Source organism: Triturus cristatus, chromosome 12, assembly GCF_964204655.1.
Source record: "Triturus cristatus chromosome 12, aTriCri1.1, whole genome shotgun sequence".
Taxonomy (NCBI): Eukaryota; Metazoa; Chordata; class Amphibia; order Caudata; family Salamandridae; genus Triturus; species Triturus cristatus.
Genome location: NC_140595.1, coordinates 244,776,640 through 244,848,728, shown reverse-complemented (window position 1 = coordinate 244,848,728; position 72,089 = coordinate 244,776,640).

Sequence of the window (72,089 nt, the reverse complement as noted above, 5' to 3'; positions counted from 1 at the left end):
GCCCCATTTCCTTAACAAGGCAATCAGCTCTTTAATTTGAGTCAATCTCCCTGCAGTATTCAGATTTTCAATATCCTTTTCAGAAAAATCCACTCTATATGGCTTCTGTAATGATCTTATTTTCTCAAAGTCAATACCCATTTCACTCGCTGTCCCTTCAAGTTTCTCATGCAAACTCCTCGCTCTCCAAGTTATACTTTTGCATAGAAACATCAGCTCTTCGTCCTGATATGCTTTTAGTTTTTCAGTTGGAATAGTCCCTACTATTAATTCTTCCAAGGTTACTTTTAATTTTGCCACATCTAAAGGTTAAGGGTCTGTATCTTTTCGCTGTAAACTCCGTAACCAATCGCTTAATTCTTCAGTAGTGGGACCTACAGGGATTGTTTCACTTCTTATTCTCTCTGCATTTCTCTCTGGGGTTTCTGGTGCAGATTCTGTTGTCATCAGTGTCTTACTTGCTGGACTTTGATTTATAGTCAGATTTTTAGGAGTACTTAAACCTGATGTTCCTGCCATTTTTCCCCATGCATTTCCTCCAGATCCACTTCTTTCTGTCTCGATTTGTTTATTACTATTGTAGGGAACTGTTAAACAATGCTCACTATCTTTCTGTTTATTAAAGACAGGCATCACTGGCCCTATAGTTAGAGGTACAGTTACTGCTTACATATTTTTAGTTAATTCTCTAATTTTCTCAGTTTATTCCAGAGTAGTTCTAGCTAGTTCAGCCGAATTTTCATTTCCAATCCTAACAGGTTGTGACATTTCAGAGTCTCTAAATGGATTATTTTTCCCTAAATCAGGTGGCGTTTGCTCAAAATTTTTATTTAGCATGGTTTCTTATACCGGCGCACTCTGCGTCAGCAACGTAGAATTTGGTTGATACAGGGGAGGACTTTTATAAAACGTGTCCTCTAGCACTTCATCCTCCGATTCATTCACACCATACTTATAACCTTCTGACCCTGTATTGTTCCTCTTTTCTGTACACTTTCTACCACTTGTCTCTTCAGCATTTCTCAATGGAAACATACCATCAGTTTGCATTCCGCCATCTTCTCATTCTGTCATCATGACTTTCCTGACCACAATGTCTACCAAACATGTAATTATACCTTCTTCCACTCCGATGACGTTCCCTTTCAAACATCTCTTCTTCCCATTCCTTCAAAGCCTCAAACTGAGTAGGTCTAGGTCTTGGTTCTAACCTCATCATTCTTTCTCTTAAGTTCCTTAATACAGCTAAACTAAACGAACCACTTTCTGGAAATGCTAGGACTCCATCTTCTTTTGTATACTTTGCCCAATTCTCTAGCCAAATACATGTATGGGGCCCATATTTCGCTACCATAAAAGATGCAGGCGATTTTGGTGGAGGAAGTATCTGTCCCTCCCTAGTCCCAATCGGCTTATCCTTTTTAAATAGACTTTTAATTTTCCCAAACCATGACTTTTTCTCTTTCTCAGGTGGATCGTAATACATCATTTTTATTTATCCTTAGTTCTGAATCACTAGACTTTTCAAATCACTTCTCTAGCGACTATTCCCTATGCTCTCCAATCCCAGGGCGTCTCACACTAACGCACCAATCCTGTGCGTCTACGTCACTCCTGAAATTCTCCGATCAGTACCTATAGAATCCTAACTTTAACATCAAGGCACTCCACCACTTGGTCAATGGACCAATTAGCTGGACTGGTTGATGGTGATTTAGAACCAGCTAAAACACATTTAAAGTTTCGGAACCTTTCGGTTAACTTCAATACCTTTATTAAAAGAATCACAAACTCATCTTATTAATCAATGTTTAGTTTATCTAATTAATTCACTCTGTTGGCATATTCAGGATTACAGTTCAAATCAGATTTCTATTAAGTGATTTCCCACCTTTGATCTTGAACACAAATTTACAGAACATTTATATTTACCTAAATTTGAATATTGGCGACCATTTCCATAAGAACTCGTCAACCCACAGCATAAATCAAAATCCCTTCAGATGGAATCGTCCTTTTATAATCAAAGAGAAACCCAGGTAAGTCCAGAATCTCCCTCAGCACAACACAGTCCCCACAATTTAGCCAAGGGACCAGACAATTGCGCCAACGAACCCACAAATCTCTCCTCCACACCAGCAGCCACCAACGGGATAATGGTACGGACCTTTTTTCTCTCGTCTAAATTCCCTCCTTTTATACCTTTTTTCACCTTACTTTTAGGACAATGTGCAACAATTTAGGAGTAGAAAGTGCGGTGCTTGGCTAAATCCTCTGAATTTTGTAAGACTTTTCAATATTCCCAGGTTTGCCTGTTTCCCATGCGACCGGACATGACATTCTCCCCAATTGTATTCTTTTTCGTAGTTTCACAGGCGAAAGTTCCAAAGTAACAACATGTAAGCCTTCTTGTACAGGTCGCTATTGTCCTCTGTCATTCACACTAGTTCGGGTCTTGGCAGTCCTCCACGTTCCTATCCTTGACAAGGAACATTTTGTCTCTCTTCGGAGGTCGCCTGGAGATCTTCAGAGCCATCCGAGTCTGCGCAGTAGGCATCGCGCTCACATGACGGTGGCCACTTCTGAACTCCATTTTAAGTATTGCGGCCTAGTATGCCCGAATGCCAACTTAAGCAAAAACAAACATAACAGTAATTAATATATGGAAATGAAGATTCTAATGTTAAACCCACACTAATCCCAATATATATTAGTATTTCCCTAGCTCGTAGCAACATTTAAAGCAATAATACCCACCATTCTGCAACACTGGAAGCACAAACCATTACAAAAGCAACATAAATCATGCAATTTTCTATTTCAACACATCCTACAGTTAGTTTGCGTACCATAGTTAATCATTTAATTATTAGCCATGCAATTAGCATTTTAGTCCCACGTGTATTTTGTGTTTATTAAGGTGTAAATGGTTGATTAGTATTTCCACTCCAAACTAATTAGTACAAATTAATATTTAGCACGATTACGTATTTAAATTTCATGAAAAATAGAGAAGGTATGCAAAAGTTTGCTTTACCTGCTCCATCATTTCGCATGCAAAGTGTGAAATCTCTCGTATTTAATATATCTTAAAAGGGAGCTCTTACCAGTTCTGATTGTCCAATTATTGTGTTAATTGGCTTTTGTGTGGAACTTTTCTTTTGTTACCTTCCCCTGTCTGCACTTACGATACTTCTACTAAAGCTGTTCACACTAAGCCGCATTCACTGTCAAGATAAGCTCTCTTCCCACAGAAAAGACAGACAGCTTCTAACAGTATGCTGAAATGTTTGCTTTTTATTACTTAGTTGTGTAAAGCAGATACTTTAACCTTAGAACGTTTGTGAGGTTACCTATTCATGCCTCAGTGCCTTTCTTTGCACTTTGTAGGCATTATTGGATTGATTTTTTTAACTTAACCCCTTCGCCGCGGGGCAAATTACACCACGGTGTGAGATGGGGCAGGGTTGGGCGTGGCGCTCCCGTACTCAGGACGGCCCCAGCCATTATAAATCACGGTGGGCGTGTGGTCATGACGGCCGGGAGCCGCCCGAACTCCGCCCACTGATTATTTCTCTTGCACAAGCGTGGAGTTAATACTGCGTGGGCGGAGCGGCAACGTTCGGACGGCTCCCGACCGTCCTGAGCACACGCCTACTGTGACTCATGACGGCCGGGAGCCGTCATGTGCACTCAAGGAGTTAATATATTTGGTAATTATGATCAAATTCTAAACATTGCAATAAACACTGCATATTAAAAATAAAGTTTATATACAAGAGCTATGCTATATTTTACGACTAAACAGGAAGCCACACGTGCAGTTACCTTGCAGTCAACAGGGTCATGATTTGAATAGTGCAGCAGGTGCAGTAGCACCGGGCCCAAAACTTGTCATAGCTCCTCTAAATACATAATATTGCTATATTTGACTACTAAAAAGGCAGTCATAATTACAGTTACCTTTCAGTTAAAATGGACTTGATTTGAATGGTGCAGCAGGTGCAGTGGCACAGGGGCCAAAAGCTCTGGGGACCCCACTAAACCCAGATTAATGCTAACATTTAAATATAAACAGGCAGTCACAAGTGACTTTACCTTGCAGACAACAAGGTCATGATTTCAATGGTGCAGCAGGTTTAGTGACACCAGGACCAAAGCTCTAGGCATCCCACTAAACACCTGAAATTACTATAATTTCCTACTAAACAGGCAGTCATAAGTGCAGCAGGTGCAGAGGCACTGATCCCAAAAGTTGTCGGAGCTCATCTAAATACCTAATATTGCTATCTATTACTATTATACAGGCAGTCACATTTGCTGTTACCTTGCAGTTAAAAGGTGTGAGAAGTTGGCCTGACATATGCTGGTCACTAGTTATAGTGGCCACCTTGCACCAGTCCAATTCGACTCTTGGTAGATAGGTTGAAAGACAACCTTTTAAAGAAAGCTATCCTAGTGGTAGCTGTGGAGAGCAGCCTTCAGGCTAAGTCTCTGAGGAATGTGAAGCAGCTTGTTTTACCTTATAATCTCTTGAATTACCAAATGAAAAGACACCACACAGGTATATATATCAAATATATATGTATTTATTTCTAAATATACTCTACTAATCTCTTTATGAGATTAGAGCCAGGTAAACATTCAAAAGATCAACAGTTCTCAATAAATTAACCTCAAATGTGACTGTAGTCCTAGGGGCGTACCAGACCATATACTAAAATAGTGGGTTAACAAACTCGACTTGCAAAAGTAAGAGGCCTAGGGCCTTGGGAATTGCTGCAGTGTTAGCAGGCAAGTAATCAGCCCACAGGAGACGCGTGCAGTGTCTAAACACACACGCAGGTTTTCAATGCGTTTCAATGGCAAATGTCGCGGTTTGTATTTTACAGTTCTAGGGCACTTCGCAAAAGTCAACAAGCAAGAAACTTACAGGGTAAGTATTTCGAGAGCCAACACACACTTGGGCACCGGAGTGCACGAGTTACCTCACCCAGGGAAGCCGGGTGCATAGGTATCCTTTGGTGTCGGGTCGCGATGCTGTTTTCAATGGAGATCCTTGAAGACTGGCTGCTTGTGACGACTGGAGAGGTGTCCGTTCGAATCCGACGATGGATTGGAGTTGCAGAAGACCTAGAAATTGAGGGGACAGAGTTCAGAGTCACTTGCCAGTGACCGGTGGCCAGCAAGATGGATGACCACAGCTGTTGCGTCTCTTCAGGTCGATGATGGTGTTTTGTCTCTTCGCTCATGAGGACCAGGAGGGATCAAAGATGACCAGCAGCTGGCTTTGGAGGTTCCCACAACATCTGCAGCTGATGACGGTGTCGGCATCAGGATTGGAGCCAACAAGCCTTGGCAACTGCAAGTCTTGTGTAGATAAAAGATTGGCAATGGTGCAGACCAGAAAGGTCTGATGGACTTACCCAGTGAGGGTAAGTGAGGGCAGGCCCAGAGCAACCAGGCGAGCCCTTGAAATTGATGTGGAGGTCTTCAGGTGAATTACTAGCCAACGGGCAAGCAACCGCAAAGACGCCTTTGCAGGAAAAGTTTAACAACAGCCCATGGTCACTCGGGACGGGGTAGGCTGCTGAAATTCGGTACTGTACCTGCTCAGGACTTGGACAACAAGTGGTCTAAAGCACAACTTCGTTGGACGTAGTTTAGGGCTTGCACTCGAAATCAGTGCACGGTTCCCTGGTATTGCTGTTCCTAGTCACTCGTGGGGTCCAGATGCCACAGCTTCGCTGGGGACTCAAAATGGTCAACGAGAGGTCAGGAAATCTGCTTCAGGGGATGCAGGGACTTCGGGCTCCGGCGGGAGCAGTAAAGTTTGCAACTGTTGTTCAGTAGTTTTGGTGCCTGCCAAGCAGGGGAGTCACTCCTTGACTCCAAGGGAGATCCTTCGGTCTTCTAGAGATAGTAGAACGTTGAAGGGCCAGGATTCTTCTTTGTAGAGCGTCGTCCAGGTGTAATCTAAATTGCATTGGCAAGGTTTGGTATCTTATAGTGAAAAGATGGGAGGGACTAGCTCTATGACCACTCTTCTAGGAGGGTCAGGGTAGTGGGTGGTTACACCCACTTCCCTTTGTCCAGTTTCGCGCCAGAGCAGGGGCAGGTAGCCCCTGAACCGGTTTGAGCTGGCATATGCACAGAGGAGCCTACTGCTCCCCCAGTGCAGGACTTCAAAGCACTCTAAGAGTGCACCCACCCAGCTCCAATACACTAAATCCTGTCTGGGAGGTGGTGACACCTCCCTGTGACAGGAAACCCTTTGTTGGGCTCCCTCCACTGCGAGTTTCGGTCAGCAGCAGGAGGGCAGCCCGGTGTCTGTGCTGGTGGCATCCATTTTGTGATGCCAGGGCTCTGAAAGATTTCTACCGGGTAGTACAGTGTATACATGTCGTCCCCTCTAGAAGGGTGGGATCCTACTCCCACACCAGTTACTGGTGTGGGGGTAGGATTCCAAGTTGTTTGACACCAAACACGACATGTTTTGATGCAGTCATTCCAAAGTTAGCATTTACCGCGAGGTTATAATGCACTTAAGAGTATATGGTTTAACCGCATCCACAAAAAGCAGCAGAGAATAGACTCTGCCAGCTGCAGAGGGGTCCTGCTCAGGCAGAAGCACCCCCTCACATAGTAAACCAAGCACCCTGCCCTTGGGATTGATAGGGCCTCCCATAGGGGTGACTGATAGGTTTATATGTGTGTGTATGGTGAGATATAGGAACCTATACCTCAGTGAGGAGTGCTAACACTACCTCACACAGGCTGCAGTAGCGGGCCTGTGGTGTCAGATTGTGAGTGCTTCCCAGGGGCGGCATAATACATGCTGCAGCCCCTGGTAGGCCTGTGAAGTACCAATGCCCTAGGTACCTAAGGTACCATATACTAGGGGCTCATAAGGTATCACAGTATCCAATCACTAGTGCATCTAATATGCACACCAAGTTGTTTAGAGAGATCAGTGAGACTGGGGCCCTGATTAGCAGGGACCCAGCCAGACTATAGCCAGAAACCAGTGTATACATCAGAAAAAAAGTGGAGGCAACACAAGTGCAGATCCTACTCTCCTACAAAAGGAGCCTGATTTAAATGGTACAACAGGTGCAGTGGCACCGGGGCCAAAAGATGTCATAACTCCAATAAACACCAAGGGCCTCATTTACATACAATATTTTGATGCACAGCAGCGCAGCAAGCTGTCCTGCTGCGCTGCTGTGTGTCAAAATGAAAGGGCAGGAATGCACCGTATCTACAAGATACAGCGCAGTCCTGTCCTCTCCTGTGCCAGGGTACAAACAGCAGAAGGGACGCCTTCATGCAAAGAAACAATCATCAAAGGCATTTTCCTCTTTCTATGTGAGCTGCAGAATGCGAATGAATCTGGGAATGTGTCAGGTTCCATGGATGTTGCTTGGGAACATCCACAGCAACACCCATTGAATGCCCCTTTCACGCAGCGTTATGCCTGAAAGGAAAACATATTTATAAGGTCATTTAAAGTCACGCAAGGTGACTTTACATGGCCTTGTAAATATGGGGGCGCCCATTGAGCTATTGTGCGTCACTAAAAGTGATGCACCGGCAGCGCAATGGGATTGTAAAAAAGCCCCCAAATATTGCTATATTTCACTACTAAACAGGCAGTCACAAGTGCTGCTATTTAGCAAGCGCGAGAGTCATGATTTCAAAAGTGTGGCAGGTGTGGTGGCACAGGCCCCAAAAGCTCCAGGCATTCCGCTAAACTCGGATTATTGCTATATTTTATAACTAAAAGGGCAGTCACAAGTGCAGTTATCTTTCAGGCACTAGGGTCATGATTTGAATGGTGCAGCAGGTGCAGTGGCACTGGGCCAAAACGGTGTCAGAACTCATCTCAACACCTAATATTGCTATGTGTTACTACTATACAGGCAGTCACAATTGCAGTTACCTTGCAGTTGAAAGAGGCTTGATTTAAATGGTGCAACAGGTGCAGTGGCACTGGGGCCAAAAGTTGTCATAACTTCATTAACCACCAAATATTGCTATATTTTACTACTAAAAAGGCAGTCAGAAATTCAGTTATCTTGCAGGCAAAAGGGTCAATATGTGAATGGTGCAGCAGGTGCAGTGGCATTGGGCGTAAAAGTTGTCAGAACTCCTCTAAACACCTAATATTGCTATATTTTACAACTAAACAGGCAGTCAAAAATGCAGGCCTCTAGCCATGTCATGATTTCATAGTGCAGCGGGAAGTTGTCAGAACTCCTCTAAACATATATCATTGCTATATTTGAATACAAAACAGACAGTCACAAGTGCATTTATCTAGCAGGCAGTAGGGTCATGATTTGAATGGTGCAGCAGATGAAGTAGCACCAGGACCAAAGGCTCTAGGGACCCCTCTAAACACCTAACATTGCTATATTTTACTTCTATACAGGCTGTCATAAATGCACTTACCTTGCTGACAACAGGGTCATGATTTGAATGTGCAGCAGGTGCAGTGGCACCGAACCCAAAAGGTGTCAGAACTCCTCTAAACACAAAATATTAATATATTTTACTACTATATAGGTAGGCATAGTTGCTGTCGTCTAGTAGTTCAAAGGGACTTTATTTGATTGGTGCAGAAGGAACAGTGGCACTGGGGCCAAAAGCTCTAGGGAGCCCACTAAACATAGAATATTGCAAAATTGTATTTCTATACAGGCAGTGCAGCGCAGTTACTGTGCAGGCACTAGGGTCATGATTTGAGTGGTGCAGCAGGTGCAGTGACACCGGGCCCACAGCTCCAGGAACCCCTCTAAACACCAAATATTGCAATCTTTTGCTACTAAACAGGCAGTCACAAGTGCTGTTACCTTACCGGCAATAGGGCCATGGTTTTAATTGTGCAGCAGGTGCAGTGGCACTGGGGCCAAAAGTTGTCATAACTCCTCTAAACTCCAAATATTGCTATATTTTACTACAAAACAAGCAGTCACAAATAAATTTTTCTTGCAGACGCTAGGGGCATGATTTGAATGGTGCAGCAGGTGCAGTGGCACCAGGCCCAGTTTGTCGATCTCCTCTAAACACATAATATTGCTATTACATCAATTAATTATATTACTTCCCTCTTTCATTCAATTTTTCTAAATGTTACCACTAGCAAAAGTATATTGCCTTTTTGTAAATAAACAAGTCATAATACTTTAACAGAATTTCTGTAACGTATTATTGTACAACTACTCAGCAAGCTACAACATACAGCAAAAAAAATGCTTATTATTAATCACATAGGTGAAACCTAATGCATTTACAAATGCTTGTTCTGATATTCCGTTGGATATAGATGTTAAAAAGATGAATGCTGCAGACTTTGGCAGAGTCTTCCATTCCGATCACAGCTGCGCTGACGTAATAGACCATAGTGCTCCTACAATGAGGTCAAGGCTGATTCACTGTATCCTGCAGAATGAATAAAAAATAAGCCTCATGATAGATGAACCTACCATAGTTAGTAAATTAACCGCACTAATTATTTGTTTAAGAGCATGTATTGATAAACACGATGAGACACTGACCTTTTTCTTAGACCTTGTTGAGCTGCCAAGCACAGCAGCAGATATAGCAGCAGATATAATCTTAGATACTTTACTGACATATTTACAGAGGCATGGTTTTACAGATGAATATTTAAAAATGCATTTGGCTTGGTTTACAACAGATGGTGCTTCCAAGATGATAGGGAGAAAGTCCGGTGTGGCAACTCTACTTAAACTTTAATGGCCACGGTTGAGTGTATGGCCCTGTGCTAACCACAAGCTGGAGCCTGCAGTGGGTGATGATTGTAAAGAAGTCACAGGCATTAATCAGCTCAAACTTTTTTTTGATAAACTATATACCACCGACATTGTCTTCGTCAAAAATCAGAGAGCTTGGTGAATGTGTTTTAGATAGAAGTAAGACTTTTGGCAATTGGAAAGGTGCTAGATGTACATTGGGTGTCCTCAAGTGAAAGATCTGTGAGAGCTGTTTAAGTGCTGCATTTGCCTAGTTGCGCCACTTTGTAAATATGTTGTAGTGTGGCGCATTTTTTACGCCACCGCAGCGTCACAAAAAGTGACGCAACAATGGCGTAAATGGCTCATAAATAAGGCTCTGTGTTGCAAATGAGAGCACTCACAGATGAACACAAGTTTTGTCAAATATATAGGTGCTGCTGAGATATCATTGTCTGAAAATTATAGAACCTCACCACATAGATAATGTTCCTTTAAAAAGTGTTTACATTTATTTTCAGTTCTTTTAACCTAGATACATTAGATCAATTGCTCTATGATTACCACTATTTTCTGTAATGAAATAGGGCTGCTGTCGTATTTAATAGATGCTCAATTTGCATGTTTTTCTTATCTTGTTTTACATAGGCTTTGGAAAATAATCTAGGCATGATAAATGTATTTACGTACTCCGTTTTTGTAGTACAATGATTTTAATTGACTGTGGATATAAATTATGAATTCATTAATGTAAACTGTGATTTTAATTGATCTCATTGGGCACATGACATGCAAACCCAAGCTAGGCACTAACAAACTGGAAAATGCAGTGTCCTGTGAGAGATGACCCCATTTAGCATTATATTGTGACAAACATCTTATGCTCATCCCCGAGGGCGTGTGATCCACTATAATGCCCTGGTGTTGGATGCAAAAAAACAATAGCTTCTGTTCCATTCGTTAAAGCCTGACACATGCTCTCTAATCCCAAATGTAAACAGATGTGCTGGGTATTATTAACAGCCATTTGTTTGCAAAAGGCATCAATGTGATAACAAAAGGTATGATTTTCAAACTGGCAAATGGTAAGTTACATTTAGAAAAAAAGAAAGATCCAGCAAAAGGGATTGTTTTGTTGTACTCAATGTTAGTTAACACTTCTGTTGTATAAAGTATTAAATGTTGCAGCATAGATCCCTTAGGAAGGCATGTATGTATGTGTGAATCGGAAGTGTCTAGAGAGCTAGTAAGCAAGCCAAAGACTACTGCAAGGCAATCATGGTGGTAAGAAAAAAATCACATACACACAAAAGCCTTCTTTGCATATGACTGGGGCTAATCTGAGGTGGCAAGACAGGCAAAAGAACGATGGGTTGGAATTCTACCCTGAGTGATTGGCAGTGGTTACACCAATATCAAGAATTCCCTTCATCTCTTTTGTTTGAGGTAAGGGAAATCATAACAAGGGTTATTTCGAATTTGGCGGGAACAGGGCATCCACCAAAACTTGGTGGATGTTCCGTGTGCCCAATTTAAGTATACACGTGGTTCTAGAAAAATTGTTGGATGCTCGTGTGCTCTGTAAAGAGTGTGTAAATAGGTATGTACTCTATATAGAGCAGATAGGACATCTGGCAAGTTGTCAAATTTATCTTGCATCTGTCAAGCTCTAAAGAAACCCAAATGTTTTTTTACCACACCTAAAAGCAAAGCAGTTGTCAACGGACTGTAATCAAAGCAAAATAAATGTTCCTAAAGATTGGACAGTGTGAGAAAAGATGACAGTTGATGTTGAGAAACTTCAAATAATTGAGCCGTTGTATTCTGTGCCAGTGGTAAGTATGTTAATGAGTAGATGGGCGGGGCCAGATATACTAAATCCCTATATTTAAAATGCCTTGAAGCAGAGGCTGCCACTACCAAGGTCATTCTAGCTGTGTTTTGGGAGCTGGAGAGTGAGTGCAGCCAACAATGAGTAAAAGGTTTCTGACTCCGTCTTGGAACTCACTTACATTGGACCTAAAGCCAATGATGGCTTAACCAATGGAAGGGAGAGGTGTGGTGTGGCAGCCAAGGCAGCTGACTCCGGATTGGGGGGGCTCATGGTTAGATCCCAAGCACCGGAGGCAGATCAGCTCAGCTTCTTGTGACTCTGGGCAATAGCTCACTTAATCTCCACAACAGGCCCCAGCACCTGGAGACCCTTCCGGGTGATTAGTTTGCGCTTTACAAATACCGGGTTATTATTATAATAGTTCTTCCGCTGAAGTCTAAAGGAGGGGTCGAGTGGAGAGAGGACGAGCAAATGTCCCATTTCCACCTGCATATCAAAGAGGCTTTCAACAATGTAAGTTCATGAATGTCAGCATCGGAGGCAATTAACTCAGTTGAAATGGTTAACACTGTCAAAGGCCACATATTGACCTGGCTCTCTCTTCAGGGCCACCCCTAGCCTGTTTGTGAAGTTGTAAATTGCCATTTCGACCTGGCAAAATATACCTATTGCCCGGCCTAAACCTTCCTTTTTAATACAAAATAGTCACCCCTAGGGTAGGCCCTAAACAGCTCACAGAGCAGAGTGTGTTATATTTAAAAATTGTGACTTATACGTTTTAGATGCCCAGGTAGTGAGAACTCTCAAATTCGTTTTTCACTATTGCTAGGCCTACCTCTGTTGTAGGATAGCATTGGGTTACATTATTACATTTAATAAGTGCTAACCTTTGATCTTTTGATTGGGAGTAGGTAGGAATGTTGAGTTTAGTCTCTAAAGAATTGTAATTTAAAAACCTCTTTAATAGTAATGTTGGCCTTTATGCATTCCTCACAGATGGTGTTACAATGTAGGGTCTGGGTGTTGGCAGGATAGGCCATCCTCGCTTAATGAGGGGATGGGACTGTCACCTATCACACTTGCAGTTCAAACACACTGGCTCAGCCCACTCACAAAGTACTTCACATGAGCTATTGTGCCTCCAGACAGACAGGCACCAGGACAGGGAAGCTGGACATTTCAGGCACCTCTGCATGAGGAAAACACCAAAAGCTTGTCCCAAAACAAAGGAGGCACTGGGTATACAAATGGAACCTTCAGACCCAACTCTAATTTCTAGACCTGTGGAAGACTCAGAAGAAGGACTGCTCTGCTGTCATACTGCTCTGCCTGCAAGAAGAACTGCTCTGATGCCTTGCTTCCTGAGAAATAAATTGGAGCAGCGCAATTTACGTTTCACCCTTTCTTTGTCACAACTACACAATTATTTACTCATATATAACATTGTACTCATTGATTTCCTTAACATGTGAAGCATTTAAATTCACTAATGAAATGTAATCACAGTAGAGACTAGAGATTTATATACGGGTGCACTAATTTTCAGTAAATCATGTAATCATGTCTTCTTTTGTTCATGTTTTTCATTTTTTCTCAAAGCTATATGTGCATATGTATAATCATGTATTTGAAGCTTATGCTGACTGCTGAATTAACTTAGCCTGACTATAGGCCTTAATTGAAAACTGCTTGCATTGCCAGTATGTTCTTTCTTATTTTTGCAGGTGTGTTATCATATTTCTCATTAGCGAAATGTGACGGGAAACTTAAGGGAGGGTGTGGAAACTCCTCTCTCCTAACATTTGGTTGGTTTCTGGTGATGTGAGAAACAATAAGAATGTTTCTGTAAACCCTTTTGTTTTAATTGATGTTCGCACAATTGTTTAGATTCAGATTCTTTCTCAACCTAGAGGGTTACAGACCTCTCTAATTTTCCTGCAAGTGTGAAGCGTATACTAAACATTTATTCCTTTTCCCTAGACTTCTACTGAAGTCTTTATCATGCTGACACCTTCTATGATCCCTAAATAAAATCCCTGGTTAGATGATTATATAGTCAATTTATGTTTAGAAGAGAGAAGGGAGGTTTTTTTTTAATGGAACACCTATTTACTATACATTTTTCTGTATTGTTGTGGCTGTTACTATTCTGTATCTCATCTTATTATGACTGAACCTACTGAGATATTTCAGCTTTCCAGTCGCATTGTTGTATCTTCTGAACTTATTTTTATTCTGCTTATATACTGGATTGATTAGTATCCAAATATAAATCCATTTAGCCAAAATAAGTGATTCCTAGTCCTTATTGTGGAGTCACATTGGCTTCACAAGTCAAAAATGTATTGCTAATGTCTTCTCCCTTACAGACCTTCAATTCAACCAACAGAGGTCCATACAACCAATGGAGAAAAATATTTGATGACTTTACTAAAAGACTGAGGTATAAGTACCAGTGCAGTGTCATATGGTAAAATGTCGAATGGTTAGTTACTGAAACAAAGGGAACTAGAATGCCCCTGTAGGAACCCTAGAGTTGCCCAAACCCAATCCTAGCCCTTAAAGCCCATGTCTTGGTTCGGAGGATCACTGGAGTTCTAGCGGTTCAGGAAAGGAGTTGTAATGGCCGGGAGTGAGTATTCATTGGATCATGCATTGTTATTGTGCATTTCAAGTGTGCTTTATTTTTATTAAGACTGTATGGTGTGATGTGGTAATGTTTTAGTGTTTGTGTAGATATGAATGCTCTTAATGCTGAGCAGTTGAAGTTATTAGGCTGGACGTAGCGCAAGATCCTACGATACATAAGGAGACATTGTGTTGTAATTTGTCTGCTAGCTTTTTTGGTTTATTGTGAGCTGCCATTAGCTGCACAATTGAGATAGGGACATATAACTTTGCATGGGAGTGAATTGTGATTGGTGCAGTAGATCCTGTAGCGCAAGGGAGAAACTGCATTAATTGGGGTGATTCCCCTCTGATCAAGGTTTCATTTGAGTGTGTCTGGGTAGGTCAGAAAGTGACACTCCAGACCATTTCTTGTGTAATTGAATACTGTGAATTCTTTAGTGGATTAGGGAGAAAAGTTATTTGTTGAAATCGCTTAGTGTTTGTTTATTATGTTTGCTTAGTGTTGAGAAAAGAGTGCACTTGCAAAATTTGTAAAGGAGGGTGAACTGCTGAAAGAAGTGAGAAGTACGTCATTGAGTGCCAAGCTGGGATTTGACAGTTAGCGTTAGTGATGCGCTATTATTGGTTGGTTACGTCATAGAGAGCCACGCTGTGATAGATCGGAATGAGAGTTGCCATGCTGAGGCATATTGTTGCTGCCCAACTAGAGTTTTATTTAAGAGATTATTTCCTGTTTTGAAAAGAAATTCTATTTATGATTGTTGATATTGTTGTTGAACAGAATTAAATGTTTTAGGACTATCTGAGATTTGATTAGGGGTGATCTGAGAGTTCCTGTTACGAAGGGGAAGAGACACCGCCAGAAGGGACGGCAGTTCATTCATTATATGGCCATAAAAGTGGGGCTCCACACGTGCATTTGGCTGAGTCAATGGCATAGGATGATTGAAAATGAAGGTGCTTTAAGGCTTTCACGCCATGGCACATTTCATTTGAGAATTACTGAAAGTCTTAGATTCATTCTTGGAATTGAGAGCATTCTGTAGTACTAGGAGATTGAAGACAGGGAAAAGTGCAAACACCCAACGCCTCATAGAGGTACTTCTGTTGGATGATCTCAGAAAGAACTCAGGGTCTGAAGGGGTAGGCAGAGTGGGTGGGGCAGCAGATGAGGACGGGCCAAGGGGTGAAGATACCCATGACATAACCTCTGAAGCTGGCCAGGAAGATGACAATGATCTTAACCTGGATAATGCAACTCCTTCAGAAGATGAGGAAGATGTCCACAATGGCCCTCTCTTTACTCCACCTGGAAGAGTTGGGAGTGTGCCTAGAAGGTCAAGATCTCCTTTTCAGGAGTCTAACCATCTCATGGGTATTATATGAGATGAAGCCAGCCCCTAGGCCCGCGCAGTAATATGCACTTAATGAATGGGAGCATGCAGCTCATGTGAATGAAAAGGGGAGGTATCAGGGTAAAGTCAGGAAGGTAGTGCACAACTGTGCTGAGGCCAGGTGAGATGTAGAACAACATAAATGGCGTGCTGAAATGATTGAGGGAACTAGGCTATACCCTGTATAGACGAGTGAAGAACCTCAGCAGAAGAAGAAGAAAAAGAAATAAAAGGATAAAATTGGGAATACAGAGGGCTCAGGTGAAAAGAGTGAGTGATTCCAGTAAGGACTTTCTGAATGTGTTATTGTCAACTGATCCACTGCCTTATAACAAGAATCAATCTGAAGGGATGAGTACTTCTGTTACTGGTGGAATCTCTGAAAGAGCCACCGCCCCAGTGAATACAAGTCAACTGTATGGGAGAAAATTCTGGGATTCGTGCCCCTGTTCACTATTCTGATTCTGCCACAGACACAATAACTGTTCCAGTTACTACTGGAAAAGATTATGGACGGAATACTGAACAATGTAAACATTCACAGTCAGTCACAAAGATCTGAGTTTAATCCATTGTTCTTTTGTTCACCACACCACCCCAGTTTGGACCCAGCCATATGCAAATCAGTCTTGACCCTGCTCCTTATGGGAACAGTCCAACCCAAACTACCAAGCCAGGTCCTCCCTGGACCGGAAACAAGGATCCTGGGACTGGTTTCAGGCCATCACCCTTATCAGCCAGGATGAGACCCACATCTGGGGATTCCATTGGCCACTTATGGCGAAAATAGCAAACAGAACAAGATGGTGGACGGAGTGCTGTAACATTTCAACCACTCACCCCCAGTCACAGATCTCGGTTTAATACGTTCTTCTTTTGCTCACTATGCCACCCCAGTTTGAACTCAGCCATGTGAAATCAGTCTCGACCCTGGTCCTCATGGGAATACTTCAGCTCGGACTGTCAGACCAGATCCTCCCTGTACTGGATACAAGCATCCTGGGACCGGTTTTGGGGTTTAACCCCTCATCAACTAGGCTACTTGAATTCAGTGGCACAGCAAGTAAGTAACCACTGTCTGGTCATACCCGTGGCCACTTAAGGCGAACATAGCAAAAACAGGATGATGGGAGGAGTGCTGGAACATTTCAACCACTCTGTAGGAAAGTGGAATCTGACTACATGGTTGCCCCCACTTTTTTCCTGGTGTTTTGATGATTTTTGACTTAGTTTGACTGGGAACCTGATATTCAGGTCCCCAGCCTATCTGCTTTCTCTTATAAATTGATTCCAAGTACCTTAGGTACACCACAGATTGGATTCTGGGGTGCCCTTATAAGTCCCTACCATATAGTATACTATGTACCCAGGGCATAGGTACCCCAGAGGCCTACCAGGGGCTGCAGCATGTATTATGCCACCCCTGGGAAGCCCTCCAAAATGACACCACAGGTCTGCTACTGCAGCCTGGGTAAAGTGGTGCATGCACCCCTTACTGAGTTATAGGTTCACTATATCTCACCCTAACACTGCACATATAAACCTATCAGTCACCCCTATGGCAGGCCTTATCAATCCTGAAGGCAGGGTTTTATGTAAGAGGGTGCCCATGCATGAGCAGAGCCCCTCTGCAACCTTCGGAATCTCTTCTCCGGGGTTGTCTGTGATGCAGCCTGACCATATACTCTTAAGTGCATTATAACCAAACGGTAAATGCTAACTTTGGACTGGCTGCATGGAAACATGTCGTGTTTGGTGTCAAACACTTTGGAATCATGCCCCCACACCAGTATGAATGAATGAATGAAATAAGCTTTATTTCGATAAAAAAAATATCTTAAAAAGCACAGACAGATATAAGTTATACAAACAAGTGAAACCAAAAAACCAATCATATGAGTATAATATTGACATAATCCCAAGATATACAAAGAATTGTAAAATACATATAAACATTATAAATAGGACAATATAAAATAGATATGCAGACAAACAGTAAGAAACAGTCTGATTACTTAGTCGAAGGCTGCAAGGCCTTTAGATCTCAAAAGCCAGGACCACCTCAGATATTTCGATAAAGCGCAAACGAACAGAGATCGTGTGTCTGATTTAAGAATGCGCAGCGCTATGAGGTGGTCGCGTGTGCCCAAGGTTCTGCATAAAGGTTTAAGCCAATATGATCTTGGGATTTTATATTCTGGGCATGCAAAAAGCACGTGTGCAATAGATTCAGGTTTGGTTACACAGAAAGGACAGGAGGGCGAAGTTTGGAAGGGAGGTTTCCAGCGGGCAGTCAGCTCGCGTACCGGAAGAGTGCCAATCCTGAATTTAAAGTAGAGGGCTCGATCGTGTGGCTTCTGGATAATATCAAGATAAGGCTCAAAGTGGACGTCATCTTTGAGCAGAAGAAATTCGGTAGTGCATCTACTGGAATGGGAGCTGGAATTCCTTTTTCCTATAACCCAACTCCAATAAAGTTTCTTCAGCTCAGCTTTCGGAGGCGAAGTTCTATTTACCCAAGCATCTTGTAGGCCGAGATCAAAGAGCAGGGACTTTACCTCTTTCAGCCATTTGATTTTGTTCCAAGAAGGCATAGAGAGTATTTCGGATAAGCCCTCCGCATACTTGGCTAACTCGGGGGTCCGCCAGAGCCGGGCCCAGAGAAGTAAAGGGCGTACTTTTGCCAAATCTTTCAGCGCATGGCACCCTAGATCCGATAGCAGAGGCACTATAGGTGTGCTCTGCGGAAGTGCCATCAGTTCCTTATAGAAACTGGAATCAGATTTGGCAAGTTCCTCGATATTATTTAAACCCCATAATTCAGCACCGTAAAGTGCCGAGCTCACGCCCTTAGCTTTGTATATGTCCAGTGCTGGGGCTATTGGTCTAGATGAAGAGGAACGATGTTCTCTGAGGAGGGCGCCAGTGACCCTCTTGTGAGTTAGAAGCATTTTTTGCAAATGAGATGTCCATCGCATAGTGTCTGTAATGCGAATGCCTAAATAGTCAAACTCTTTAACCCTTTCGAGAGAGACTGCATTCAGGACTGGAGGCTGACCTAATTTTTGGGGGGGATTTAAAATTAAGTATTTTGTTTTGGCAGTGTTGATGATGAGACCTCTATCATTACAGAAGGTTTGGAAACTGTCAAGAAGGGTTTGCAGGCCCATGGGTGTTTTGGAGAGGAGGAGAGTATCATCAGCAAACAGGAGAGTTGGAACACGTTCGCCCGCCAGGGATGGTGCATCAGCAGGAACTTTCAGCAAATGGTCCACTACCCCATTCACATAAAGTGAAAAAAGGGTGGGAGCAAGAACACACCCCTGACGGACGCCCCTGTTTACTGGAATTCTCTCAGTTTTCTGGCCCTGTGGACCCCAACGTACTTGGGCATAATTGCCATCATGGAGTTTTATTAACAGGGCCAACAGGTAGGGAGGAATGTTCATGTTGGTCAGAACACGCCAAAGGGTGTCGCGGGGGACAAGATCGAATGCTGTTTTTAGGTCTATAAAGGCTAAATAGAGAGTGCCTTTTCCAAGGAGGACAACCTTCCAATAGATAAGGATCAATCTAAAGACCTGTTCTATAGTACCTGTCCCGACCCTAAAACCTGCTTGATAGTCTGAGAGGACATTGTTGTCATTTGCCCAAGTTAGTATCCTCTCCAGAATCACTTTCCCGATAACCTTCTGAGATGAGTCGATCAGGCTTATTGGGCGGTAATTAGCCGGATCTTCTCGGGCACCCTTTTTAAAAATGGGGACGACCTCGGCCCCCTTCCATGATTCAGGGACCGGGGCGCCATTAGCAATAGCATTAATAAGGGTGGAGAGGAGCTTCCCCCAGCTAGATGGGTCAAGTTTAAGCACATCACCGGGGATACCGTCCGGACCAGCTGCTTTCTGCGGGACAATAGACTGGATAGCACTGTGTACCTCCCTGTCTGGACGGTCATGTTCTTCATGTCAAAAGGGTATCTTGGGTGGGCAACAAACCAAAAAATATGCCTGGTGACTGTGTTATCATAAACTTTAGAGATCCCCGGGTTGCAAGGCTAATCTGTAACTACCAACAACCCACTATGAGTGCCATAGGATGTTTAGACTTAAGCCAATTTTACTTTGACACTGCTTACTCCCACTACCAACATTCTGTTTTTCAACCACCTTGCGATGGGTATTTTAAGGGATTCTGGAACACCAGCGATAAGGCTTTTTCTACATTCGCCCCAAGTAAATATTATGACACTTATAGCCGCTATGAGCATTACTGACATGGAATCTTCGCAGAGACTTAAAAAGGGTGCCCGAGAAGATCTGGCTAATTACCGCCCAATAAGCCTGATCGACTCATCTCAGAAGGTTATCGGGAAAGTGATTCTGGAGAGGATACTAACTTGGGCAAATGACAACAATGTCCTCTCAGACTATCAAGCAGGTTTTAGGGTCGGGACAGGTACTATAGAACAGGTCTTTAGATTGATCCTTATCTATTGGAAGGTTGTCCTCCTTGGAAAAGGCACTCTCTATTTAGCCTTTATAGACCTAAAAACAGCGTTCGATCTTGTCCCCCGCGACACCCTTTGGCGTGTTCTGACCAACATGAACATTCCTCCCTACCTGTTGGCCCTGTTAATAAAACTCCATGATGGCAATTATGCCCAAGTACGTTGGGGTCCACAGGGCCAGAAAACTGAGAGAATTCCAGTAAACAGGGGCGTCCGTCAGGGGTGTGTTCTTGCTCCCACCCTTTTTTCACTTTATGTGAATGGGGTAGTGGACCATTTGCTGAAAGTTCCTGCTGATGCACCATCCCTGGCGGGCGAACGTGTTCCAACTCTCCTGTTTGCTGATGATACTCTCCTCCTCTCCAAAACACCCATGGGCCTGCAAACCCTTCTTGACAGTTTCCAAACCTTCTGTAATGATAGAGGTCTCATCATCAACACTGCCAAAACAAAATACTTAATTTTAAATCCCCCCAAAAAATTAGGTCAGCCTCCAGTCCTGAATGCAGTCTCTCTCGAAAGGGTTAAAGAGTTTGACTATTTAGGCATTCGCATTACAGACACTATGCGATGGACATCTCATTTGCAAAAAATGCTTCTAACTCACAAAAGGGTCACTGGCGCCCTCCTCAGAGAACATCGTTCCTCTTCATCTAGACCAATAGCCCCAGCACTGGACATATACAAAGCTAAGGGCGTGAGCTCGGCACTTTACGGTGCTGAATTATGGGGTTTAAATAATATCGAGGAACTTGCCAAATCTGATTCCAGTTTCTATAAGGAACTGATGGCACTTCCGCAGAGCACACCTATAGTGCCTCTGCTATCGGATCTAGGGTGCCATGCGCTGAAAGATTTGGCAAAAGTACGCCCTTTACTTCTCTGGGCCCGGCTCTGGCGGACCCCCGAGTTAGCCAAGTATGCGGAGGGCTTATCCGAAATACTCTCTATGCCTTCTTGGAACAAAATCAAATGGCTGAAAGAGGTAAAGTCCCTGCTCTTTGATCTCGGCCTACAAGATGCTTGGGTAAATAGAACTTCGCCTCCGAAAGCTGAGCTGAAGAAACTTTATTGGAGTTGGGTTATAGGAAAAAGGAATTCCAGCTCCCATTCCAGTAGATGCACTACCGAATTTCTTCTGCTCAAAGATGACGTCCACTTTGAGCCTTAACTTGATATTATCCAGAAGCCACACGATCGAGCCCTCTACTTTAAATTCAGGATTGGCACTCTTCCGGTACGCGAGCTGACTGCCCGCTGGAAACCTCCCTTCCAAACTTCGCCCTCCTGTCCTTTCTGTGTAACCAAACCTGAATCTATTGCACACGTGCTTTTTGCATGCCCAGAATATAAAATCCCAAGATCATATTGGCTTAAACCTTTATGCAGAACCTTGGGCACACGCGACCACCTCATAGCGCTGCGCATTCTTAAATCAGACACACGATCTCTGTTCGTTTGCGCTTTATCGAAATATCTGAGGTGGTCCTGGCTTTTGAGATCTAAAGGCCTTGCAGCCCTCGACTAAGTAATCAGACTGTTTCTTACTGTTTGTCTGCATATCTAGTTTATATTGTCCTATTTATAATGTTTATATGTATTTTACAATTCTTTGTATATCTTGGGATTATGTCAATATTATACTCATATGATTGGTTTTTTGGTTTCACTTGTTTGTATAACTTATATCTGTCTGTGCTTTTTAAGATATTTTTTTTATCGAAATAAAGCTTATTTCATTCATTCAATATCATCCACATATTGTAGACACCGAACTGCTTTGTTTGCTAGTTTGGGTGGGCCGCCTATTACTTCCGAAAATCGCACGTTGAGGTCTGCCATGAAGATATTGAATAGGCAGAGGGCAAGGACGCACTCTTGTTTTAAATCTGTGTGTTCGACTATCTTGCTGGTTGTTTTATTACCTTCATCTTTTTTTACTCAAATCCAGGTACAGATTGATCATGGCCTCCAATACGTTCAATGGTATGCCCCAGCTGCCCATCTTTGCCTAAAGATGATCTTTTGGAACCCTGTCAAATGTTTGAACGTTTGCATTTAGCTCCTTTGTCATGGAGGCAAACTTGGGAGGAGGTTGGTTGTTGTGCTCATGCCGGCTCTAAATCCCGTCTGAGTTTTCGGGATCATATTTGCTGACGAAACACAGATTTGATAGTATATTGGTGGCGAAAAGTTTAGCTTCGATATCAATAAGTTAAATTAATCTGTAATTCGCTAGGTTGGACCAAGAGCCAGATTTGAAGATAGGGTGTACTACTTCTTCAAGATGCCGGAATGAGTTGGCAATTAAAGCCAGGTTAAACAGCAGAGTGAGGTACGAGGCCCAAAAAGATTGATCGTACTTAAACAAGGCATTGGGGAGCCCATTTGGTTCAGGGGCCCCTTCTGGTCTGAATTCCTTAAGGGTGATCCGAACTTGCAAATCTTTCAGCCAATTGACTGCCGGGAGTTTTATCAATGATTTTTCTGGAAAATTGGTTGTTGATGTTGGTGTGGCAATCTGCTTTGCGTTATCTGCATCCTGTGCAGGGAATGCTGCTGTTATGTAAGCGATCCAGTCGACTCCTGTGATGACAGAATCGGTTGTTTGCAAAAGTGTTGATTTCAGCCTAGAATTATTTACTGTTTTTCATTTTCCTTGTGTGCAAGAGCTTTAGCTATACGTTTGTCTGGTGCATTTTTTTGTTGCTGTCCAGATGGCTTTTTTGTAGGTTTGCCTTAAAGATGCAATTTGGTTCCAAGTGGCGTAGCTGAACTTTGGGTCCCACTTCCGGTGTTAACCTATTTCATTCTCTTTTTGCCTGTAAGAGAGACGTGGGGAACCAGGCTACGCCTTTTCTAAGAGTGTTAGAATGTTGTGTGGAATTATATGAAAAGGTAGTGGTGAGCGCCACTACCAAGGTCTCCCAAGATTGACACAATGACAGCCTAGCCTATGTGTACAGTTCGGTTGGGATAGAAACGTGGTTATAGTCCATAATTGTGGCTGCCACTATTCCGTTCTAAGCGAGGCGCTTCAGGTTATAGGCGCTGGGTGCCGCCAACAGGTCTTTAGCTCGAGGGGCACTGGGTGGACATAATAAAAACTCAAAGTGCTCGGGGAAGTGGTCACTCTCCACTCTGGTTGTTATATACGGTAACAAGTGATCTTGAAGAGCAGCTCTGTATCTACAAATGTGTAATCCGGGATGGAGTTGGTTTTATTTGATGTCCTGGTAAAAGCTGCTGGCTGGTCTTGGGAAAGGCGGCCGGTGAGGGTTAACAGGCTGATGTTCTCAAGAGCTGTGGTACACTCTTTCCTATGGTTTTAAAATCTGGAATGTGTTACAATTACTGGCGGTATGGTTTGAGTGGCACCTATTGAATGTTGTTGGCACCGATGAGTGTTGGTTTGCAGTAAGTACATGTTAAAATATCCTGACAAAATAATGCGATCTTGAGGGAAAGGATATTGTAGTGATTGTAGTATTGCTGTTGATGATTCTAGCTTCCCCGCTTTGCTCTTCTGACTGGGGTGAATGTATATGTTGCAAAGCAGAAGACTAAAATTACTGGCAATGCTTTGTGAGATCGCTAGTGTCCGGCTGAACGTTTAATGCATTGTGCCGATGTTAATCCCAGATCTATTGGTTCTTGGTGCCAATGTAGATGAGTTGCTATGTATGTGGAGAGGCCCCTGCGGCATTGCCTGCCTTAATTCTGTTTTATGCTTCTTGATGGAATTCCTTAAAACCTTTAATTGGAGATGGCTGTTCATCCCAGGTTTTCTGTAAAAGAAAAATGTTGAAGTTTTGAAGGTAGTGGTGAAATCATTACTGCTGAGGCCATTCACATTCCAAGAGCACAATGTTAGGGGATTGTGGACGTTGGCTCTTTTCATATGTTTTTGCATTCGTGCTTCCCTCTTGCCGCCTTGGGCGAGGCCCTGCAATGTTTGCAGGGAGACCTGCCTCATGTAGCTGGGAGCTCCTGGGACGGCAGTTTGGTAAACGCTTAGGTTCTGTAGCCAATAAAAAGATTGATCTGTTGGACCAATTGCTACCCTCAGTACAACGCTGGTAGGGGTGCTGCCCTTCTGGAGATGTTTCAGTTGGGGACAAAGAGGGCTGGGGTAGAGCTCTAAAACTGCTCTTCCTAGTTTAATGCCCCATTTGAAAAAGCAGTCCCGGTGTTGCCATACTTCTGTGGCTATCCTTAGTTCAGGTAACAACAGTTATTTCCCCACCCACCATTGCTGGGTTAGATTTTAACTCTATTCCTTAGATGTGGTGTGTTTGAAGGTGTTTAGGATTGTCTAAGGGACTTACCAATTTTAAAATGGCCCTTCTGTTTAGAGTGTTGTGCCGTCCTATGGACCTGTAGTGTGGGATCATTTCAAGCTTTAGTAGGTCTTTTTTTCGGAGTCGACTTCAATTTGTAGCAGAGCCCTGTGATTGGGCAGGGTCGCTATCCATTTTTATTGTTCGGAATGCTGCTGAAGTTGGTTTGGCCCTGCAGTAGATATGATAATTATGTGATAGATTTGACTGGAGCCATAAAGACTTGTTGGCTTGCTCATGCAGCTTGACTTGGGTGGGTCAAGAGTGACATGGTTAGGCCAGTGATTCCTTGACCAACTTTCCACACACTGCACTCACTAATGATAAAACTAGCATGGGTGGGAAAGAGTCCTAGTATCACATGAGCAGTACCACGTGAGACACTACCATACAAGCACGAGTGGTTCGCAGCAAGAGATCTAGAGCATTATTTGTGTACAGACGCAGTATGCTTGTCAATGGTACCACTAAACAACATTGCCCCCAACCTCACTGTTGAAAAAGACAATGCAAGCCCTGTGCCTATACAGGCTATGTTGTATCACACAGTAGCATGTTCACGAACAGAGATGAACCCAGTGGTGTGCACCCTGGCAGCATGGTTGAAATTAGCCAACCGAGCTGAGTTGACAACACTTTACTTGCCAAACATGCCCCTAAGCACCATCCCACGGGGGTTTGGGGATGACTCACCTCTACCTCTACTATTTGGCCACCGCCTCCTTTCCATACATGATTGGTTTAATGGGGGGTCGTCCGACCCGGCCTACAGGCTTGAGCTGGGGGAACTGGGCCTTGACAGACTACACTCCTTCCTCTACGGGACCCCGATTCCATCCCGTCTTCCGGAGGTGACACGTTCGGTGCTGTTGGCCTGTCGAGCCGCACTGCGGCACACCGGCTGGACACACACACAGACCCAGTCTACGCCCTTGTGGCGCGGGACCTGGCTCAGGGAGGTGTCTGGGCTTCGAGGCCTGGGACCGCATAGGCATTTCACAGCTGGGGGCTGTTTGGGGGGGGAATTACATGCGCTCCTTTGAGGATCTCCAGGCCCGGTACTCGCTGCATCCCTCACAATTCTTTTGTTACCTCCAGCTGCGGCATGCCCTCCACTCACACCTATCGACGGGCACACGATTGCCTGACCATAGCCAACCTGAAGCACAGATTATGTTCGGGGACCTGGGGAGGGGTGGCATTTCCCGTATTTATCGCACACTGATTAATAACACCCCGACTTCCTTGGACAGACTACGGGCGCAATGGGAGGTCTGGGTAGGCCCTTTAGAGGAAGAGGACTGGCGGGATGCCCTTATGGCCCCTAGAATGGTCACCGCCTCCGCTCGGCTGCGCTTGGTGCAACTCTACTATCTACACGCCACATATCTCACCCCTGTACGTCTTCACTGCACGGGGCTTAGTCCGTCCTCAGCCTGTACCAGGTGTGGCCATGATCCCGCAGACTTCCTGAACATGGTGTGGGCCTGTCCCCTCCTAGCGGGATTTTGGGAGGGCATCGAGGTCGAGCTTTCAGAGGTTCTGGGGTGGGGGGGTCCCACATGACCCTAAGCACACGATCCTGGGCATCACGGACGGATTGGATGGGTCACGAAATGACAAACTGTTCTTTAATACGGCCATGGTAGTTGCTAAGAGAGACATTGCTGCCTTGTGGAAGTGTCCTGATCCCCCCACCATGGGACGTTGGCGGAGTGGGGTGGACTGGTGTGTCACACAGGAGAAAGTTATGTACGCAGCACGTGGCTGCCCCAGGAGATACCGTAGAATTTGGGGGAAGTGGTTGGGGGGGGGGGTGGTCTAACCATGAGGGGCTTGGTTGGTTCCGTCATTTCTTTGTCTCATTATTATCTGTATGCGGGGGGGGGGGATTCTGTGACTGTAATTCTTGATCGTTGAATTATAGTGTGATATGGCTGGTGCATTCCTTTTGTAAAATGAATAAAAATTTGTTTATCAAAGAAAAAAAGCACCATCCCAATGTGTCTGCCACAAGTGCGAGAATGATGCTGGATGTTTTACACAATTAAGGGTTTCGAGCTTTTGAAGACATCTTTCCAAATGGCGTTTTTGTGTCGTTTGAGGACCTATCGGACAGCAACATCCCTTTGGTGCTAGAGATATTCACCTATTATTGGCTCCAAGAGGCATGCAAAGTAGCATTGCCAACATATCTGACTGTAACACCAATATTATAAACCCTCTTGCTGTTAACGTTCCCAATCATTATAGCCAAGGCAGGAGACTAATGGAATACTGATCTGCAACAACAGGTAACAAAGGGATGGAGGTTCTGTTATTTGCCAACCAAAATGCTGTAACCCAGTAGCAGTCTGTGTATCATTCATTATACATTTCTTCATTGAATTTACCACACACCTTACAGTTCAATGCAAAGAGAGCTCTACACTTTTTCAAGCTGCACCCCCTAAGCTGCAGATGGAGGGGACTTAGTGCATCTTGCTTGATCATGCTCTCCTAATAATGAATATTAGGAAGAGGTCACCTCTGCAATTGCCGGTATGATTGAGGAAAATGTAGCGCCAGGGCCAAAAATATACACACTTTGTCTAGTTAAGTATATCGTTCCTGGGAAGTGGAAAGTAACCTCATTAGTGCTCCAAATGTCAAAGAGACAAATAGCGCAATGCTAGGGCAGAGGATGTACACCAGCTTGTGAAAACTGGCTTAAAGCCTGTTGCAAAGTGGAATGCTCCCTTAAGATATGAGTCGCAGGCACAAAAAGTTGTTGAAATAAGGTTTAAGAAATTACAGGTTACAGGAGAACAATCCTAGCCATCCTCTCAAGACAAGGCTCCAGTTGTAAGTCAAACGATCACATTCCCAGGGTCCGGATGATGTGGCTGCCGACGCTCTTTCAACTCCTGTGATCTCTCTTCTGCCGCAGCGTGTGATCTACTGCTTGTATTATATGCTCTTCCTGTTTGCTAGCGGCCGGCCTGAAGGTTGTAGGCCCATCTTTGTATACCTTTTGGATTCTGTAATAAACGGTTTAAAAAAAAAACAAACAAAAAAAAAAAACGATCACATTCCCTTAAGAACACCCCACACCATAAAGTTCCACTTTATTCTACCACAGCACCAAGTTACCACACACCTCCCTCTCATATAAACAATACATTCCACCCTATACACAAAAATGTCGACCTTACATTGACAAAATATAAATGCAATAACATAACTTTTCTACTAGTAACCTTAACAACAACAGTTTCATGTGTCTAAATTCACCTTACATCCCCTACACACAACACAACTTGACCCATCTCTCATAATCCTCCAAGTACTTAGGAGTCTTCACCTTTCTTTGACTCTTTTTTAGATCTGGTTTTACTTTCTCTCCAGCCTTCTCTCCTTCTTGACCTTATTTTACCACAACCACTCTGTTGAGATTTCACACCCTGGTGCCTGTGGTTCTCGAATTGTTCCCTTTTTCCGTGACCTATTGTTATTATCTTTGTCCCGGAGCCGATATTGAATGACTATTAGGCTCACTTAGTCCCGTGTACATCGCAGAGCTTCCCCTGGTCACTGGATAGCATGCGCTAGGAGCAGACTAAAGGATTTTTGACAAAGTCTATGTTTCATATGAGGGTGCTGATAATTCTCACAAACTGTATTTGAAGCCAAGGGTCAGTAGCGTTCAGATACTGTTTATTTACAATTGCACTTTTCCATGTTACAACCCTTCATATGCATTATTTGTGTTTATGTAATGTTTATGTTGAATTGCTGATGCATCTGTACATAGAGCTGAGCTCATAGTAGCGTAGTATAAAAAGTAACCCAGTGTATATTTTTCCCATGATTAGATAAACCAAAGATCCTCTAAAACTAAGAAACTAAAGTGTATCTTATCCTCTAAAACTACAAACCTTATCATGGCGCCACTATTAGAGCACATTTAACCCAGGATCCCCACACAAGCTAAACAAATTAATACGGTTTGCCAAGAATGGCATGCACAACAAAGGCACGCACATTTCCCTGGCCAAAGGAGGGAATATTTGACCCTGATGAAATTGAATATCTGAGAAAATACATAAAAACCAAATACACAGGTCAAAAGAAAAACAGAAGAAAGGGATCATTAGAACTATGAGCCATCTTTGAGGAAGCCCTGATCGACAGTCCTGCCTCACAGATAGCAAACAAGGCATCAGCACCTCCCACACCATATGCAGGCATGGAGGTGCTCTTGCCCACTCTCCCCACATTAAAATACTCCAATCCGCCAGTTGAAGATGTCGGACGATCCCCCACTGAACAACAAGCGGTTAGGCCCAGGCATGAGAAACTAACAGGCCAGCAGGCCAGGCAGTCCCAGAGCAATCCCAGTCTGGTGCGAGGGCACCCAGAAGTTCGACACCCCGTCGGTCGCAGGCTACACACAGAACCCCATTGGCGCTAAGAAAACGCACTCCCACTGGTTTTCTCAAACACAAAAGAGTGACAGGGAGATTTGCGGCAGTTCTAGACAGTGTTACAGCTAGCTGGAGCGAGGAAGGGGTCCCCAGGGAAGTGGTGACAAGGGTGAGACTACAGGACTTGCCCAGTCAACCAAGAGAAAAATATGGGAGCTGATGCTCGATGCAGAAGAGGCATACAATCACACACGTCTCGTACTGTCACCCACGAGCCGACCAGAGGAAGAAAGAGTAGTCCTGGTATTCAAGAACAATACGCCATACAACAAAGTAATAGATACAGGGGCTGCAAGATCATGCCTAAGGAAAGGGATGGTCCCTTTATCGAAAGACACTACATTCATGGGAGAGGTGTGGCGCAGCGGGCAGAGAGGCTGACTTCAAAGTGCAGGGCTCATGAATCGATCCCCAGTGCCAGCAGCAGCTCAGCATCATGTTACTCTGGGCAATAGCTCACTTAATCTCCCAGACAGCCCCCAGCGCCTGGATACCCCCAGGGATGTTAAGATTGCGCTTTACCACCGTGGAATTTATTTAAATTTAATACAAGGGTTCTCGGGTACAAGGATCCCGTTCACAAAACCCCTCGAACTACATATAGGAGGGAATCGCATGAGAGGGCTATTATAGTCCCCCTCATCCTCAACTAATTTAGATCTGCTAGCCAAACTAAAAATAACCATCCAATTCATCGACAATGGGACCATGGGCTGCTCTTCCCCAGGGGCTCCCACTCTAGGATCCGTGTCATTGAAACACCCTCTCATCCCAAGTATACCAGAAAAGACACCACCTACTAAACAGACCACCGTCACTGAGGATGTCTTGGCATACATGGGAGGACTCAGGGGTATCACTGAACTTGTTCAGCAGTAGGCACATCGCACAGACCACCTCCCAGTGGAGACGGCTAAAATGGCAAAACCTTTAAAGCTAATTTGGTAGTTAAGGAGGAAGTGAGTCGCGATTACTCTACACACACGTCCAATGGATCCGCTGGGACAAAGCAAGAAATGAGGGCAAGTCATGTAGGGGCAATGGCCTTAACTGCTAGATCCCATGCACCTTTTGAAACACTGAGCTCAGGCAATGCCACTGACACAGCGCCACTGCGCACCTGGGAGTGGTAAAGACGAGGCTGCCTGGTGCGATGGGGTGCATTTGCCCTGCCTAAGGACTCCTTTCTGCTGTCAAATACGATAGCTGAACGCGTTGCTATCAAAGAATGCTGCATGTAAGGGAGACAGAAACCCACAGTGAGGAAATGTTCCCAATGACCGGAAGGAAAGAAAGGCTGAGCATGGGGCGGGCGGGCAGGCGGGCAGGCGGGCAGGCAGGCAGGCAGGCAGGCACACACACACACACACACACACACACACACACACACACACACCCACCCCTACCCACCCACACCACTCTGTGACCCATTTGGACGATCCCCCAACAGGAGCAAGCCCAGAGAGACACTGCCAAATTGGTTCAATACAAATTTTAAAAAACACGCTGGAGGGAGCCGCGTTGGCTGCGAGCATGCAAATGGCATCAGTCTTAAAGGGAGCTCCACTGCAATGCCCCAGAGGGTTTAAACCTACTTAGAACGGCAGAGGCCAGGAAGGTTGGCAACAACCAGACCCTGGGGAATTTTATGATTGCCACAGGTTGGGCCACCTGGCAGACAGATGCCTGTTAAAAGTATACCACAAATAGAGATCGATTGGCCAGGGCCTGTCACCACCAAACCCTCATCCACAAAACCAAGTCCAGGGAAACCCAAAAGTATCTTACACTCAGCTGCAGGAAGGTCAGTCAGCCGCCATACCAACACAACAGAGGTCAGTTAGTTGGACAAACACATGGCAACAGCAAGTATAGACAGGGAACTCAGCCCCACAGCAACCGGGGTGGTAGCCTCAGCAGGGAGGGGTGACTGCTTGGGGAGGGAATGCCTTTACACAAACAGATTCCAAACGTACACTAAGATAAACCCCCAGAGTATATACCACCCATAAAAAATTAACTGTACCTAAACCGAAAGACAGACCAATGAGACAATGTTGGGAATACAAACTTTTACTTGCATTTGGGGATTCAGTGCTGCTGTATGTGCTCTGTCAACTGGGTATCGTCAAAGTTCACCATCTAGGATGCCTGCAGGAGCCAAGGCCCCACTCAGCTGCTGATCCCCCAGGGCGGGGTTAGCTGGCCACACCCCAGGAATAGGGCAGTCTGACAAGGGGGCTAACAGCTCAGGGGTGTGGAATTTAATAAAATCTCTACTTGTCCATGGGGCAGGTTGCTTCATAAATCTACTTGTCTTGTAACAAAATCCACTTGTCCATTAGGTGCCATGTAGTTCGACGACAAATTATGGTAGCAATCTCATTGTATAAGAACTCTGATATAGCCTCTCTGATTATGCCAGGGCTCATACCATAGTAGTGTTTGAATACTTGCAGTCCCCTTATATTGCCAAGTTTCCACCGATATACATACTGGGTCTATAGGTAGTGGTAAACAATAGTTCCAGGGTTAGAGTGCCCATTTGAGTCTCTGCAAACCTACTAACTTGCATGTTTTAAGGGCTTCCACAACTCTTCTCTAATATTTTCCCATACTGAGAAATGTTGGAAATGTACTCCTGACAATGGCAAGATGTGGGAGAAAAGTGATTGGAGGGAAAGTGAACTTGCAAACGCTCATGCATGAGCTAATCTACACATGCATATTTGCTCATGCTAAAATGCAGTTCACAAATATTTTCTTGGAGTGCTATTTCTTGTACTACTTCTGTAAATCCTTGGGAATTCACAAAAGCCGTATAGCTGCACTTAATGCAAGGACATTTACCATGGGTGCATTTTTGGGATTTTCTTTAATAACTGGGCCCCTAATTTGGACTGGCGTTAACCATGACCTTTTGCGTATATTAAAATTGTGTGTGTGTCTCTCTATCAGCTGGCTTCACTGTGAGTGACAGCATTCCGCTCTTTCACAAGGAGCATATCGGCACACAAAGTAGTTTTGTTCAGTGCCAGTAACTACTGTGGCAGTGTGTGTTTTTTGAGACCAAGAACTATTTTTGCTTTTGCCAATGTTTGTTATAATGGTGAGGGCCTGGCAGCTCCCACACCAATAAGGTTTTACAAAAACCATGCCAAAGCAATTCACACATTGAAAAAACTAAAAAGCTGACCACCAATTTCAGACCTACTGGCTTATTTTTGTTTTCCATTATCTTATTGAAACTGGTTACACTGATTTTCCTTTATGAATACTGTCGGGAAATACTAGCATGCATCAACACATGTCACTAAATGATGCTGTAAAGAAATGGTACTTGCAATTTTACAGTAGTTTAGCTAAATGTTTTATTCCTGCTTTCATTTTTTATGAACATTTTATTTTGAAAGCAAAGAATCATCAATCTTGCTTTTAAGCTTCTGCAAAAATTTGCATCAAATCAGAGAGCATTCTGAGAGCATTATATATAGTCTCATATTGCTAAACTTTGAAAACGTGTGTACACATTTTTATACTGGAACCATTGTCAGTAGTGCAGTCAGAGCTCACAAAATATACTTAGAGCGCTCACCCTAATATTAAAGGCTTTCAATTAATGAACCATAAATACAAGTTTGAACAGAATTAACATATGGACCAAATATTTACCATAATGTGGTACTGCAAACTGGCAGCCAAAGGGTTTGTGCTGTAGGGATTTGGGTCTACTTGTCCCAAGGACAAAATACACATGAAAACTTGTTGCCCTTGACCCCAAACAATATGTCCTGGGCGTCGGGCTATAGGAATTCCACATCCCTGCAGCTCCTTGCCAAAGTACTTAAAAACAGGCACCAAGGTCCCCGCGTCCAAAGCCAATAGGGATGGGTTCCAATAGACAGGTCAAAAGGCCCTCATTCTCTGGCATTGTGCCTCGACCCCATGTTTCATTCATGGCGTGAAGTTCCAACTGCACCCCCAAAAACGAGAATGCTCTCGGCAATTGGAGTCTCCCTTTCAGTTCTAAACCGAAGCTGTCATTAAGTGTCGAGAACCAGGATTCCTGTACACCCGGGATAGTGAAGATCCCATAACCTCCACAGCACACGTACAAGAACTAATAAGCTGAGAGGCACCCACACGGCGTTGAGTTAGTCAGGAGGTTCGCCAGACGTCTCAGAATTGCGAGGCAGTCCCGGTCCAGCCATCATCCCAAGGCCAAATTTGGCTAGGGCTCTTGGCCTTGGCCCCGGGTTCCCCAGATTCTTATGATCCCGGTGGTGTTTCCATTTCTTTCCTTCAGGTTTTTAACATTCCCAAAGCCTGGTCGCCGTGGTATACCCCTCCAAAAATAATGACAGGAGCATGTCCACTAGATAGAAGTCCCTAGCCACAAGTCACAGATCCAAATTTACTGAGAAGATGTGGTCCGAGGGAGAGGAGGGTGCCTGGGAGAAGGGAGTTCACAAAGTCCATCTCAGCTCCAGGCGAGAGAAGAACTCAGAATGCACTTCCCTCTGTATCAAGCCCAGCATAAACCAACCCACCAGGCCTTACATACACCATCCGGAAAAAGCAGAAAGCCCCGACCTTGGACAACACATGATGCCCTGATCAGGAGTACATGGTGGCCAAGGAACAACGTTTTAACCCCTTCCGCATCATAAGTGAGATAAGCAGATCACAAAAGATTTAGGCAAGTGCCCAAAACTCAACAGAAGGAGCCCAAAGATAGCCCAAAAAAAGTCTCTAGAGAAATGGTGCCACAGGTGAGGGGCATGCTGCACTCCGCATGCTGAGAACAAAGAATAATAAATACACTTGATCTTGAGGTAAGTTGCAGCCACCAACAAGACTCAGCAGCAACATAGCCCTCCTTGCCTCCCCGCACAGTCCCATGCACGTTGGTTGAAAACAGCACGCACTTTTGGCGCCCCTGTGCACACACCAGAAGAGACAGGGTCTTGGGAAAACTGGAGGTGCCCAAAAAACCCTAGATGAAAACTGATACGATCCATCCCTATGATCACCAGACCACTCAATAACATTTCATACTAATCTAAGCACCCAGTTAGGTCATAAAATTGATTAATTCACTTGATTACCAATAAGCCACCTTTAAGTTTTAACTATCAAAAAGGTACCACAACCACCTTCTGGTGCCTCACTAAAACTTGCGTAAATAAATGGAGTGTGGAGAACCCCCCCCCCCCTTGAAAAATAAATCATTTACAACAGTGCACAAGTAAGGTTTCCTGAACTAACCAAAATGAACCAAGCTCTTAATCAACACGTCTACAATTGAAACTCCAAGTGCACCAGCTTTTCAGCTGCCACATCAACACCTCAACATGGATCTAAAGAGTGTGAATCAAAATCACAAACTGCACCGTGAACTTTTTTTGAGTGAACTGTTAAACGAGAAAACTCAAGCAACTGAGTACCACAGACAACTCCCCCTGATCCATATCCAAGATCTACAATGTTCAATAACAAGTTGTGTATTATTGCACTTCTATGTAACCACTTATTCACTGTTAACGAACTGTCTGGTCAAATAGAGTCCATTCAAAAACTATCACATCACTTGCGTAGGGATCTCTCTCATGTCACCCTACAATTAAACCAACCTAAACACTAGCATTCCACATGCACTACACAGCGCCCTTTTACACAACACATGGTATCAGCACGGCACTGCCATGGGGTCTAGGACATAAGCCAGGTTTTATTTCTGTTCACTGATATTGCATGCAGTAGGCGCAGACAGACTGTTCTTGTCCTAAGAGGTAGCCCCCAAAAAAGCAAACTACCTTCTCCACTTATACCTATGCAGAATCCAAGCTAAAATCCAGGGCAACAATGTAGATCCCACAGAGTAGTAGTGAATCTGACCAGATATGAGACCAACCCAACGGCTCTTTAACTTTTCGACAAGCCCAACGATATTCAAACTGAGCTAGACAAGATGCACAGGAAGGGCACCATACTGGAGGATACTGTTTGGCCCTGGGACTTCCTAGAAAAGAGATTCTTGGAGGTAGCAAAATCCCCAACTCAATGCACAAACACATTCACACCTGCTTCCATTTCTGGTCCAAGGGTGGCCCTTAGCATATCCTTCAACAACACGTGGACCCCAGACATGGAGTTCCAGTGTAGGGCGTCCAGCTCAATGATACAAAGGGAAATTAATTTCTTAAGGGAGGGTTGAACAAAAGCATAGACACCCCATATCAGGAAATGTGGGATACTGCATTGGGTGGATATACGTGGATAGAAGGGAAGGGGCAACCCATAATTGTACGAAAATGTACACTGTATTCCTTGTTTCGGAGGTAAAGGAACACTTCGACTGGGCACAAATGAAGATTACGGAACGATAGTGCACATTCGAGATATGCAATGGGGCACCTCCAAGCTGATGAACATATACTGGCAGTGCAGCGTTTGCCTACACTCAGCTTGTCCCCAGATGGTGCGGCCTTTGTACCCTTCTAACCATACACACACTGACCCTAGTCATTCCCAGAGAAGAACTATAGGGTTTGAACCAGCACCAGCTAAGGAAAAAGACAACCTTGCTGCATGAGGCTCATGAAAAAGGAACTGCTGATTATTTTGGTTGGGCTCAGTACAAGGACATTCAAGGAGAATGCAGTCTTTTCTTGGGCACACACGTATCCAACAGGAGGGTCAATATCATTCTTCACCATGCAGACAAAAACTAATGCCCACTGGCTCCAAATAACCAGATGGGAAAGGCTTAAAATGATGAATTGAACTGAGTTTGGCCTTAATTCAATCACGGAATAACAGAGCAATCCACCTCATTGTGATTCAGCATCATATGTGTTAGACTTAATGGCCGCGATGGAGGGAGGGGTGTGTGCCAAGATCGGTGCGTCCTACTGCACATTTATCCCAGGAAACAACATGGATAATGGGACATTAACTCATGCCGTCCAAGCACTGCACCATTTACAAGGGGACATGCGTGAAGAGGGAGGTGCTCCTAATCAGGAGTGGTTCTTCAATTGGTTCTCCTGGCTCCCCCGGTGGCTTTGCAGTCTGTGCTCATAGTTACTACCAGTTTTCATTGTGTTCTTATTTTTGTGTTGTTCCATGCAATTGGGGATTTCCTGTTGTAAAAATGCAGTCATCAATTTGGGTAGAATGCAAGTAACTAGGAAAGCAGCAATTGTCAAAACCTAAGAACAACCGGTCTCCAATAAAGTAACTGTTATGAAATATGGGTTAGATAGTGTAGTTGAAAAATCAACTAGAGGAGAGAATGTTAGTACTGAGAAAGTCAATGCCAATATGAAGAACGATAGGTTCATGTATAAAAACGAAATCACATCTCTCGACGAATTTGCCCGTTATGAACTCCACATCAAGCCTTACTCAGAAATACAGAGTAAGGGTGGCTCTGAAGCCCTGGCCTGAGATCACTGACTGACAGGTCACAGGTGGGGTGGCACATACCCAGCAGACAAATGCATGAAAAGGAAACCCCAGATAAATCCCACAGATAGGTGCAGCGACACCACAAATTCTCCAGGGAGATTTGTCCCAATAAAGCACACATGGCTGAAGGCGTACGCAAGTTTCTAAACATAATAAAGTCAGATGTAACATGAAGTTAGAAAAACAAAGCCAATCAGGACACAGTGATCACGCGCTCCCCATGCCAGACATCTGGACACAATACCCACTGGCTGCATTGTGTCCACGCAAGGTCAAGGCCCACCTGGATTCCTCATCAAATACATTCATTTATGGATCCAATGACAGGAGTTCACATTCCTTACCAAAACTGTTTTTATTACATTCAACAAATTGTAGAAAAATCCGTTTCAATAATTGTAAGTTAAGACAGTCCCTAGACCCTATGCCTGTAACTTTGCTCCAAGACGCACTGTTAATTAAATGAACTGTTTCTGTTTTGTCAAACAACTCTTGGTTTTTTCAAGGTAGGTCATGTTCAAGCAACATACACACTAGATTTCTTGTTCACTACCAACGACAGCATCAAATACAAATTCACCTCAGTCTCATGGACCAACCACTATCATCCACTCACAAATCAACACACTGCCAGTCAAAACACCCAACAGGACCAGCCAACCAAATCACAGCTAGGGAAAAAAATCTCAGAAGAATATTGGCTTAGCGTCCTCAGCGCAGATCACCCCAACCCCACAGGCAAACTCACCAAGGACATCACCAACTTCAACAACTAGATTAAGAACTGTGCTGACACTCTTGCACCCATCAAACCGGACAAAGAAGATCCAAAAGCAGGCCAGCTGGTACATAGAGGACCTATGAGGCACCAAACGGCTGTGTAAACAGCTAGAGAGTAAGTGGCGAGCCAGCCACAAAACCACCAAGAGAACCATCTGCAAGGCTGCATGTAGATGCTACCATCAGCAGCAAGTAGAAAAGAACTAGCTGATCACATCGAAGGAAGCTACAACAGCTGCAAGGAAATCTTTCTTGTTCGCTTTATTCGATAATTCATATCATAAAAGCTTTCATACAGTACAGTCAATACTATATACATCAAATTTTGTAATGGTTAAAAAAGATAAAATGTTTAAGAGTACATGGTGTGAGAAGTTGGCCTGATGTATGATGTCACTAGTTCTAGTGTACACCTTATATCAGTCCAAATACCCTTATGGTGATTGGTTGTAAAGTCAACCTTATAGACCAGCTATCCTAGTGGTAGCATGGACAAGAGCAGTCTTAGGCTAAACTCTGAATGGCATGTGCAGCCAGCTGTGATACCATATATAATCCCTTGAATACCAAATGAAAGGACACCACAACAGATATATATATAAAATAAAGTGTATTTATTCTAGTCAAACCCTCAGCACTCTTTATGAGATTAGAGGTAAGTACAACACAGTCTTATTTAAGCATACATTAAGTCACACAGGTAAGTAATACAGTTAGGCCCTAGGGGCCACGCAAACCATATACTAAGTAAGTGGTATAAGGACCACTGTCACGGAAATAGGATAGGCCTAGGCCTAGTGAATCGCTGGGGCTACACTACACTAGCAACAGTTAGGAAGTGGGAGGCCCACGGGATTCAGGTGCAGAGTGGAAACACTCATGCGTAATGCGTAAAAGTCGATAGAAATAGTAGTTGTTAGCAATTAACAGTTTAAGGACACTTCTGAAGCAGCTAGAGGGTCGAGACTCGGAAACTAGACCCTAGGGTAGTCACTACCCTTGTGAGCACCAAAGTACCCAAGTTACCTAGCCCACAGGCTGCGGGTGCATAGGTGTGAACTTGCGTCGGGTTTCGTCGTGGACTTCTATGGATGCCTGAAGGAAAGATGCTGACAGGCAGTCAGTGAAGAGTGTCCGGTGGGTCCCAAGGCTGGGATCAAGAAGAGAGGAGACCTGCAAGCAGAAGGGACAGAGTCAAGGTCACTAGCCAGTGACCACGTGGAACCAGGAAGGAACCAGGCGATGTTGTGAATATTGCAGGTGAAGGTGAAGCTTGTCGCTGCAGCCACGAGGACCAGGGAACGTCGAGGACAACCAGGACCAGGAGGCGAGCTGTCCCACGAAGGCTCTTGCTGTCGGCGGCGTCGAAGTTGGACTAGGACTCACCAAGCCTTGGCAAGCGGAACCCACGAAGAACGGAGGACTTGCTTCTGGTGCAGACCAGGAAGGTCTGGGGTGCTTCTCTTTTTCAAAGAAGCCGGAGCCAGTCTGGAGGAGCCAAACCAGCGGTGAAGATTTCAGGATGCGTCGTCACAAAGGCTACTAGCCAGCGGGCAAGCAACCAGACATACGCGGCAAGCAGGACAATGCAGAAGGGCCCCACGCACGACTCGTGGAGTGTGGGGGGGGCTGATCTTCGGTGCAGATGGTGCTTGGGGTTGGGGCTTCTCAATCCCCGGTGCACAACTTCGAGGGTGCCTCAGAAGCTGCGCTTGAAGATACTAGCCACTTTTCCCAGGTAGCCGGTCCCACGTCTCTCGTCGCCTCCACGGATCTCAGCTCGGCTGTGGATGTGGATCAGGGTCGGAGAAGTCTGGAAGTCAAGGCTCTGGTCGGGCTCTGCAGTCGGTCCCTCGTAGAACTTCAGCAAAGCAAAGGGTAGTCTCTTGATGGTGCCTGTTTGCACAGGGTAGCCACTCCTTGGCCACAAGGGAGATTCTTCAGTCTTCTTCTTTCGTCGAATGTCGAAGGTCCAGAGTTTCTGTTCAAGTTGCAGGTTCAGGATAATCTAATCTCCTGGGGCCCAGTTACCACTCTTATACAATTCAATTCAATTCAAAAACTTTATTCGATCATTGATTAATAATCATAAAAGTACATACATACATAGGTATTAAAACATGAGGATACAGCAGGTTTTAAGTTAATCACATATCAAAAAAAGGGTGCTTTTCCTCAGACGTATCGATTTTAAAATATATACAGCAGTAAAAAAACAGATATCCTGTGAATTAAGTCCAAATAAAAGCCCCATGGCCGAAACAATATTAAATACATTATATTTTTTGAAAAGCGGTTTCAGATATACTTTTCGAAGGTGGAGATAAAGAGGGCATAACAATAAAAAATGCTCCGTACTTTGCTTTGTGGTCCCATCACACGGACAGGGGGCAGTAGAATAAGTCTTCATTACAGGGTACGCAACAAGCAAATGAACAATCCCCATCCGTAATCTTGTCAATACATATTGGTGGGATCGAATAGAAACCAATTTAAGGTATCCTGAGAGCCCCATTTCTTCCTTAGTGTATCTGTCGTAAAAAAACATGTGAGGAGAACTGAGCAGTAGCTGCGTTACGCTTCACCATGCTAACCCTCAGAAATTCATGTTTAATCTCACTCTTCGGGATATCTAAAACACAGGAAGGGTTATCACGCACCGTGAGATTAAAAACATCATTAAATGTTCGGATAATATAGTTAAGCCAGGGGATGCGGGAACATTTGTCCATGTAAAGACAATCTAAAATAATCTTTCTTGTAAAACCAGTCTGTTCCTTAGCCCATATAGATCTCCATACTAACAGGGGTCTTAATCTGATCAAGTCAGATAGATGTTCTAGACCAGCCTCCTGATGGATCAGCTTTGTTGAGGCAGAAGATGGTAAACACAGGAGTTTTTTGACAAATTTGTTTTCCTCGACCTGGAGCATGTTGTTATTACAATGGCCCCACACTCCTGAGCCATATAGGGCCAGAGCAACACATTTATGGCGATATAGGTACAACATGTCTGGTATCCGTCTTGAGCCTAGCTTGGATGCAAACCTAAATATGCCAAAAGAACACTTGGCCATTTTGGCTCTTACATTAATCATTTCAGGTGTCCACATCCCCCCACTATTAAAAGTGATACCCAGATAACAGAATTTGTCCACCACTTTTATAGTTTGGTCCATAACTGTGAAGGGCCTTAGGTTTTTAAATTTCTTCCCACAGGGCATTATAAAAGTTTTCGAATTATTAATTTTTAATTTTCTCCCATTAATAAAATCTGCAAATTTATTCATAAGTTTTTGCAACCCTAGAGGGGTTTGTGAGAGCAGAACCGCGTCATCCGCATAAAGCAATATTGGGATGGACAGGCCGCCAGCAGTCGGTGCATCTGCACTGGTGGACCGTAGTTCCGACTCGATTGCATTAATAAAAAGGGAGAAAAGAAGAGGTGCAAGGACGCATCCCTGCCTAATTCCGGAACCTATTTTAACACTGGGTGTACACTCCCCCGATTGCCCGTATCGTATCTTAGCTGTCAGATTCCTATAAAGTTGGGCCAAGAAATAGATAATATCCTGTGGAGCACCCATGTCCAACAAGGTTGACCACAGAAGACCATGGTCAACCAAGTCAAAGGCACTGGACAGGTCGGCAAAGCAAAGAAACAACGAGCCTTGTTTGGCCCGTGTATATTTGCATATAATAAGGTCTAAATTAATGCACTGTTCTATAGTGCCTAACCCCTTGCGGAATCCGTACTGAGAATCTGCAAGGATCCCTTTATCTTCTACCCATTCCTCTAGGCGACTCAGTAATACCCTACTCATAATTTTTAGGGAAGCAGTGAGGAGAGAAATCGGGCGGTAGTCTTTTGCCTCACCCCTCTCCCCTTTTTTATACACCGGGATAATGATTGATTCCCCCCAAGTCTGTGGGGCCGCAATCATTGCAGCAGCATTAAAAACCTTTGTTAACAATGGGCTCCATATGGAAATCTCGGCTTTATAAAGGTCAACGGGTACCCCATCAGGGCCCGGCGCCTTTCCCCCCTTACTGACCCGGATGGCAGCATCCACCTCAGAGACTGTGATATTAAGAGGTATGGGGATAAAAGCCAGGGTTTCCCTATCCCCCCCTACAGCTAGTCCTTCGGGGTTAAAAATACTAGTAAAATGAGTCACCCATTGTTCCTCAGATACCTTGGCAGACATTACCAGGACTTCTTCATTTTGGAGGAAGGGACTATTGACAGTGGACCAGAAAAGCTTGGTATCCTTAAGATCCACTGCCTTAGTCAGGTTGTTCCAGGCCTCTTCACTTAGTTCCTGTTTCCTATCCCTCAGATGAATTGAGTATTCCCTTCTGAGGGTTTTAACTGCTTCCTTATCTCTGGGTTTACCCTTAAGAGCAACTTTGAGTCTTTGTAAGGATTTAGTACATTCCCTGTTAAACCATCCCCCGTTAATCCTAGGGCCCTTTGGTTTTCTTCCAGTTAAGATTTCTGCAATGTTTTTATTAATGATGTCGAAACTAGCTAGAATATCAGCATTATCCTTTTCGGGTTCGAGACAGCATTCCACCTCATCTATACAGGCAGACACAATGGTACATAGTAAATGTTCCTCATTTTGCCTACCCCATTTAATTCTAGGGCCATTGGGTCTATGTGGAACTATATCTGTCACTGCACCATGTAACGCCTTTACTTTATCCCCCCACAAGGAGAGATACATTGTTAGACAGTTATGATCGCTTAGGGCTGGGTCTACTATTACGGGTAAAGAACACAAAGCTGTAATACTGGAGGAGACGATGAGGTAGTCGATAACCGTGGCACAATTCCTACCAATAAAGGTTGGTACCGAATTGCCCTCACTGTCTACGCCAGGTAACATAATGCATAAATCCATTTTAAGCATAAGAGTGTTTAGGGATTCCCCATAAACCGAATGTATAAAGTGGGTCTGATCTTCACCCACCTCATCCCCATACCCACACACCCTTTTGCCAACAAATGGGCACATGTGAATGTTGAAATCTCCGCCCCACAAAATATCAAAAGACACATCACTGCGCCCATATAACCTTTCCACCTCCGCTTCAAGTTCATCAACCATATCTGTTTTGGAGTGGTTAAAGGCATTGTTGTAGTGGTTTATAACTAAAACATTTCGCCCATTCCTGTTTTGTAACCACAACAACTGAGAGTGCAGACCGACGGTCCGGTGGATTTTTACTCGAACCGGTAGCCTCACAGAAAGCAATATCACCATTCCACCACTGGCTCTCCCCATGTTGGATGGCTGAGCATGGCAATTATAGGCAACATACCCATCAAGATAGACATCTTCGGCCGCCCAAGTCTCCTGGAGACACAAGATATCAAATTGGGTTATAAATTCTAACCATCCTAGACAATCTATCTTGTTATTCCACCCAGCAATATTCCAACTCGCCATCTTATATCCCCGTTCTGTTAGACTAACAGCCTTAATGGATGGTGGGGGTAAGGTGTGGACATGGGTTGCTTCCCCTGGCACGGGGTCTACAGATAGTAAGGTCGGACTTGTACTTCCATTGGCCGGGGTAGGAGTATCTGAGTTACAGTAAAGCTGCCCAGAATTACGTGTATTACCCCCAGAGCTACAAGTAGCATTGTACCCATTGGGTGGGTTAATATCAGTTGAGCCTTTTTCCCCCGTGCCTACACCCGTGTCTCCCCCTGTGTCTCCTCTGAATTCCTTCTCCCCCTCCCCTGTGGCTCGATGGCATCAGTCACAGTCTTCCAGGCCACTAAGCACGTCAAACCTGTTGGTGGTATCTAGGGGTGTAAAAGGTTTGAGATGATCCATTCTCCTGTGTGTTAGGGAGTTATACCTTGGGCCTATAGTATTCCACCCATACAGATCTACAGCTATAGGTGGTTGCTTGTCGTTAAATATAGGGCCGTTATTGTAGACAGGTGGACGATATGGGTTTGAGAGCATTTGCCTCAATAACGGGGGCGGGGGGGCTCGCTGTGATTGATGATTAGGTGGGAACACCACTGAGCGAGGATAAAAATATGTTAAGGGACGGGGGTAATAGGTTTACTACCGTGGTCAGACGGCCAGTTAAGTATAAAATGGACGGCATTCTGATCTCTAAAATTAATGACCACTATGTCTCCCTCAATGTCTTTAGATCTTCCTCCCAGCCAAGGAAGGCGGCGGACATGGATAATTTCTCCATTGATATTATTTGCAATAGGTCTGTGTAGACTTAACCAATGCGATATTTTATTTTTCAACTGGGCATAGCCCTCCCGCTCTTATACTAATCTGGGGGGGCTGGGTTACCTGCTAGGTCACGCCTTATGGGTGGGACCTGGGAGGGGGGTGGTTACACCCCCTTCCCTTTGTCCAGTTTCTTGCCAGGACTGGGGCTGGAGTGCCCCAGCACCGGTTTGAACTGGACTATGCACGGGAAACCTTGTGTGCCCCAGGCATGTCTCATTCCTTTCAGCCCTCCCTGCCCCAATACACTAAAGTCTGTCTGGGGAGGTGCTAGCACCTCCCCAAGCAGGAAACCTATTGTCCAAGCCTCCCTTGCCGGGATCACTCCCAGCAGCAGGAGGTCAGACTTGTGTCTGTGGCAGCAGCATCCATTTTGTGATGCTGAGGCTTTGGTTAGAGTTAAACAGCAAAGTAGGATTTTAACATGTCTCTCCCTCTAGAAGGGAGGAATAATATCCTCATCACCAGAAATGGTATGGGGGTATTATTCCAAAGTGTTAGACACCTTACACGACATGTTTTGATAAAGCCAAACCATAGTTACCATAACCGTTTAAGATTATAAGGCACTTTAAGAGTATATGGTAGGCTATATCATAGAACAGCTATAAGGACATGATTCCGAAAGCTGCAGACAGGCTCAGCTCATGCTAGAGCACCATCTCACATGTTACCAAGCACTCTGCCTCCAGGATTGTTAAGGCCTGCCATAGGAGTGACTGATAGGTACACTTGTGTCTATATATAAGGGTAGATATAGGCATACTATATCTAAGCAAGGGGTGATTACACGACCTTGCCCCAGCTGAGTGATCAGCCAGTTGTGTCTGATTGGAAGGCCAGACCAGGGGTGGCATAATACATGCTGCAGCCCCTGGGAGGCCTAGGGTACACCTATGCCCTGGGTACCTAGGGTACACTGTACAGGGTCCAATAAGGTGATCCTTACCAATTGGGAATGTACCTAGGGTACATGGAGTCCATTTTAAAGAGAGGGCAGACAGCCTGAGACCCTGAATGGCAGGATCTCAGGCCAACTAAGTCGAAAAACCAGCTAGACACTAGGCAAAAAGTTGGGGGTAACCATAGTCAGATATCCACCTTCCTACACATGGTATGACAACAATAAAAGTAAATGGCAATTCATACAAATTCCCTTTAAAAACAACTTACTACAATCAACAAGGGGTCTCAAAATCACAATTCATTCCTTTAGACCTCTTTACACTAAAAAGTGGGTTCAGAATTTAATCAATAGCAACATTGGCTAATTTAGTGGCTTTGGAAATGGCTTTCGTGCGAATGATCCAAGCCCGACCCAGGAATTTTGCAACTCCGCACACAATTACTGGCCTAGACGCATCTGATCTCAAGATGCGAAGTGCAGCTAGACGATTCCTTGTTCCTAGCTGAACACAAATAGGTTTTAGCCATTTATTCCTGGCCTGCTGATAGGCCGGGCATGCAAATAGGCAATGAGCTATTGTTTCGTGGGGAGCTTCGCAACACGGGCAACTAGGGGAGAGATTTTTGGCTGGATCCCTCTGAGCAACTGAAACATTAAGATACAGTGACCCAATCCGGAAAAGTATATACAGCTTTCTATCCATAGGGACTCGTATGAAATCAAGATAGGGTTCCAGATGGCCAACATGTTTAAACAATAAAAATTCTTCTGTGAGTTTCCCGTGCCTCGGATAGGATAGGTGACGCTGGAGTATCCAATTCCAGTAGATCTTTTTTAACTCGGCCTTGGGGGGCTGGGCTTGGTTCCTCCATGTGTCAGCTAAACCCAACGAGACCAGGAGTTCCTTCAGATCAGTGAGCCATTTTACCCTTTTACCCATATCCAGAGAAATCAGTTCACTGAGACCTGCCGCATAATGCGATAATTCTGGGGTGGATCTTAATCTTGCCCAGTATAAAAGGGGCGTAGTCTAATAGTATCGCTCACCCTGCACCTCCCTGTATCGAGGAATAAGGGAGTTAATGGCATACATTGGGGGACAGAGAGGATATCTCTTAAAAACTTATTCTCTGACTTTTGTATTTCATCTATTTTTCGAACCCCCAAAGTTCTGCTCCATAAGTTGCCGCGCTAACTGCCTTGCCCTCGTAAACTACCAGTGCAGGGGAGACTAGTCTAGAAATAGACAGACGTTGTTCTCTTACAATTGCCCCTGCTTCCCTTTTATGACTTAGTAGCATTTTATTCAAGTGTGGCCTCCATGACAATTGGTCCGATAGCCTCATCCCAAAGTAATCAAAGCAATGAACTTGCTCAAGATAAGAACCATTAAGGATGAGTTTCGGTCTAAACTGTTTTCCAAGGTTAAAGGCCATAAATTTTGTTTTAGTAATGTTAATAATAAGGCCCCTTTGAGTACAAAACTCCTGGAAACGAGTAAGTAGTAATTGGAGACCCATGGGGGATTTGGAGATCAAGAGAGTATCGTCAGCAAACCGAAGTGTAGCTATTTTTTCCCCCGCCAGGGCTGGTGCGTCAGCTGGAAAGTGGATCAAAAAGTCCACCACACCATTCACATAGAGCGAGAAAAGTGTGGGAGCCAGAACACAGCCCTGGCGAACCCCTCTCTTCACTGGGATACTCTCAGTAGTCTGACCTTGGTCTCCCCATCTAATTCTTGCAGAGGTACCGTCATGGAGGCGAACTAAAAGGGATAAAATATAGGGGGGTAAACCCAATTCCTGTAAGACGGCCCACAGCTTGGCGCGTGGAACTAGGTCAAATGCCGTCTTGAGGTCGATAAAAGCGAGATATAAACTCCCCTTTGCAATAACAATCACTTTCCAATATAGTAGTAATAGTCGGAAAACTTGGTCTATAGTACTAGTAGCTTTCCTGAAACCCGCTTGACATTTGGATAAAATTTCCCCTTCCTCCATCCAAAGGTGAATTCTGTTAAGAAGAGTACATCCTACCACTTTTTGCATACAATCTACAAGGCTGATAGGCCTGTAGTTGGCAGGAACTTGGCGGTCACCTTTCTTAAAAATGGGAATAACTTCGGCTTGTTTCCAGGATGGCGGAACTTCGCCGCCTTCTAACAAGCTATTAATCAGGTGTTGGATATATTTGGCCCAACCAACTGGTTCCAAACGGAACAGATCACCTGGTATGCCATCAGGTCCTGCGGCTTTAGCTGGGACAATGCTATTGATAGCACTTAAAACCTCCTCCCTACTAAAAGGAGTTATATGGTCCGGATTGAGTAAATATTGGACAACCCTACTAGACACTCGCTCTCCCTCTGCGTCAATGGCATATAAGTTTGCAAAGTGGTCCCACCAAATCTGGCTGTCAATATGGTTTGGAATTGGGACAGTGCCTGCTCTACTTTTAATGCTGATTAGTGACCAGAAGGAGGCAGAATTTCTCTTAAAAGCCGCTATTTTCAGCTCATCCCAATGATCCTCTTCCCAAGCACGCTTAGCTAATGTCAGGGACAAGTTATAATCCTTCCTTGCTAATTTGACCCTGCTATTGTTTTTATCCTTGACCGCATCTATTAGCGCTTTTCTTTTCTCTTTACAGAGATCTGTGAACCAAGGGTTAACGGTATTTTTCCCAGGTCTCCTTTTTCCTGAGCTAGTGCTGCCAAGAAATTGTTCCGCAACCATGGAAATAGTTTTCTGGTGAATTATAGGGATCTTGTCTCTCGTCTGTATCGAGGCCATGGCTTCCTCAAGATCTCTGTTTTTTTCGGTCAATATTAAAGATATAGAGGAGATCTTCTTTTCGTCAGCTAGTACTCTAGGCCACCTTAGCCGCCTGCCACAATTGGAGGGTACTACCTTTTTGGAAAAAAGGTGGTCAGCGTCACATGCAGAAGTTATCGAAGCGGCCCATCGGTTCTGCAAGGTTAGAGACAAAGGATTGTGATCGCTGTCTACTGTAAAGCTAACCTCCATATCGACTAGGCTTTCCCAGAGACATAGATCCAGCAGGATATAATCAATACGGGAAGGACATGACAGTTTATTAAAAGTGTTCGCCCCCTTGAGGTCTGACAAGGTTCTTCCGTTTACGGTTCTTAAGCCATATTCCAGTATGAGGGCGTTAACCTGCATGACAATCCCAGTCCATTTTTTGATTGGAGCCAAGGAAAGAGGAGGCACTCCCCATCTTATGTCTTCTTCATCTAAATTCAGGGGGTCCTCAGTACCCAAGGGCTCAAATGTACAATTGAAGTCCCCCGCTATGATGGTTTTTGAGGAAGGAGGGCAGTGTGCTAAGAGGAGTTCTAATTCACTCAAGATGGTCGAGGGCCTGCCACTCACTGTTCCCCTGATGTATACATTAAAGAGGTTGAGTAATTCACCTTTTTTTTGGGCCTTGATAGGAAGCCACAAGATATCATGATTATTACTATCATTAGAAGTAATAGACCATCCCAGATCGAGGTTAATCCATATTAGGAGTCCACCTGAGGGTCTACCCTTGCCACTAGAAATTGCAGGGATGGAATAGGTGGCAAACCCTGGGATCGAGAGCACTTCCATGCTCCATGTCTCCTGGAAGACACAGACGCCATGCGTACTCACAAACTCAACCCAAGCCGGAATATTCATATTCTTCTTAAGGCCTGCTATATTCCAGGACAGTATTTTTAGTTCATTCGTCGCGGATAAGCTAACAGGATTGGGTGGAATGGGTGGTTGGGCAGATAATGTCTGGGAAGATGGAAGATTAAAATTAGGTAAGGAGAAGGAGCCCTGGACAGTAGAACTTGGACTAATTGTGTTCTCGTCTAGATGGAGCGTAGGGAGTCAATCATTTTTATCAAGGGAGGATAAGAGTGGGACTCCTCTTTTAGGTATGATATTAGGAGAAGTCACTAACCGTCGCCTGAACTGGATTCTAGAATGGAAATCTTCTCGATTGTCAATGACTTCAACAGACTGAGTCTCTGTCAACTTCATCCCCCCTTCCCAAGAACTCTTCAACAACCTATCAAACTTCAACAGCAAAACTGCAAACATCTCCAGCAACGTCAAAAACCAACCTGACCCTAGCAAACTCATCCAACCTCCCCATCACTAACAAAGACGGCCACCTGACTGAATGGACAAACCACGCCAGAAAAGACACGGGGACAATCATGCGGACCATCCACTCAGGGGCACCAAAGGATCCATGCCCACCTTCACATCTGCAACCTAGGACTACCACCAATCATTATTGCCCTCACCCATATCATGAACACCTACATCACATCCGCAATAGTGGCAGATGACTGGAAACACGCATAAGTCAACACCTTCCTCAAGAATCCATCAGCTGGCCCGAACCAACTGATTAACTTCCAGCCCATCTCCGTGCTCCCCCACCCAGCCAAAGTGATTGACACCCAATTAGGATTCAGAAGGAACCACAGCACTGAAACAGCAGTCATCAATGCCACGACATCGGGACCATCTTGGACCAATGAGAAACTGCGACCCTCATCATGCTTGACCTGTCTGATGCTTTTGAGAAGGTCTCCTGCGGCACTCGCATCAGAAGATTCCACGAGTCTGTCATCCAAGGATTCGCGCTCAATTGGATCTAAACCTTCCTCACAGGAAGAACCTAAAAGACCAGATTGGCACCTTTCATGTCAGAGACTAAGAACCTGATCTGCAGAGTCCTCCAGGTATCATTTCTTAGCCCCACCCTGTTCAACGTCTACATGACACCGCTTGCTAACATCATCGGATCTTAAGACATCAGTTTTACCTCCTACGCTGGCAACACTTAACTCATCCTCTCCCTGACAGACAAGACAACCACCACCAAAACCAACTTCACCAACTGCATGACCATTGTAGCAGAGTGGAGGAGGACCAACTATTTGAAACCCAATTCTGACAAGATGGAAGTGCTGGCCTTCGGAAATAAGACCTTCTCATGTGAATCCACCTTGTGTCCATCGGAGATGGGCCCAACAACCACCAACCATGCAAGAAATCTGAGGGATCATCCTAGACAACAAACTAAACATGACAGCACAAGTCAACACACTAAGCACCTCCTGCTTACACATCCTACAAAAGATCTTCAAGTGGCTGCCACAGAACATCAGATGGACCATCACGCAAGTACTCCTCATAAGCAGGCTCTACTACAGAAACACACTCAACGCCAGAATTTCTAAGCAACTCCTAAACAGACTTCAGACCATTCAGAATGCAGCCGAAAAACTCATACTCGACCTCTCACTCTGCACCTGCATCACAGCACACCTCAAGGAGCATCACTAGCTCCCTATGCACAAACACAGCCAATTCAAACTTCTCACATACAAAGCCTTACACAACATGGTATCAGCATATCTAAACAGCTTCATATCCTCATCAGCCTGCCAGACACCTAAGCTCTGTCTCACCCTCACTCCCACACACCACCCACACTCACAAAAGCAGAGCAGGTCACTCAATTCTCCTACATTGCACCCAAAGCATGGAAACAACATCCCTCAACACATCAGAGTCTCCTCCTCACTTCATGAGTTAAGCAAGAGGCTGAAGACTGGCTCTTCGAATAACTCCACAGCGACTACACGCCTACACACATGCTCAAGAACCTGGATACTCGCACAGGCGATAGGAGCACCATACAAATTGCCATAACATAAAAAGCCTACCACCATCCTGTTGGGTTTACTTTTCCATTCTTATTGCAGTCATCAAGTTTTTAGTTTATTTAAAAGTTTCACTTCTTAAATTGTAGGATTTAAGTTACATGTTCCAAGTTACTCTTAGTCTAATTTTCTCACTGCACCTCGATTTGGTACAGTGTCCATGTTTTTTTCAGTGTTTTTAAATATTATATTGACTAGGTTGAGATGTCTAATATGTGTGGTTGTTTTGGATTTTCATCAGATAGGGATAATATTCAGCTCTTGGTCTACAGCAGTGGTTCCCAAACTTTTGACTCCTGAGGACCCCAATTGAGTCACCACTGGAAGCCGGGAACCCCCAAGCAATTTGTCGAATTTAAATTTCAAACATTAAAACAGTAATTCGAAAAAAATAAACACATGTGTGCACACAAAACAAATACTCGAATTACTAAGGATTTTAGGGGCATATTTACAAGTCCCTATCGCCATGGGAATGTTACTTTTTGCGATGTTCCTGTGGCGATAGGGGCTTCGCCTTATTTACAAGGCAGCGTTAAGCCACTTATTGTGGCTTAACGCTGCCTTGTAAATAAGGCCCTCTTTCACGAAATGCTTAGCGTGAAAGAGGTGGGCAGTGGGAGTTGCAGTGGGCACCCCAACACCCATTGATTTTGACGCTGCCCTATATTTACAAGGACAGCTTAAATAGGAGACAGCACCTAACTTAAGACCATGAAAAACCTGGTCTTAACTTGGCGAAACGAGGGGAAAGGTCTTATTTCTCCTCGTTTTTGCTTTTTCCCATGGAAAAAGCAAAACACCTTGGATTGTTTATGTTCAGGAAGGTGACCCTTCCTGCACATAAACTATCTTTAATAAAAATTACGTTTTGTAAATTCCATGTGTGCTGCATTAGGCAGCACACATAGAGGTGACAAAACGGCATTTCAAAACTGTTCATGTGCAGGAAGTGGGAACTTCCTACACATAAACAATCTTCCCCTGCATGCAGACACTCTTGCACTATGGTGCAAGGGTGCCTGCGTTGGCTCTACACTGCTAAGTGTAGTGCCAGCGCAGGGGGAAACGCAAGGCTGCACCATATTCTTGTAAATATGGTGCAGCCCTGCATTTCTGAAGTGTGTTGTTAAGCCAAGGAGACTAATGACACGCTCCGCCAATTCTGTTGTAAATATCCCCCTTCGTATTTTGTATTGAAAGAATTTGCAAAGAAACTGAAACTTTCAATGGGACGGTTGGTGCTGCATATCCGTGACTAACTTTTGAATGGTTGGTTTTATTTTGCAGTACGAGGCTCCTGCTCCTGCCAGGGCCTGACTGGAAACCCAAAGCAGCCCTGGCAAATGTTTTCAGACCAGTCCCTATACGGTGCACACAAAGTGCAGTGAATGAGCCTCACCACTACAAAGGGGGCTTTGGGAGGCTCTCCCCCCAAAACAATTTAGGAAACAATGGTGCTGTCTACAACACATTTATCATAATATAATGAATTGTATTAGCTTTTAAAGAATTGTAAATAAAGACCTTACTATGCCCCACGATAGGACAATCTTTGTTGGGGTTCTTCAATGATTCTCTTATTATCACCCTCCAATAGTGCCTCATCTCTCCATATCCCCGCTGTCACATGTATTTAATTTATTTTAGCATCTCTCATACCATTGTAGGATGTCAGAGTACTTTACATCACACACATATAGAGATAAAGAATCATACGTGTAAATCAGTGTATAGAAAATGTTACATAAGGCAAAGGGGACTACAAGGTGTAGGATTCACATGTCATTCATACTGGTAGGCATTTTTAAAGAGTGCTTGGTCTGGAGAAGCACAAACTCAGGATTCAGAACATAACACAGTGGTTAGCATTGACTTTAACAAGAAAAATGTATTTCCACCCTAATAAACCTTTTTAGCAGCATCAGGATAATGATAGACTGGGAATAAACATATGTTACTAACTTTTACCATGCAGTTTGCAAGCAGCTCTTTGACAGTTTATAGGTCACTGTGCTAGATTACGATTGTCACTTATGAACTTCATAGTAACAAAAGAATCTCTCTGACAAAATCAGTAACCCACTGACCTTTGCACATAAAATCTGTTTTTTAAAATGCATTGTACACGTTCTTTGCAGTAGGTATATTAACCCTCTGTGTCACATTAGATAAGTCAAAGCTGCCACTGGACAAAACTCTCATCTCTCTCCAGCAGGTACATTAATCACTGGTATTTTCTTGACACTTTTATAGTTGCTGGAAAACTGTTAATTTTACAATGAACTTTGCAGTGTTTTTAAAACTGCTGCCTGCGGACCCCCTGAGAATGTGCCACGGACCCCTGGGGGTCCTCGGACCCCAGTTTGGGAAACACTGGTCTACAGGTTTGAAATAGTTTTCAAACAGGTGTGAGGGACAACTATGCAAAGCAGGTTTACGCTCAGGTGATTAGCCCTTCTGCACACCTTCGCAATTTGTCAAAACAGTAGGACCAAAGCAATCTCCAAAATGCCCAGTTTAAAATTCTAAATAGGATTCATATAAATCATAATTTGTCACATTTATGGTGGGCTCTGGTTAGTATGTTAAGAGCACTTGTACACAGCACAGGATAGTAAGACTTGTAATCACAGTTGCAAATGGCATTTAAAAAAGTAAACAAATTACAGGACTTTAGTTATTTTTATTTTATTTTAAAGGCTTTATATAGCGCTGGCTAGACCCGGAGGTATCAGAGCGCTTTACATGAGTATCAGATCATAGTTGCAGGTTACATAATTACAAAGGTTACACAGTTATTAGAGCATGGTAACATAGTTACATGTAAGTGCGAGACAAACAATAAGGACATATACGTAACGGAAAAAACAGGCAAGGGGAGAGACTCAGAGGAGGGGGGTAGGAGCAGGGGAAGTAGACAGAGAATGAAGGAGGGAAAGAGGAGGGGAGGGTGAGAGACAGCATGGAAAGAGGAGGGGGAGGGCGATGGGGACACAAACTGGTAGATGAGTCAAAGCTGCGTCCAAAGTCCAGTAAGCTGTGATCCTAGGGGAAGTGGTATCATTTCCCCATCTCTGTTGCGAGAGGCTCCCTATACGCAGTGGACTCGAGGGGTCTCTGAGACTTCAAGGAATACATACTGGATCCTTCCCAAAAAAGGGGAGAGGGAGTGCTTTGGCAAGGGGTGCCATACCATACCTCAGCTGTGAGTGGCTCCCTTGGCGCTGTGGACTCTCTCAGCGGGTTCACTGAGACTACAGAGTATAAATATTGGATCTTTCCCCAACAAGGGGAGAAGGAGTGCTTAGTCAAATGGCACAAAGGACAGGGGGTTAGGCGGGGTAGCAGGCAAGGGGAGAGATTCAGGGGATAGGAGCAAAGGAAGTAGACAAAGAAAGAAAGAGTACTAAATGGGAACAAACAGCATCAGTTTGAGGAACAGACTGTTTTCTCTCTTTGGCCATGCATTTGCCCCATCTCTAAGGTAAAAGCGTAGCACAGACCATTCCAGAAGCTTTGCCATCCAGGACATGAAGCACACAGTTTGTAATTCGAATTCTTTTTCTCAATTCACAAAGTTTATAGTACGCTGCACATCAGCAATCCAGATGTTTTCATATTAAGTTCTTGGGTGCAGAGGATGATGCTCAGAACAAACGGTGTTTAACCCAGTCATCATTGAGGGGAGATAGTTCAGAATCATGATGCTGAGGGAGATGATCATGAACCCAATGAATGCCAACTCGTGGACCGCAGGGTTCTCTGTAGAGGACACGTTTGTCAGAGGGAGCAGGCATATGTTCTCCAGGACGTTCAGGATGAAGTTAATGTGGCACAAGACGTGGTAAGTGCGAGTGGAACATGACGTGGCACGATGCTGATTCCAGTAAGGCCACAGCCACCAGGAAGCAGGGTGCAAAGTGGAAGCCAATGCAGAAGCGCCAAACATACCTTTGTCGGCTTTCCCCCCAAACGAAGCGCTAATGGAGGAGAGATAATTCAGAGCCCCAACCTCATCAGATACCAACTGCGCTCCTCCGGTCCAGTACTCGCTGAACTGCCTCTCCGGTTTGGTGACTGCGGTCGGCGTACAAAGTAGAGACACGATGAATCGCCCCAGGAGACAAAGAAATCTTCCTTCGTGTGCGCTATGCCGCCATCTTAGAGCAAGGCGAGATATCTCGTAGTGCTGCGACACTCATTCCGGCGCAAATCTGAATATAAAAAATGTCCTCACCGGAACTCAGATGACGATGTGGACATGAAGAATCGACCTAAGCAGGATGCAGAGTGACCTCATTTGTCCGCCGTTGCCTTCAGGAGAAAAAAGAAACACTCCGTCCGCTATTTTGGTTCGCTGGGGAAGATCGAGACATCAACACGGTGAAAGGTCCTTAATTGCCGATATCCCTTTCAGTTAAGGATATCATTAGACGCAGCAACCATTCCGATGTGAAATGCCATCTTTTTCAAGCATATATGGTGCCATCTTCAAGGAGGATCCAACGCTGATCAAGAACATTTTTCAGAACACAAATAGGAAAATGGTGAAAATTGTTAACTCAGATTGTTTTAAGCATCTAAAAAACTGATGTGTTAATAGCAGCACAAATCTCACTGAATTTAATACTGTATTTTAAATCCGCAGAGAAGCAGAAGGTGAGAATTGCCAAATGAACAAGCAAAGGTTCACTAGGCACATGCTGCTGGCCCTGGTGTGGCCGCTGCACTGTTTTGGCGATCAAGCTATTAACCATGGAGAGGACTGGGTTACATGGGTCAGGTTCAGCTTACATTTGAAGCCCTATACGAAGACCTGAGGCCCAGGCCCAGGCCCAGTTTTTTGGTGGATTGGCATTTCCAGATTCCGCTCTCATTCTGGTTGGCACATATGTAATTCCTAGAAAAGGCTAGATGCCTTTGTATTACAGCAGTGTAATTTTATGAGGGCTAAGAAGCTTGAGGTCTAACAGGCACATCCCTTATAGGAATCTGATTGTATTCTTTCCTTTAATGCATTCCTCCGAGTAGCTCAACAAGCAATATTGAACAAGTTACTTACCTTCGGTAACAATATCTGTAAGAAACATTAGTTAGTTATAGATTCCTTACCTTAGAATTACCCCCAGGCGTCAGACTAGATCCGAAAAGTTTTTTCATCAGCAGTACTTCAGCTCGTCGGAAGGTGGCGCCGGTCAGCTCTGCGTCGGTTGTCGGCGTCACCGGAATGACGTCACGGCAGCTACTTAGATGCTGCCCTCGCACACGGACGCCAGTTCTGTACACGACTTTCCGCGCCAGAAACGCAGAGCCATGCAAGACACTGACAATTGGTGCACAAAACTAGGGCCCTGAAAGGATGTCCTTAACCCTAGAAATCAGTACGCAGAATGGGGTGTATTGGCATGGCGGTAAGGAATCTATAACTAACTAATGTTTCTTACAGATATATCATTACCGAAGGTAAGTAACTTGTTCATCTGAAAGAAACACGTTGGTTATAGATTCCTTACCTTAGAATAGATACCTCACCAATACCAACCCTGGTGGTGGGTCTGCAAACCAAGATCTCACCAGAAAGTCCTGGAGAACAGAACGGCCAAAGAATCTGTCTCTCCGGACTTGGCTGTCCAGGCAGTAGTGTTTCGTGAACGTGCACAGCGATGCCCACGTGGTCGCCTGACAGATGTCATTTAGAGGAACTCCTCTCCCCAAGGCAGTAGTGGCTGCCGTCGCACTGGTGGAATGGGCGCGGAGCCCGACTGGAGGCTCTTTTTTAGCCTGAGAATAAGATGACTTAATACACAGAACGACCCATCGAGAAATGGTTCATTTGTGTACGGCTTAACCTTCCTTGGCGCCCACGTAGCCAACAAAGAGTTGATCATCCACCCGGAACGGTTTTGTACGATCCAGATAGAAAGAGAGCCCACGTTTTGAGTCCAGACAGTGGAGCATCTCTTCTCCCTTTGAAGGATGCGGAGGCGGAAAGAAGGTGGGAAAAGTAATGGTCTGCCCGATGTGGAAGGCAGTGACCACCTTAGGAAGGAAGGATGGACAGGTCCTGAGAACCACCTTGTCCGGATGGACAGACAGGAAAGGAGGTTTGGAAGAAAGGGCCTGGAGCTCACTCACCCTTCTAGCAGAAGTGAAGGCCACCAGGAAAGCAGTCTTAAAGGACAGTTATGAAGTGGCTCAAAGGGAGCGCACACTGAATAGGTAAGAACAAGATTCAAGTCCCACTGAGGCATAACGAAGGGAATTGGAGGAATTTTTTTTTTCAAATAGTTAACTACCGGAGACATGAAAAGAGAAGATTGATCTGGCAGCTGAAGGAAGGCATAGATGGCTGAAAGATAGCCCTTGATAGTGCCCAGAGCAGAGCCCTGCTGGGCTAAAGAGAAAAGGAACAAGAGAACTTCAGAAAGAGGGGCATAAAGGGGATCCACAGGCTTTGCTGTGCACCATGCCACAAACTTGTTCCACCGCCAGGCGTATACCGTCTTAGTGGAGGGACGCCTGGATGCCAATATTACGTCACAGACTTCGGGCAGCAGGTCGAAAGACGTCAACTGCCACTGCTTAATATCCACGCAAGGAGGTGGAGACTGGACAGGTTCGGGTGGAAGACCGTCCCCCGCTGCTGCGACAGGAGATCCTCCCGAAGAGGCAGTCTGATCAGAGGATCGGTGGCCATGCTGAGCAGCTCGGGACACCAGACTCTACGTGCCCAATCCGGAGCCACAAGAATGACTTGTGCCCGGTGGTGCCTGATCATCTTCAGCACTCTGGGCAGAAGTGGTATATAACAGACCGCAACTCCACTCACGACGAAAAGCGTTGCCTAGTGAGTGCCGCCTTGAAAATTCCAACGCGCAGAATTGCTGACATTGCGCGTTCTCTTCGGTGGCGAATAGATCTAACCAAGGCTCTCCCCACTGTCGAAAGAGATCTTGTACCACCTCCAAGTGAAAATTGCATTCGTGATCCATCATGAACCTGCGGCTGAGTTCGTCTGCCCTGGCTTTCAGGGAACCTGCCATGTGTTGAACCACCAGGGAAATGCCCTGATGTTCCAGCCATGTCCCGAGGCGCCGAGCCTCCTGACATAGGATCCACGACTCCACCCTGCCCTGTTTATTGCAGTACCACATGGAGGTGATGATGTCCGTGAACACCTGCACTGCTCTTCCCCGGACAGAGGGAAGAAATGCCTTCAGTGCAAGACGGATCGCCCGAAGCTCCAGAAGGTTGATGTGGAGCTTGCACTCCGCCGGAGACCATAGGTCTCTGATCTCCGCCTCTCCCATGTGGCTGCCCCATCCCAGAAGGGATGTGTCTGTCACCACTGTGTGATCTGATTGGGGTAGGGAGAGGGATCTGCCATTGACCCAATCCTGGTTCGTGAGCCACAACTGCAATTGGACAGATTCCCCTGATGCTGCGCCCACTGGAACTTCAGGTCCCACTGCAGAGCCTGCATATACCACCTGGCATGATCGTCCAGCAGGATACAGGAGGCCATGAGGCCCAGCAGCCTCAGGGTCATTCTGACCGAATCCCGGGACAGAGGCTGAAAGATCAGAATCATAGCCCGAATATCCCAGGCTCGCTGTTCGGGAGGATAGACCCGAAAACGCGTCGTGTCCAGAACCGCTCCGATGAAGAGGAGCTTCTGGGAGGGAATCAAGTGCATCTTCGGCACATTGATGGAGAACCCCAGCAAATGCAGCAGGTCAGCCGTAATCTGGAGGTGGGAGACTACTTCCTGGGGCGAGTCCGCCTTTAACAGCCAGTCGTCGAGATAGGGGAAGACTGAAACCCCTGACATGCACAGATGAGCTGGGACCACCGCCATCACTTTCGTGAACACCCGAGGGGTGCTGGTAAGGCCAAAGGGGAGCACGGTAAATTGAAAATGCTTGTGGCCTACCGTAGGTAACGCCAGTAGACCGGCAGGAGGGGAATGTGTAAATAAGCGTCCTGCAAGTCCAATGCTACCATCCAGTCTTCCGGGTCAAGGGCAAACAAGACCTGAGCAAGCGTCAACATCTTGAACTTCTCCTTCTGGAGGAAGCGATTGACGTCCCTGAGGTCCAAGATAGGACACAAGCCCTTTTCCTTTTTGGGGACCAGAAAGTAGTGGGAGTAACAACCACGACCTGCTTCTGGGACAGGAACGCGCTCAATGGCTCCCTTGGCCAAGAGAGCTGTACCTTCCTGCTGGAGAAGGACCATATGATCCTCCGACATGCGGTGGTATCGTGGTGGCATGTCTGGAGGGGTAGTCTTGAAGGGGAGGGAGTAGCCCCTTCGGACTATTTGCAAAACCCACCTGTTTGACGTGATGGTTCGCCAGTGGAGGAGGTGATGGCGAATCCTGCCACCCACTGGCATTAGATGGGCCTGAAAGGTCGGACTAGGAGGGTTTGGAGGCTGCTGCAGGGGGCGGGGGTTGGTGGACTGGTCCGCCCGCTGGCCCCCATAACCATGACGGTTGTTCCCACGTCCTCGGCCGCACGAAAGTTGGGTAACTTGCTGCGGCCTGTGGCTCTGAGCAAGATGTAGCGGGGCACCCCTTCCGTGGCCACGAAAGGGGCAAAAAACACTGCACAGGGAGTAAGGAGAGGCCCAAGGACTTGGCCGTAGCCCGGGAGTCCTTGAAGCGCTCTAGAGCGTTGTCTGCTCTGTCGCCAAAAAGGCGACGGCCATCAAAGGGCATGTCCATCAGGGTGTTCTGGACATCCCCTGAAAAGCCAGTGGACCTCATCCAGGCGTAGAGACGAAGTGCTACCGACATTGAAATGGTTCTGCCCAGAGAGTCGGCGGTGTCCAGCCCACAACGTATTGTAAACTTCGCTGCATCCCTCCCAGCGGCAACAGCCTGGGAGAGCACTGCCCGGGCCTCCTCTGGACACTGAGGCAGCACCTGTGTCACTCTATCCCACACCGAGTGGGAATAACGGCCTAAGAGACATGTGGTGTTTATGGACCTCAGTCCTAAACTGACAGAAGAGAACATTTTCTTACCAAGTTGGGTCAGCTTCTTGGATTCCCTTTCCGGTGGAGCGGTAGGGAAGGCGCTTTTAGAAGTGGAGGCTTGGACCACCAAGCTCTCCGGGGTGGGGTGTTGGGAGAGGAAAGTGGGGTCGCTCGGAGCCGGGCAATAATCCTGCCCATGGGTGCCCCCGTGTTGGACCTGGACCATGTGCCCAAAAGGATGTCGGTGAGGGACTCATGAAACGGCATCAGGGGCTCCGAAGAGCTTGCAGCCGGTTGAAGCACCTCTGTCAGGAGGTTAGTCCTGACCGCCTCCGTAGGAAGCTCGAGAGCTTCGGCCGCCCTATGCAACACCAATGCGTAGGACGCTCCCTCCTCTGTACCCACAGTAAGAGGAGGCAACATGCCAAGGTCAGGGGAGGTGTCCAACCACTGGCATCCCCCAGTTCCTCTCTCCAGTCCTGTTCACTGTCTAACTGGTCAGTCAAAGGGTCATTAGACCCCTCCCAGTCCTCCTCCTCATCCTCTGGGTGCCATTGTGGTTGAAAAGGGACCCCAGGAGTTAACAGGGGCACAAAAAACCCTCTTGGCGCTGGATCCAGAGTTGAATGACGCCGGTCAGGCTCCGTGTCCACGCCGGGATGGAGGCCGGGGTCGACGCTGGCTGGTGAGCCAACAGGTGTCAAGCGCAGTAGTGGTGCCGTCAGAACCGGCACTGGTGGAGGCATAACGAGGTCAACTGGAGCCAATTCGGATCCAGGCCTGGATCCAAGGGGGGCCTGCGGTGCCGGGACCGGAGCCGCCGGCAGCGAAGACCTAGGCCCCCCAATCGAGTCCGCAGGGCCCGAAGGCGAACCAACAGGGTCGGTTCACCCAAAGATGGTTAGCATCGCCTCGTAGAACCTACGAAGCTGGGCGGGAGTCGCTCCGGGTCCCGGAAAAGGAGAGAAACTCGGAGTCGACTCTTCGGGCTCAGCACACGGAGCCACAGGAGGGGCACCACCCGCGTGCCTCGTCGGAACAGCCGACCGACGAGGAGAAGTCGAAGAGCGACAATGCTTCTTCGACTTCTTTTTATGCTTCGACTTACCCGACCCAGAGTGCGAAGACTTTGAAGACTTGGACCCGGATTGGTGGTGGCTCCGCAACCAGTCCCTCGACCTCCCTCTCGACCGGGACCTCAAACGACACGGAGCCGACTGCCGGTGTTCAAGCAGCTTCGGCGCCATCAACCGGCAGTCGGTGCACGACTTGGGGTCGTGGCCGCGCTCCAGGCAAAAAAGCCACACGCGGTAAGGATCCGTCACCAACATCATGCGATGACAGGAACTGCAGGCCTTGAAACTGGGCAACCCTCGTGCACCTTTCGGAGTTGATGACTCGAAAAAAGAAGTCGACAAAAGTCGAGAAAACGTTAGTCAAAAAATGACTGAGGTACCGCTCTTCCCGGACCTGCGCGGGCTGGCGCGGAAAAAGAAAGAACTGACAGCGCGCAAGGGCGGCATCTAAGTAGCTTCCGCGACGACATCCTGACGACCACGATGCCGGCAACGGACGCGGAGCCAAAACACGCCACCTTCCGACGCGCAGAGATATTGCTGCCGAAAAAACTTTCCGGATCCAGTCTGACGCCTGGGGGTAATTCGAAGGTAAGGAATCTATAACTAACGTGTTCTTTCAGATATATAGGTTGACAAGGAGTATTGCTTCTTCAATATGCAGTTGCTCTTGCAAAGTGAGGAGCGAGTGATCCTCTGCTGTAGTGGTCTAGAGGTTCAGTCTCATCCCGCTCCATCCCAACCTTGAAAGAGATTTTGTTGCTTTGTGTTGTGAGGTGACAATTTGCTGTTGAGTTTCATGATCCAGTTCCCATTTGTGCCAGAATTACTTTAGCCCGCTTAAAGTGTCTGCTATTGTGTTTTGGATTCCGGGTACATGTTCCGCTCAAAGGGACACTCCGATGCGATTAGCCAACTCCCAGATGCACTGTGCCTCTTGAGAGGAGGAGTTATCTTGTGTTTGTTGATGTAGTGCCTCGCTGTTTTATTGTCCATCCAGATGAGTACAGCAGAGTTCCTTATTCTTGGAAGGAAAGCCATTAAGGCAAGATGGAGTGCCTTGAGCTCCAACAAGTTGATATGCAGACGGAGAGGAGGTTATTACCACCTGCCATGGACTTGCAAGTCCTGAAGATATGCACTCCAAAACCTTCGAGGGACGTGTCAGTAGTAATGACCAATGCAGAAAGAATGCTCAGGAAGGCGAGACTGACTGACAGATTCTTTTGATGTGTCCACCACGATAGGGCATTAACAAGGTTGGTGTGACATTGAGGAGATCAAAGGTTCCCATTGCCTATAGCCACTGCTTGTCAAGTTCTTCCTAGAGGGGACGCATCTTTACACAGCGAAATGGAACCAGGGAGAGGCAGGATGACCTCATCCCCAAAAGGGATTTGTAAAGGCGAACTGAAAGAGTTCCTTTTTTTCATATCAGTTCTGCTAAGGACATTCGTTTCAATTGTCTCTCCAGAGACAGAAATGTTTTGTTCAGCATTGTGTTGAGTGCTGCCCCTAGGAACGTGATAGTTTTTGAAGGATGTAAGACTGCCTTCTCTGGATACAAGGTAAGGCCTAGCTCATTGAACCGTGTTGTGCAGGCCGCAGTAGATGCTTCTGCTGCGTAAATGGATGGCGCCTTGATCAACCAAATGTCCAAACACGGGAATACTTGGTATCTTTTTTTTTCCAAGAAAAGCTGCTACCGAGTGCTATGTAAATATCTGGGGGGGGGGGGGGGGGGGGGGGGGGGGGACAGATTTTAGGCCAAAAGGAAAATCTCTTAACTGGTAATGGCTCCTGGCTATTGCAAACCGTAGGAACGTCTTGTGAGATTGGTGGATGGGTATGTGGAAATATGCATCTTGAAGGTTGAGGCTTGATTTGTAATCTCCTTGATTTAAGAGCAAGAGAATGTCTTGTAAAGTCACCATGCGGAAGGACAGTTTCTTGAGATAGGTGTTGAAATGCCTGACGTGTAAAATTGCTCACCATTGATTGAACATTTTGGAAACCAAAAAGAAACAGGAATAGAATCCCCTTCCTCATTGTGATGGAGGAACTGGTTCTATTGCTCGTATTTGGAGCATTGTCATGACCTCTAATTTGAGACGATGAAGATTCTTTGGAACAGAGGGTTGAGGTGAAATAGGGAGTAGGGTTTGAAGAAATTCTAGAGTATGGCCATATTGAATAAGGTTCAGGATCCATTGGTCTGTAGTTATATGCTGCCAGCGATGGAGGTGATCAGATATTTTGCCTCCTAATTTTGTTGATGACAAGAGGTGAATAGCCGGAACATGAAGGTGATCATTGGCAACAGGCCATATCCTTGCCTTGACGCCCTGCTCTACCTCTTGGTGCAGTTCGATTGTAAGCTGCTGGTGGTGGATGGCATTGGGTGTACTGTGGACGAAATTGTTGTGAGGAAGATGTGTAAGTGGGGTAGCAATATTGATGGTAGCCTGCCCTGTAGGATGGAACGCATCTTCCTCAGGCACCCCGAAAGGGCACTTTCCTGTACTGAAGCATCCTCAGCTACTTAGCTGTCTGTATTTGTTTTGATGGCTGGAAAAGAATCTTAGGCTCTGCTTTACTGTCCTCTGGAAGCTGACCCAGATACGGTTCAATATTCAACCATATTTGGCGGTCATACCGACCAAGACAGTTAGCGAATTTGCAGCTATAACTGTAAGCGTTAACATAGATGAAAATCTTTTTCTATGTTGTCAAGGTGCCTACCTTCCTTGTACGCAGGCGCTGTGATAGGTGACAATGGGTTGTTTGATCTGCGCTGTGCTGCCTGTGAGATAACATAATGAGGCTTTGGGTGATCAGTACAGCAAGCAGGAGCGTACTCTGGATCTTTGTACTTTTTACCCAAGCGGGGAGGAACTAAAGTGTGGCTGAAGTCTTCATGACTTTTAATCCCTCATCCCAGATGTAGCTTATAATGGGTATGGCTCTTACGCTCTGCCAAAAAGGTTCTTTAAAATCAAAGGAAGCGGTCTGTCTGTGTAGTGGGCATAGGCAAGTCAAACCTCTTTACTGCTCTTTAAACTAGACTGTGGAACCCCCAATGTCTTCCGGTAGGGAATCTACTGGAGTTGGAGAAGGAGAGGATGGCGTAGGTATGAGATAATCATCCCATTCTTGGTGGGGGTCACGGAGCTCACTCTCTTCTGTTGTTATCAGAAGTTGCAGGGTCGTGAAGAAGAGTAGGTTGTGGTGTATGGCAGACTAAAGTAGGGAATGATATTTGTTGCGGAGTGGATGGAGGAATAGGTAGAGATTTTGTTGGTGGGGAGACTGGTGTTGTGATTGCAGGAGTTGGGAGTTAAATGCTTCCTATAATCAGAAAGAATAAAAATTGTAAATCTGTAACAAGTGAGAAAGGCAGGCATACCATTCCCTCCTGATATTGAGGATGATATTGCTCCTGAGGGGCATAATAACCTAGACCCTCATGTTTCTACTCATCATAATCTTCCTCTTGGCACTTGATGTGTAATTTTGAAGGACTGTGAGGATACCCAAAAGGACTTTTGTCCACACAATCTTCCTCCTCCAACAGCTGTGATAGAAGCAGTGGTGACACCTTGCTGCGAGAAGTGTGCTCAGGGGTCAAATGCCTCTTTTTCTCCTGTTTTTGGAGTTATCTGTCATTGACGGTATTGCCAATCGGGATGCAATTAACAACAGCGAAACTCTGGTGTCCGTCGACGGACGAGATGTCGAAGTTGTAGTCATCATGGTGGAAGACGAGGACGTTGGAGGAAGTGCCACTGTCAATGGAGGAACAGTGAGTTTAGGCGTCGGCAGGTCAGGTAGATGGGTCATCGACGAGGATGTCGTTAAGGAAGCAGCCAAAGGAAGAGACAACATGGATATAGGGTCAGCAGCAGCTGGCATCGAAGGTATGGATTTCTTCGTTGATGATGGTCTTGTAGACGATGTGTCTCTCATCAGCAGTTTGTCAGCAGGTGGAACTGAAGGTTTCTTGAAGGAACAGCGTCCCTGAGGGAGTCGCGTAGGTGGCACAGACCTTGTTTTTCTGACCTTTTAGAGGAAGTATGCGTTTTCTTCTTCTCCTTTAACTGTTTTTGAGGCAATTTAGAAGGGCTGCGCCTGTAAGACCCATTGGGTGGTCTTTTTTTTAGGCTTTTTTGTTAGCCGCTTATGATGAAGTGAGAATGGGGTGTCCTCTTCATCTTATATGATGTCGTGGAGGATGATGAAGAGTCCACTTCCCAGTTATCACTAGACACTGGCTCCATCCTTGCCATACGTTTCTGAAACCATATAAGCAGCTGCCCCCACTGTCTTATTAGAGAAGGGAAGACATAACTTACATTCTTTAGTCTCATGATCTGGATAAAGGCAATATATGCAGTTCTTATGAGGGTCATCTGTATGGAGCCTCTTCTTAGAATAGGCAGCACAGGGCCTGAACAGACTCTTCTTCTCTTTATCTGACATGGCAAAGTCAGAATATAGGGAAAAAAATACAGACCAAATCTGAAGAAAAAGAAGTAATCTGTAGATATCATGAAGTAATAAAAGGGTTTTGGAGCCTTGGAACACTTGTAGAACAAGTTAACTGAGCAGACCTCAGTGGAGACACCCTTGTATGACGTGCCGTAGAAAATCTGAGGCACTAGAGCTTCTCAACAGAGTGTTCCAGAGGGTAGGGCAATCAGATTGGTTCAAACCTATGTTTGGTCTTTTTTTAAACAATGACTATGTTATGCTGCAAAATTAAGGGGCCTAGGGCCTTTATAGCCTATGCTGAAGTACTGGGAATTTAAAGCCCAGCGGTGCAGGGGAACACACCCTAAGACTTCGGGTTCTTCCTGTTTCAGACCTACAGAAACACAGAGTCTTCTGGGTGAAGTCAAAGATCGATTTATTGGCTGCAGACCAATTACAGGTATCCGAGAAGTACAACACAATGTATGTTCTCAGGAGACTGCTTAAAGTTACAGAAACTGGCTTCTCCTTAAATACAAAATATCATGCTTCAGGCACACATTCCTTGTTTTACGATATGGTCATTTACATGTATTCATTACAAACGAAAAGGCAGTCATGATGACCATCCCACATTCCAGCTAAGCCAGCCCACAATTATTTACCCAGCGAGGCTCAGATCCCACATCAGATATCAACAGACCCCAATAAACACGGGCATCTCCTGTTTGTAAAACAAGCCATAAAGCAGGAAGAGTCAGGTGTGAAAGAGATTAGCCGGAGGCTTGTGTGGGAAGAAAAGGCTTTATGGTGTGTCAAACCCTGATGCTAATCACAGGTGGCCGTAGGACGGGCAGCTCGTGGGACCGGACTGACCCGGGGCGGTGGAGCCAAACTGCACAGGTCACAGAGAAGTCAAACAGAAGGCACATGTGTTCTAAAGGCCCGTACTTGTTTGTAATGTATAGCCTATGTGAGGGCAACCATAAGATGGCCACCGCTCCAAGATGGAACCCACGAAGTCAATATGTAATATCGTATACATAGTGCATTTATCGATGAAATGTTATGCAAAGCACTTGTACATACCGCATTGACCATTCGCGGTTCGCTAATACCGGAATAGACAGGGGTAGGGCCCTGCCTCCTACGCGGTCCCAAATTCTGAAGTACCACAATGTTTAACTTTGCATTGCTATTATAATATACTGTGGGACTCCCATCTCACCAACAGGGAATAATTCAAGTATGTGCATCTATGAAAGTTCCAATACTGGAGTAAGTCATGTAATTTTCCTATCAAATTCTTCTCTCCTAAGGGAATCGGTTTTCCTTTATTGCTGCAGCTCCTTCGACAGTTACTGAACGCTTCATGAAGATGAAGCCTACAAAATCAGTGGTGACTAAATTTGAATACGTTCACCACCAAAGTTGGCAATGTGCATTCAAAAGGTTTTCAGAAAGGTTGGCAGATATGTGCTTGACTAGAGGGTTGGTACTTAGTACGTAGCTGGGCTACTCTAAATCGCACTAACTCACAAAGCTCCAGCTGCTCAAGAAAAACTATTGAAATATAGACAAGCATTGGAAATACAAAAGGTCTCGCCTTTGTTAAGTTAAAGCCATTTGCTTTGCTAATGGTATTGTATTTTAGCTATGTATTATTGAGTGTATTATTGAGTCTATTTGGTTTTCTCTCTCTTTTCTACATATTCTTTTCTTTCCTAACTCTCGCAGCAGGTTTACCCCTTCCTCTTGTTTTTACTGGTCCTTAGTAACAAGACAGTTCATTGTCAACGTTTACTTTTGAATTCCCGTCCAATGCTTTATTTTATTTACGTGCCGTATCACAGAGGTATATTTTATGTTATCTGCTAAGAGAACCTCCAGCTGTCCCAGACGTCTTTCTCCGATATTGGGGTATACAAATTTGTTAATTGCTTTTGGTTGATGTTTGAATTTCATCAGTTTGCTTCTAAAATAAAATGAACTACAGAAATAAGGTAAATAAAAATAAAAAAACTTGTGAAAAAGGCAGAAATTGGAATGTGCCAATTACGTGCGTTAAGTAGTGTTTGGTGCGCAATTTTGCCACTTTGTGGCGCTGCAATAAAAATTGCTCTTAATGTCCAGCTTTTTGGTACTTATTAGATGAATCTTCCATTTGCCCTCCGTCTCCTCTCCGCCCCCCAATGAAATCTGTGCACCAGTGCATATTTCTATCACAGATGCATTGACCCACTGCACTATATTTCTCTGATGGGGACGGGACCCTAAACCATTTCTTAAAATCTTTAGTGGGTACGTAGTGGACAAGGCGGTAACCCCAAACCCGTTTTACAATCACGCGCCAGCGTTTAACATAAACGATGACGCGCGCCAATTGAAAATAAGAGCGTGACTTTAAGTCACTTCAGAATCTGTATCTGCTCAACATAAAAAAAAGGCATTGTCAATTACAATGCCAATAGCTTAAAGTCACGTAAATGCGAAACCTATTGCATTGCAGATGCTTGTTTTTGTAGTTTTATACAGCGCAAACTCGACCCAAGAGTATTGGTGCGCTTTACATGAGCACGAATAACATTACACATTGATTTTATTTGCCCAGAATCACAGGATATTGAGCCAACGCCAAGACTCGAACGTCGTTAAGCAGCAGCTTCAAAGTCACCAGCCCTAGCTTTTACATCCTCTATTCTTAAAACCTCTCTGCCTAAAAAACATAATACGACCTTAGGTAATGTAACTGGTGCTCCTGTAAAGCGCTCACACACCTTTGGGTCGAATTCGCGCTGCATAAAGCCGAAAAAATGACCTTTTGAGCACATACTCACATTAACTAAACTCCGGGACAGAGAGATAGATTCGGGCATTTAGCGATTCAAGGAGAGGCCTCAGGAGCCCGCCCGGCTCGCGCCAGGTCGGCGCTTGTGAGCCACAGGGTGTGCACGTCCACCCAGAGACTGTACATTGCTTTTGGGGCATTCCACTGGCTCCCGGGAGAGGGGAATTTTACACGCCGGCAAGAAGGTACACGAAGGGACCGTGGGCTACGGGGTAACATTACTGGACTTGCCTGAGGCCAGAAGTGCTGGGGATACGCTGGAGGGTGGGTGGGGGGGTGTGGGGAGGGGGGACTATCAACGCTCTCTTTGTCCTGATCCCCATCTGGACTTGCTCAGAGAGGAATGGCAACCAGGGCAAACAGGTCTGCAAGCAGCCGAGGTCGCAGCAGCTGAAATATGTTGATTCATTTGTTCAGAGAAGGGAGGTAGAGCTACAATATAAAATATACGTTAGAAGTCCAATATAATATAAAAACAATTCGCAAAATCCATAGGATGCATATCGCTTTGGGGCTTTTGTAAGGCACAGGATTAAGAAAGTGCTATGCACATAACACAATACAAATTATATGAAGAAAAGTGGAGTGGAACTGAAGCAATGCTGAAGTCTGCTGGTGAGACAGGTTATGAATCCAGGATGAATGGCCCAGAGTTATTTATGTTTTGTTTGCTATCTTTATGAAGGTAATTCCATGTACTTCTCATCCACATAAAAGGAAGTTTTCTCTTGATCAAGTCTCTTAATGAGCGGGAGGATTGAAACATCTAGACATCACTCTTTCCGAGCTGTAAAACTTTGAACCGCGCAACATTTTTAGGTAGGAAATTACCTGGTTTCAGTGGTCTAGGGCAGTTATTCGTGGGCACAAACCTGCTTTGCTGCTGCCCTCTTTACCTCCTGCTCGTTTACCACATTCCATTCGAATTTCACACTTCGGTGTCCAGAGGCAGGGCTTCCTCACAGAGCCCCCCCTCAGTCCTTCCTGCAAACCCCTCTCAATAAAAATCTCCATGGGGTGCCTGTTGTTCCTCCCCCGTCACCCCCACTCACATGTCCTACGCGAAGAACCCCTTCACGCATCAGCCTAGCCTCACCTCTTTCCTGGCTTGTGCAATTTAAGAAGCTCTAAGAAGCGCCCACTACAAACTGAACTGCCCCTTGGCGCTTAAAGAACAAGTTACTTACCTTCGGTAACGATGTAAGAAACATTAGTTAGTTCGATTACTCACCTTAGAATATCCCCAGGCGTCAGACTGGATCCGGAAGATTTTTGTAGCAATACCCCTTGCGCGTCGCTAGGCGTCGTCTGCGGCTCCGCGTCCGTCGTTGGCGTTGTGCGCCGGAGTACTTAGACGCCGCCCTCGCGCGCTGACGTCAGTTCTTGTACATAGCTTTCCGCGCCAGGAACGCAGAGCCATGCAAGAGACCGACACTGGTGCCAAAAAATCTAGGGCCCTGAAAAGGATAGCCTTAACCCTAGATGTCAGTTCGCAGAACGTGGAGGATGGGTGGGTCGGTGAGGAATCTAACTAACTAATGTTTCTTACAGATACATCGTTACCGAAGGTAAGTAACTTGTTCATCTGAAAGAAACACGTTAGTTAGATTCCTCACCTTAGAATAGATACCCAAGCAATACCAACCCCGGTGGTGGGTCTGCGAACCAAGATCACACCAGAAAGTCCTGGAGGACAGAATGGCCAAAGAAGCCATCCCTCCGGACTTGGCTGTCTAGGCAATAATGCCTGGCAAATGTGTGCAGCGAAGCCCACGTCGCTGCCTGACAGATGTCCTGCAAAGGGACTCCCCGTCCCAAAGCAGTAGTAGCCGCTGTGGCCCGAGTAGAATGGGCTCGCAGCCCAACAGGAGGGTCCTTTTTTGCCAAGGAATAACAGATTTTTATACACAAAACGACCCACCGGGAGATGGTCCGTTTGTGCACCGCTTTTCCCTTCTTAGCACCCACGTAGCCAACGAAAAGCTGGTCGTCCACCCGGAACTGTTTCGTGCGGTCCAAATAAAAGGAGAGCGCACGTTTTGGATCCAGACGGTGGAGCCGCTCTTCCTCTTTGGAAGGATGCGGAGGTGGAAAGAAGGTGGGCAAGGTGACAGATTGCCCAAGATGAAAGGGAGTCACCACTTTCGGTAGAAAGAAAGGACGAGGCCGAAGGACAACCTTGTCCGGATGAACAGATAGAAAAGGAGGCTTGGACGATAGAGCCTGGAGCTCACTCACCCGTCTAGCCGACGTGATGGCTACCAGGAAAGCAGTCTTAAGAGTGAGAAGACGAAGAGGACAATTGTGAAGAGGCTCAAAGGGAGCGTGTTAGACCTGGCACCATTGGCGTGAGTCTCCCTTCCTTTTTTCGCTGTGTCTCCTCTGTTTTTGCTGGTTATAGATGCTCTGGGCGCTGTGCCGCTGCCATTCAGTGCCATAGCGCGAATGCTCCCTTTGTAAAGATGACATATGAATTGGTACATCCATGATTGGCTTATTCAGTTTACCTGTTAGTCCCTAGTAGCGTGGCCGGTGTGTGCCCAGGGCTGGTAAACCGAATGCTGCTGGTGGGCCTGCAGCACTGGTTTGTGCCACCCACAGAAGCAGCTTGTAAAGTGTGTCTCAGACCTGCCACTGCAGTGTCTGCGTGCAGTCCAGAACTGCCATCTTGGCTGTGAAGTGCACCCGCTTCCCAGCCCCTAAAACCTTCCCTTGGCATCATGTAAGCCCCCCTTATGATAGGGCGCATTGTATGTGTAAGGTAGGACATGCCCTGTTGTATGTAGCATGTCCTAGTAGTGAATTACACCCAATTTCGTTTTTCACTACTGTAAGGCTACCTGTTCTCCATAGGCCAGAATGGGAGGTCTGGGCTATTACATCCTATAGTCCTAACTGACCCACAGAACATGGTAGGAAAACGAATCTAATATGCCTGAGCTCAGAATATTAAAATACATCTTTTAGTGAAGGTTATTTTTATATTCTGTGTTTGAAACTACCACTTTTAGAGTATAGGTACTTTCTTGCCTAAGCCTTCCAGTTGCTCTGCTATTATGTGTATTGGCTGTCTGGTTTTGGAGGGACAGGGCAGGCTGAGTCACACCTGGGTTGAATAGAGCGACCTGCCTAGGTGTGAGGGGAGGGGTAGCTCCTGCACTTGAATAGGGCTGTGCCTGGCAAGGTGAAAGCTGGCTCCACCTCCCACTGTGCGTCTGAGGCAGACCCCCTCTTTCTGAAAGGAAGGATGCAGCCTGATCAACAAAGTGCTCCAGGGCTGGGCAAAACTGGTTCTGGCTGGGTTCAGAGGCTTGGGACCCCTAAGAACAAAGACTTTGGGGGTATAAATATTTGTGCACAAACCCCTACAATTTGTATTGCTCCTGGATAACAAGAAGAACCTCTGTCCGTGTGGCTACAGGAATCTGCAAGAGAAGGACTGTCCTTGTGCCTTGTGTGCTGTTTCTGGGACTGGCCTGCAGCTGTTACTACTGGACTTCAAGAAGAGGAAAGGAACTTTGATTGGACTTTTATTTCTTTTGCTACAGCAACTACCCAAGGGCTAGGAGAGAGCTAGCCTCCTGCTGGAGTCTCAGGCACATCAGACTCCACCATCAGCCTCCTGTTTCCTCCCAGCGAGGATTACTATCTGCAGGTGAGGCTCCTGGGTGTTCCAGGACCTCTATTTCTACTGTTGAGAAGAGAGCGCTGAAAATCGTCGCTAACCTCCGTTAGCGAGCCGCTGCAGCTGGTGAGCGTGAGAAAAATCGCCGCTCCGCTGTCGCCGAGCGCTCGCTAACCCCGAAGATCGTCGCAGCACCTGTCTGCGGGCCTGAAAACGCCCGCTATCCGAAGATCGTCGCAGCACCTGTCTGCGGGCCTGAAAACGCCCGCTATCTGAAATCATCGCAACAGGATCATCGCAGCGCGGACGCCGAGCGTTCGCCATTTTCCCCTCATCGAATCCGGATCGTCGCTCCCTCGCGGAGCGCCATCTTTGTCAACGCAGCAAGATCGCACACGCAACAGGCTCGGTGCATCATCCTCCCTTCGCGGCAAGGATTTCATCGCATCACCGGCTTAGCGTGAGGAAGTTTGTCGCTTTGTCCTGCCCGCAACCCAGCGCATCATCCCCCCTCGCGGTAAGGATTCAACGCATCGCTGGTTAGCGTGAGGAAATTTCTCGCTACAACTCCTTAGCGACATTTTTGTTGCTTTGCTCCAGGAACCAGATACTTTGTGAGTAAAAGGGTCGCAGAGACCACTGCCTTGAACTAAACATCATTTTGTGCATCCTGAACTATTTTTCCTTGCAGCATTTCTAAAGTAATTATATTTTTATAGTATTGTGGATTTTTACTGTTATTGGTCTTGTGGTTAAGTCTATATAAAAATACCTATTTTTCATAACTACTTGAGTGGTGTCCATTTGTAGTGTTCCTCATTATATTACTGTGTATGGTCATAAATGCTTCACACACTGCCTCTGAGATAAGCCTAGCTGCTCGTGCTACGTTACCACAGGGTTGAGCAGGGGTTGTCAAAGGGTGTAGGCTGCTTACTCTGACTTAGGAAGAAGGGTCCCTAATTGGACAGTGGCCAGCCATT